This window comes from Camellia sinensis, chromosome 3 (genome assembly GCF_055761805.1).
Source record: "Camellia sinensis isolate YWXY chromosome 3, ASM5576180v1, whole genome shotgun sequence".
Lineage (NCBI taxonomy): Eukaryota > Viridiplantae > Streptophyta > Magnoliopsida > Ericales > Theaceae > Camellia > Camellia sinensis.
This window is the reverse complement of record NC_138963.1, coordinates 28,557,443-28,629,531: the sequence shown is the minus strand read 5'-3', so window position 1 is coordinate 28,629,531 and position 72,089 is coordinate 28,557,443. Positions and strand designations below refer to the sequence as shown.

The 72,089-nt window shown below is 34.0% G+C and overlaps 2 protein-coding genes, 1 long non-coding RNA gene and 1 pseudogene across 4 annotated transcripts; all 4 read left to right on the top strand.

Moving 5' to 3' along the window:
• Window positions 1-748: 748 nt before the first annotated feature.
• LOC145821394 (aquaporin PIP2-7 pseudogene) lies at window positions 749-2,209 on the top strand (annotated as a pseudogene).
• A 15,391-nt stretch (window positions 2,210-17,600) lies between these two features.
• LOC145822426 (uncharacterized) lies at window positions 17,601-62,906 on the top strand. Of its 2 annotated transcripts, XM_082919409.1 has the most exons (11): window positions 17,601-17,940; window positions 18,054-18,335; window positions 18,675-18,709; window positions 18,793-18,882; window positions 19,254-19,353; window positions 19,434-19,831; window positions 20,023-20,176; window positions 60,146-60,543; window positions 60,735-60,888; window positions 60,972-61,579; window positions 61,677-62,906. In XM_082919409.1, the coding sequence occupies exons 1-11, from the start codon at window positions 17,616-17,618 to the stop codon at window positions 62,514-62,516; spliced, it is 3,384 nt and encodes a 1,127-aa protein (XP_082775535.1). In that variant the 5' UTR covers window positions 17,601-17,615; the 3' UTR covers window positions 62,517-62,906. The 2 variants fall into 2 exon arrangements, with proteins under 2 accessions (XP_082775535.1, XP_082775536.1); XM_082919410.1 differs by lacking the exons at window positions 60,146-60,543; window positions 60,735-60,888; window positions 60,972-61,579; window positions 61,677-62,906 and adding exons at window positions 20,260-20,867; window positions 20,965-22,192.
• Window positions 23,485-24,922, top strand: LOC145820942 (uncharacterized). The gene is made up of 3 exons (XR_014362987.1): window positions 23,485-24,182; window positions 24,273-24,325; window positions 24,432-24,922. It is a non-coding gene; the product is annotated as an uncharacterized LOC145820942 (long non-coding RNA).
• LOC145822427 (uncharacterized) lies at window positions 43,238-59,605 on the top strand. The gene is made up of 5 exons (XM_082919411.1): window positions 43,238-43,718; window positions 58,460-58,654; window positions 58,768-59,048; window positions 59,387-59,421; window positions 59,505-59,605. The coding sequence occupies exons 1-4, from the start codon at window positions 43,406-43,408 to the stop codon at window positions 59,390-59,392; spliced, it is 795 nt and encodes a 264-aa protein (XP_082775537.1). The 5' UTR covers window positions 43,238-43,405; the 3' UTR covers window positions 59,393-59,421; window positions 59,505-59,605.
• Window positions 62,907-72,089: the final 9,183 nt, after the last annotated feature.

The window sequence follows — 72,089 nt, the reverse complement described above, 5'->3', positions numbered from 1 at the left end:
AGAAAAGACTTATATTTTGAGTGGGATGGAGAGAATAATAAAATTTAAGATGAACAAGTTATTTTTTAAAAACTTTTGATGAAATTTAATGAAAGATTGGAATAACTCATATCAAAACAAAATTTTAACTCATTTAAAATCAAATAAAAAATTTAGTAAATGATTAGAGATGGTGTATCTATTTTTCTAGTCAGATCAGTCGTTTCCAAAATTTTCATAACTCATTCCTTAATTAAATTCATTAATCAACTTTCATTCTCTTAAAATTCAAAATTCCCTCTCTGCAATCTATTTTTCTTTCCAAAATTTTCACAACTCATTCCTTAATTAAATTCATTAATCAACTTCCATTCTCTTGAAATTCAAAATTCTCTCTCTCGAATCTATTTTTCTTGTCAAAATTTTCATAACTAATACCTTAATTAAATTCATTAATCAACCTTCATTCTCTCTTGAAATTTAAGGTTGCGTTTGGTAAAACTTTCTAACTATGAGTTGAAAGTAAGAGTTGCAATAAATAAATAAATAAATAAAAATTTATATTATTTGATCAACTGGCTGAACCGACCAATTAATCTAAATTTTCCCGCCTTTGATAAAGCTTTCAAAACTGAGTGTAAAATTAACTTTGGAAACTATAAACAACCATTCAACACAATTAAAGAAATGGAATCATAGTTTTAAAACCATTCCAAACAGAGTCCAAAATTCTCTCTCCCCGCAATCTCTCTCTCTCTCTCTCCAGAGAATGGCAAAGGAAGTTGAGGAAACAGTAGTAACAGAGCAGGAGTTCTCAGCCAAGGACTACCACGACCCGCCTCCAGCTCCGCTAGTGGACGTGGTGGAGCTGACAAAATGGTCGTTCTACAGAGCTATCATTGCAGAGTTCATAGCCACACTTCTCTTCCTCTACATCACCGTCCTCACCGTCATCGATTACAAGAGCCAGATTGACCCCATCAAGAACCGTGACCAGTGTGGCGGTGTCGGCATCCTCGGCATCGCATGGGCCTTCGGCGGCATGATCTTCGTCCTTGTTTACTGCACCGCCGTTATTTCTGGTTAGTATAACCTAAAACCATTATTTACCATTTTACTAATTTAAACCCTAATAATTATACATATTTTTTTATTAGTTAAGATTGTCACTGACCTTTGTAAACAATAATTATTCTACCTGCACAAAAATATATGGCTGAATTGATGTAGGATTAATAAAAAGTGAGATTCATCTCATGTAAAAGGGTTCTGTTTAATTTTATATTCAATTTTTATGTTTCTAATTATTTATTTTGGAAAGAATTGAATTGTCCAATATTTTGATGTGAGCTCAAAATAAGATGATTCATCCTATTTATTTATTTTTAATTTTTATCATTTACAATGATATCATCTCACCTTGTTATATTATTTCGTCATTTTTGTTTGGGTGAAGTACCAATAAATGCTAAATTTAGATTTTGTGAACTGATTAGTCCCTAGGTTTTTCTTATGGACCCAAAAGTCCCGTTATAAGTGAAATTACTTTAAGGGATGGGGGCAGAACACGCGTGTGTGGAAAACAAAGGGTGAATGTGGGATTTTGCAATAGGCTGAAATTACACATTTACACCAAGCTCACTATAGATTTTTTGTGTTTTCCCTCCTTTGCAATCGAATCTCACACTATCAGGGTAGGAAAGTTTCTGTATTCCCAATGTTGAATTGTTGCGTAGTTAATATGACATTGGGTTCCAATATGTTCTTCGTTGCAACTTCGAGAAGTCGTGAGATTGAGGCACATTAGGATACAGAAACCCTACATTGTGTGAACGAGGGATTGGGTGTTAGAGCCAGCAGACGTTGAATTTGTATCGTTGAATGGGTGTTGCGGAGATGACAACGCCACGACCAAGTTAGTGATGTTTATTTGAGGAGTTGGGAATGGGAGGCCTATTGATAGGGTTTGCTAGCGTAGAGTTAGGGGTTGCAACGTTGGGGTTTAATACTTATGTCGTATGCCTTTTTTGTGGTATGTGCTTGGTATTTGGTCCACCACTGTTAGATTTTTGAATTTTGTTGGGTTTAGATTGTTTGGCAACGTCATCTGGTATTCAATCTTGTGTTGATGTGTGTTTTTTTTTTTTGGTAGGATCAACCATTCTGTGTTTCTCTTTCACTTTTAGGTTGGGGTATTATCCAGGTGGCACATTTTGCAATTGGATTGTGATGTTAATGGGTGATATATGAGAATTCCACATACACATTAAACCATATAACCAAAATGTGGTCCTGGTTATGTGATCCTAATGTCTATGTGGTTTGGCATTATATGTTGGCCAACCTAGGTATAGTGTCCTGTGTTGTGGAACTGTAGATGTGTTGGATCTGCTTATATAACACGGCATTGACACCGTACTCAACTATGTCGTTGAACGATATGAAAATAAGGAGTAGTGGTTATATTGTCAATGTGTATGGACATTGTTCTGTCAAGGTTTTCTAGTGTTTTTTATCGTTTTAATGTGTTCTTATTTTTAAACCAGTATGGGTCGGAATGGGTGGCTGATGTGTTGTTGTAGGTGTTGTTTGTATGTGATTCGTAAATTTGCGATAGTTGTTTAGGTCTTTGATGGGAAATGTTGTATTGGTTATTATGTGTTCCGTCACACTTCTTTGAAAATGTATTATTGGGTCTTCCATAAGCTTGTGAGATTGTATTAATTGTTTCCGTATGTAAGGAATCGTTAAGGCATACACGTTTACATTGGAAGTGCGTTTATGGAGAGTGATAACAATTATTGAGTCCATGAATGGAACAATGTTTTGCACGTTTGGTGAGCGAGTCCTGTACAAGCATAACCTAAGTACACTGCAATGCACATGACAAAGAATATGTTATTCAACTCATTGTCAACATGATACAAACATATGTGTATTACACATTAGTATACAGTCGTTATAAGGAAATGATGAATTCAAACGTCGATCCACCTTGAACTTATTGTAACCAGGTATGTCGAACAACATGTATACCGGACCCGGCACCAACCCATCAAACTTCCCACAAATAACATCAACGATTCTCTCGAACGTCGATGCATAATGCAACCGAATAGCAGCATAACGACAAAATCCCAGCATCCATACCTGCGCATAACAAACACATGGCCATCACACATTCCATACATTACACATTATGGTGATGTATAATTTTTTTGAATTAGACACCATTACAGTTAACTTCTTGATTGAAAAAAAAAAAAATGAAACCCAGATTGAAACAAAACCACCATGATGACCAAACATGCTAACGTGCATCAGTAAACCAACATAGACACATCGAGACCACCGAATGCAAAAAAAATTGCCAACCCGTGTAGAAAACCACATTGATCAACCACCAAACAAACCCACATTACACATAAACACCCACCATTAACACAACACACGACAAACATGAAAAATGACCCCCAACCAATAACAATACCCACCCCCCCTATCCAACTAAAAAATCACATCACACCCCTGTGCATAAAGAACAATCGACGAAAATGTACATACCTTGTGTCATTCTACTAGACCCGAGCAAATGCAACACCACCGTCTCTAGAAAAACACACTAGTAAAAAAGACTCTGTTCACTCCCCGAAATGCCAAAATCCACATCCACCGTGATACACTCCATCAAATCTCACACACAGAATAATATCAATCACGTCTTACCCACCAAATCTCACACACCCAGGAATTTGTTCCCAAAATGAATCATTAAAAAGGGTATTCTATTCAAGAGATACGCCTTTTCAAAAAAAAAACTAGGACCTATCCGTCCATAAGAAAACTCTTAGGACTAAATGGATCAAAGCTCCCCCATATAGGATTTATGGGTAAATTCTCCTTTTTGTTTTGTAGTATATTTTAAAATTATATTTATTATTGGAAAATATTACGAACCCCAAATAATCTACCAAACTTCGACCCACACAAACTCACACAAGTGAGAGATTTGGCAGAAAATTTAGTAGATTATTTGGGATCCCTAACATCACTCTTTATCATTTATTTATTACAAGAGTCTAGTTAATATGTGCTTTTAGAATAAATTCTAAAAATATTTAAAAATATTATGGTCTTGTTTGGTTTGTTTTTAAAATATTTCGATATTTCTTTAGAAAATTATTTTCTTGTTGCTGCTTATTTGTGATAGCTTCCAAGACTTTCGACTTTTAGGTTCTCCTTTATCTTCCTTCTTATATGTAGTTACATCAATATCTATGTTTGTGTTTGTTTATCTCGGTTATATACAATTGTTATACAAGTTTCAAATTTCCAATTCATTCCGAAACTAAACGAAGTTTAGGGTTTGAGGATTTATTTTGATGTTTGTTAATTGTGAAAATCTTGATGAAGCTTGATTTTGTGAATTGTGACATGTTCTTGTATGAAAGGAACTGCTTTTCTTTATCTCGATTGGATTATTTAATTTTTATTATTATTTATTTTTGAAAAAATCTGTATTGGAGTTTTGTCATTTAGCTGTGTGATGTAAGGGAAAGACTTTAAATTGTACTTGAAGGGTTAAGTTGCTTGTGGGTATTAATGGCAAAATCAAAGAATCAAACTTTGATTAGATAGTATATTAGTATCTACTTGTTTATATATATATATATATATGTTCTTCAAAACGAAACATCCTAGGGTTTGGGAAAGATTCCAGCATTCACCCGAACTTCTTCCACCCAATTTGATTCGGATTTCGGAGTCCCTCTCCTCCAGATTTGACATTCATTGCAACCTATGAAATATAGATACTTCTAGATGAGAGTTGTATTTGTATCGAGTATCAATACTTTTTGGATACTAGCATAAACCTATTTGATACTTCTTAAACGTATCTATAATTTGAAATTTATTTTATTTTATTTCAATCAAGTACTAAATCGGCTATTCAATTGATCCTAAAATCAGAATATGTGGAGAATTGATCTAAAAGAGAAGATCAAAAAGTTTTGAGAAGAACTAGAAGAGAAAAGAAGAATACAACGGTCAAAACCTTAATCTCACAAAAACGGCCACAACCTTTAACAACTCAACACTATTATCTCAAAGCTAACCGAAAACTATTACATAGAGCCATATATATAGGCAACGTAGAAAACCCTAATTAAAAATAACAAAGTAAATCATGACATTATTTGGAAGCCTAATCTCTAATAAAATAAGTAACTAAATATACTAAGGTTTTAATTAAATTATTAATAAAAAAAAATAAACATAAATTAAAAAAAAATTACAAATAAATGAAATCCACGTATCACGTTCCGCATTGCCTAGATCATGTAACTTATTTTGAAAGTTGAGTTTTTCTTGCATAGCATTAGAGTAATTGTTAGGATAAATACAAGAGTAGTTTCCAGGTAAGAAGAATTGGGAAACATTGAGAATAAAGCATGTCAAATTTGGTCCAAGTTTGAGTGGACATAATGAACCCTCAATATATCTTATATGAATATATTATCAATATTAATATATAAAGGGGGCTCATTTTGGTGTTGATCATGTACTGAAGTTGTGTATTATTTTCCTTCTATCAAGTTATGGGGCAATAATCAAAATTCTCACAAACTCCTTTCCACTTAGAAACATTAAAATCAACTTCCCACAAATTCACATCCTGACAACTTCTCCCGAAACTGCTTTTCACTTGCCAACTTTCTCTTTCAAATCATATGGTTTCCTATATGAATTGGAGGATGTCTGTGGTGCAAGTGCTATTATAGATCAAGTGTTTTCTTGCTCCTACTGGTGTTGCAACTTGAAGGATGACATTTTCGCTTGAAGGCCTCAAGGTGGGTTGGGTCTTTGATTAAATAATGATTGTCATTCAGTTTCTTGTTGCAGTGGAAAAAATAGAGTTGCAAAGTACATTGTCTCTGTGTGTATTATATATATATATATATATATATTTGCTCTATCAAAGAGGAATAGACTTTCCAATTCCTCCAAACCAATAGTATGGAGCAGAAGAACATTCAATTCTCTCCTTGGATTTGCTCAGTAATTTTATACTATCACCACCACCTTGGTTTAAATGACATCACTTATGTTGGAAATTGGGCCAGGTATTGGACCCGAATTTGGGCGCCTATGTGGCATGACCCATGGCCCATTCAAATTACCCATGTAATTTGAATTTGATTTCTTGATTATCCTATTTGTTAGGATAATCCTCTATCTATCTACATCAATCCTATCCTTAGGAGATATAGATAGATGGATATATATGGTTAGATATTTGATTATATATTTTAATATATAGAACATCAGATACGTGATGTGGTTTTTTATCTATAACATTTTTTCCCTATACTCTCTCTCTAACTCTCTCCCATCAGAGAATGATCTAGCCTTTGCACTGTGACTAGTGTGGGTGATAGTCATACTGTAGTATCACTCCATTGCTGGTTGTTCATAGTTAATGGTTGTCAAGCACGTGATTTACCAACAAGGTTCTTTGTTTTGGATTCTTTTACACAAGATATAGTTTGAATCATTTTACCTGTTGCGTTATCTGTATCTTACATTGGTATCAGAGCCATAAATGGGTATTTTCGTGCTTGTTTTTTGTGCATTAAAATATGTATATAATTATATATATATACACACGTGATATATGCATGAAAAATTAATATTTTTTCGAACTGTCCCCAATCAACTTGAAATTTACATATGTTGTGGTATATTTCATGTAGAATATATCTGCAAAGTTTCATGAAAATCCAATGGTCGGATTTTGAGAAAAATGGAGATTCATATTTAATTTTTCGAAACTTTGACTGCATGCTGGTTTTAAACGCTTTGTTTTTATGTTATGAAAATTATATATTTGGAATCCTTGTTTTGATACCTTCGAAATGGTATATTATGGGCTTGATTCCGACTTACGGTTGATGAGAAAAAAAAAACTCTAATTTCGGTTCGTTTTGTGTTTTGTGTTTTTAGTGGCTTAAGGAAGAAGATGAAGTGTAGAGTTTCTGCACTTCCACTCTCATTAGAGAGAGGGTGTGCTACACTCCATTATTTGTACTTGTTAAATGTCATTTTTGATACCACCATAGTTTTTATTTTGGAAAATGGAGTCTAGCAGTACCAAAATTGGACCAGAAAACACACCGGAAGGCAGCGCGTGTGCCTCATGCGCCAACTGACGCCGTCAGCGGCGGCCACATGCCATCACGCGCCGGGCGTGCTTCCACGCTCCATCACACGCGTGTCAGCCACGTTGTCCATGCGCGCCGCGTGCCCAGCCGAGCTATGCTGTTTTCACCGCCGGCTTGTTTGGTTTGGCAGCTGGGTGTAAGGCGTTGTTTGTTGTATTTTAAAATCTAGAATTGCTTTAAATGGTCATAAGTAATTCGTTATAGTTTTGTTTTAAGCGTGGTTGGTACTGTTAGACTCAGAATTAAATTTTTAATCTACTGTAAAATTTTCAAAATTTTATGAAAATAAAAATATTTTTCCTGAAATAATAATTCATTATTTCTGTTTTAAAATGCTTCTGGTGTTGCATGACTAAGTTTCTGGGCTAAAATTTTTTCTGTAGACTACTGTAATGGTTTACTATTTACTGGTATGATTTTTTCTTTTTCCCAGATTCTGGAATATTTATTTATGATTTTATGTGTATTTATTAATTATTTGAAATTCCAGAAAATACTAGAAAATTTCAGAACTGATATACTTTCTGTTATGGCATAGTCTGAATATTAAACATAGCATATTGTTATTTTTTGCCTAGAGAGTTTCTAATATGTTGTGATTAGAATAACATGATTAATTGTTTTTTATTTAAATTCCATTATTAAATGTAACATAGCGTGAGTTGATTGTGAATCTATATTAAGATGCTATTGTATGGAATTAGAATATTTTATCATGCTTTAGACATGCCATAGTCAGTGGGAGGTTTATAGCGATCCCGGGTTTACCCTTGTTGTACAATGATCCGGACATGTGTCCGTGAATGTTGGTAGTTGTTTATTTCCTAGTTTGCATCCTCTTTACTTTGTATTTTGAGTTATGGGATGTGTTGGGCAGGTTTGTTACAGGTTGGTTGCGTTTGGGAGCCTAGTGTTGCTGCCCAGATTTTTGGTCCTTCGCTCGAGCGAGGAGTTTGTCGCTCGAGCGAGAGTAGTGTTGCCCCGGTTCTGGACCTGAGAGTTGTAGTTTCTGGCTCGAGCGAGCTTTTCGTGGCTCGAGCGGTCTGGGTTTTTCTTCGCTCGATCGAGAACTTCTTGGCTCGAGCGAGAGTTTTCTGTGTCTGGTCGCTCGAGCGACCAATCCTTCGCTCGAGCGAGCGTGTTTTATATCAGCGGACAGCAGCGTCTAAAACATCACTTTTTTACCTCTTTTCTTTGAGCAAAACCTAAATCCGACACCCTCTCACTCTAAACTTGCACTCTCTCTAAGATTTCATCTCCCTAGGGTGTGAATCTAGCCTAGGGCCTTTGTTAAAAAGATAGAGGGTGTTGAGAGCTTCAATTTAATCTGAAAAAGTTTGGATTTGGAGCAAGTTGATCTTGGAGTCTTCATCTCCTTTTTGGCTTAAACTTCAAGGTAGGGATATCCTACTCCTCTCTATGGGTTTTGTCTTTAAATTTTGGTATTTTGAGATGTTGGGCTTGGTTTGGTAATTTTGTGAAAGTTTGGGGCTTTTGTGTAATTTTACAAAAGTTGGGGTTTTATTCATAATAAACCTAGATGCATGTTTGGCATAGAAAAATAGAATGATTGTTGAATCATTGAAGAAAATGGGACCTAAGGGTTGAAATGGTAATTATGGAAAATGGCCTAATTACATTGTTTAATTAATTGGGATAATTAATTGATGAGAAATGAGGAAATGAAATGTTGATTGAATATCCATTTGTGCATTTATTTTCTGTTTTAGAAATAACTGCTTTGGGCTATCGGTGGAGGATAGTCGTGATTGTTGTAGACAATGTATGTTGATTAGGCAAACTGAAACTAATCAATGGAATGTGTTATGGAACTTGACAGTTGCTACAATACATTAATTGTTTGTATTGTGTGATTGTATATAGAACCAATGTGTTTATATACGTTATGTGTAGAGGAGGAGATAGGGGATGTACTCCGCGGTTTAGGGGAAGATAGGGGATGGACCTCTAAACCGGATAGGTATTTGGAGGAGATAGGGGATGTACTCCGTAGACAGAGCTCATATGCTTGTCTAGAGAAGTGAAGATAGAGCTCATATGCTTATCTTTGTGAAGTGAAGTGTGGATACAGCTTGTATGCTTATCTGTGGATATTGTTGATATACATATCTGTTGTAGAGTGTGGATATAGCTTTTATACTCATCTGAATGTGAGATATAGTTTTTATACATATCTGTGGAAATGATGACAGAGCTAGCATGCTTATCTGTTGAAAAAGGGAAAATGAAAAGTAAATGGGACTTGTAAGTCGTTGACATAAATATGTAATTTATGTGATTGTATCTGTATTGACCAACTATCAATTGCTAATGTTTTAGTCATTGTCCATGGTTGGTTTAGTGTATTTCTACTGGGCTGTGGCTCACCCTATATGGGAACATCATTTTCAGGTGCAGGAAGCATGCCACCTCCAAGGACATAGCTGGGAGGCTAGTGGCGGGCATAGTTTTGTCGTTTTACTTTTGATGTATTACATGTAATTTCAAGCCAAGGGCTTAATGTGTAAACGAGTTAGAACTCTTTGTTGTAACCAAGTGTTAACTTGGAAAGCTGTAAGCCCGTAGGGCATTTTGTTATGAGATTAACATGTAATACTTATGTAATGGAATTCTAATGAATGATAGAAGGTGGTTAGTTTATCTATCAACGTTTGTCTTATTTGTTGGGTTTAATGTTATTATTTTGAGGGCGTTACAAGGTTGTTCGGTTGAGAGAAATTTTTGTAGATTTACTCCTGAAAACTAATATTTTGCGCATGAATTAAATTAAATTTTTGGATAATTGTCACATGTGGCACAAGAGATGATTACGAGCATAGCGGATTTTCGATCTTGCGACTTGTGTAATATTGTTACTATTTAATTTAGATTTTTGCAACAAAATTATATTATGCTAATCAAATTAATCCCAATGCGAATTTATCTCTAAATTGACTTAGCTTATGGAAGTTAATTTGGTTGACCTAAACTTAGTAGAGATGTTCAAATGTGAACAATGTAATCCTATTATTTAGATGAGCAAAAAGTCTTGGAGACTTTATGTTAGAGTTTAATTGAGCCAGAGTAAGGAAACATGACTCAAAGTCTCCGTGGTTTTGTTGCCTTGTTTGGCACAATAAAAATTGATGCATGCGCTATGGTTAGCGGCATGCTACGTAGTTTTGATTGGTGAGTTTTGGAGTTGTGAAATTAGTAAGCCCTCAATAGATCTGTATATGATCTTGACTATTGAGCTGCGCGGATTGACTTTGTAATTTAACTTGTACTAATGTTGCATCATTGGATAAAGTAACATTCAAGAGTAACACCATCTAAGAAATGCGAGCTTAAATGAATTAGTCATTAAGTGTAAGACGAGTAACCAGTATGAGCAATGTTTTGCTCTCTACCCAACTGTTGGGAGTGGATGGAGCAAAAATTTCACGCACTATAATAGTGTACATTAAAGTATCACTTGAAGTTAAAAGATTAGCGCTTAGTAGCAGCAAAAATCTATTAACACTAAGTGAAAAGATTAGCACCAAGTGACTGCAAAATCTATTAGCATTGCCAACTTGTCCAAGTCTGGACACTTACTGTTTCCACACTTGAGTGTGAGACATGATGAGGCGCTTCTTTGTATGATTCCTTAGCTAGGCTAACGCTTTTGAATAACGTTTACCACTTAGCAAACGTTGCAACATAGTAATGAAAAGGTCCAGGCCGACAAGGTTAAGAATTTGACGCATGGCTTGTGAGAGCATTGTGTTGAATTAGACTCTTTAGCCTAATTCGCGCTTAAGTTACTTCGGGAGTTGTCATAGATTGATAGCTTATTCTCTCCTTCTTGTGGATAGTAGAATTAATTGCAAGTAACTATGAAGCGAGAAACAGAGATGGCAAAAGGAGTATCGTCATCTTTCAACTAGATGCAGTAAAGTGTATGGAGAATAAAATTGACCTGAAAGTGCAGGGGATTAGCACTTGCTAGCTAAATTTGCGACTTAGATGCACTTGATATCTCCATAACATCCTTTTATGATCTAGTGAACATGAATTTGTCGTGAGTCATTACCTAGTTGGGCCTAAAACCTTTAAAACTTGCCTTCGAGAATTCACGCATTAGAATGATTGGAATTAGTTTATGACATTGGTCATGAACTGGTGGCTTATTATACTCAATCACATTAATGAGAAGATGACATAGATGGTTTGAGTAGGCCCTCTCGGGCCCACTCGCTTGTGACATCTTGCTCTCATGTGAATGTGTAACTTTGTTCGCAATGGTTGCGCACAAGTAAGTAGGAAAGCTGCAGAAGGGCATTTGTATTGGCACATTTAGTTCACTATGATATTTGTGACTGGATATGTGTAAGGGTATGATAGCTAGCCTCAATCTTGACACATTTATAGATTACGATACGCATCTTAGTCAAGGCTATTTGATCTCCCATAAGTCAAAAGTTTTGAGATGATTTTTGACATTGCACAAATGAGGTTGAGATCAATTAGATAAGAGCTTTTGTGCTTTTAGTTTTGACCAAGGTGGCGAGTATCTATTTGAGTTTTTTCTGAAAACTCTGTGAAGAGAGATGGATGCTTAGAAAATTGATTATTCCTAGTACTCAGCAACACAATGGTGTAGTAGAGATAAGGAATTAAATATTGTTTGTGTTAGGTGGATGATGGCGCAAAATGTTTCCCAATTGGGAATTGCACTAGTTTGTTGCCTATATCCTTAACTAAGTACCCTCCATATCAGATTTTACACTCCATTTAAGTAATGGGTTAGCAGAGAGCCATTTGTGAGCGATTTGTTACCATCAAGTAGCTTATCTTTATTTTACTTCTCTTAAGGTTGCGAAGTTAAGACCTAAAGATCTAGGGCGCATTATTGTATGCTGTCTTGTAAAAACTTAGGGTCATGTGGCGCATTATTGTATGCAGTCATGTAAACCCTCCAGGTCATGTGCTTATAGATAAGCAGCTTTGTGGAAGTGTAACTAAGTCACATAAAGTTTTCTTAGTAAAGGTGACGTGAATAGAGTTTTGGAACTCTATAAAATAGAGAATTCTAAGTATAGCGGTTTATGTAGCCTAGTTGAGAATGGAAAGAAATTTCCAACATCCTAGGGACAGTGGGAGCGATGTGCCTACTAGTGGATTACTCCATTAGAGGAGATTACTCTACATTCTTAGTTGCGTGGTAGAGAATGTGAAAATTTTCCACGTCATCAGTAGGTGATTGAGAGGGAAACATTCATGATTGCTCCACAAGATGATAAAGAGCCTAGGATAATGCCAAAGGCTCTCTAGTCTCCTACTTTTAGAAAAGTGGATCAATGTTGCGCAGTTTAAGACAAAGTCTTTGAGGATTAACCATTTCTATAATTTGGTTGACTTTCCGCTATGACGCGAAACTGTTCTAAAGTTATGCGCGATTTGGATAGTCATTTTTTGAGGCATAAGGCTCGCTAGATACCGAAAAGTCGCACCATTGAGGAAGGTGTAGACCATGAGAAGACTTTCTCCTGGGGAGTAAGGTTACTTTGACTTAGGCTATGATTGACATGAGTTCAGAATTTTGATTTGTGGACGTTGTGACCCAACTTCTTGTTGGAGAATTGGATAAGTAGATCTGTAGGGATTTACCTTCTGCTTTTATGGTGAAAAGCTAGGAGCGCAAAAAGGATTGCTAGTTCTAATAAATCTTTTACGTCTAAAACAGTTACCCAAATAGTGGTTCTTAGATTTCATTGAGCCATGATAAGCAAACGATGATCGATGAAGACCACTGAGGCATGATCATTGGTCCAAAAGAAGTTTTTCCTTACTTAGTCATTATGAGTCAGGAATTTATACGGTTGTCGCCACCTAGGATTGGCAGTCCTCTGTTTTAGACATGATGGACATGGGTGATGTTATTTATATGCTCAGATGTAAGATCCTTAGAGATTGTTCTGGGAGAATTCTCGGTTTGTCTTTAATGACTTGCATAAGGAATATCCTAGAATGATTCTAAATGCGAAATTGCAAACCCATTGACTTACCTATCGGTAAAAGCTAGAGCCTTAGCTATTGAGTGAATCCTCGGATTGTCTTTGGGAGAAACAAATGACCTATATTCCTTGATTTTTTTTTTTTTTGTGGGAGCCTGAAGTATGCTATGTGGGCGTATTCGGCATAATGAGTGCTATCTCTTTAGATGGTCAACTGAGTAGTTTTAGACCTTGACCTTGCTCATTAGACTGTGGATAGGATGCTTTACTGGTAGTGTATAAATTTGCCATTTGTAAGATTCATTGCGCTAGTTGGGCACATCTTGAATGAACGTAGATTGGTCAACAAAATATCTTTAGAGAGGTAATTGCGCAAGAGGTAGTGATCTTGAACCACTTCATGTGAGGCGCACATGGTGGATTCTGTTGTATATGCTTATCGCAAGAGGTGCTGATAAGGTTTATGCTTGGAATCCAGAATTGCGCAGACTGTGGTCATGTTTTTTTTTAAAATCGATCACTTATTTGTTGTGAGATGATGGGATGTTGACACTATTATGGTTTGTGTCATAACGATTAGCAGATGATGATGTGAGCAGGCAAGATTGGCTCACTCACACGAGCAATCACCCTTGGTGCTTGGGAGCGAGTAAGGATGAGACTAGTGGTTTATTTTTATTTGGAGCCAAGAAAGACTTAAATTATCCACTATATATGTCGCCTTGGTTACAACCAAGATGAGGTTGTGTCAAGGACCAAACATGGATGTTAGTACCCACTTTCCACGTTGTGCCTGTTATGATTAACTAGATGCGAGATCTCATTTGGCACCTGGAAGGCGAGCAAATAGAGAATTCGGGTTAGGCGCTAGAAAGAGACTAGACTAAGATTTGTACGGTGTATCGAGTATGATGTCACTCTTTTGGAAGAGTTACTCCACCGTAGCATGTATTCATACTCCATGTGCTTGGCGACCGAGTAATGAGGTTAGAGAATGGATCCCTGTTTCCTCACCGTGTGAGTCTTACGTGTCATTATTGATATGACTTTCACTTATGTACCCTTTTGTGACATTTGACTATGTCACAAGGTAAGGGGTTGATGTTTTGCTACCTTGGTATGTTGCTTGCGATCATGGATGATTCGGCCTTAAGGGGCATCACTGGGAAAGTGGTCAATCCTAAACTAAATGGCATAAGGGTAAGGGGAAGATCATCTAGTATTACATCATAGTTGTACATTCACTGCCGGCAACTCACATCGCTCTGTATGAGGCGGATTGAGTGAATATATTGCAAGAATTGAGAGGGTCAAACATGCTCTTTTAAGGAATTAGAGATGTTTTTGGACCGGTGTAATTAGATGGGTCTGGGATATATGAGACACTATTTCTATTTTTTGGGTTGATGTCCCTATGCTGGCTCATTTTGAGTTTCTAGTATAGAGTTCCCACATGCAAGTGTTTCTCAGCGGTCGCACGGTTCATTGGCTAGTATGGGATTGTTCAATATTTGGGAGATTGAGATAGAGATGTGGCAGTATCATGCCAACTCATGTGCGAGTGGGAGATGTTGGAAATTGGGCTGGGTATTGGACCCGAATTTGGGCACCCATGACCCATGGCCCATTCAAATTACCCATGTAATTTGAATTTGATTTCCCGATTATCCTATTTCTTAGGATAACCCTCTATCTATCTACATCCATCCTATCCTTAGGAGATATGGATAGATGGATATATATGGTTATATATCTGATTATATGTTTTAATATATAGAACATCAGATACGTGATGTGGTTTTTTACCCATAACATTTTTTCCCTATACTCTCTCTGTAACTCTCTCCCATCAGAGCACGATCCAGCCTTTGCACTGTGACTAGTGTCGGTGATACTCATACTGTAGTATCACTCCATTGCTGGGTGTTCATAGTTAATGGTTGTAAAGCATGTGATTTACCAACAAGGTTCTTCGTTTCGAATTCTTTTACGCAAGGTATGGTTTGAATCCTTTTACCCGTTGCGTTATCTGTATCTTACAACTTAAAAGACTTTTCTTCATTTTTACGTACATATACATCTATGATAAATTGTATGTATATATAATGTTATGTTGACTTTTTTTGTGTGATGTTGTGTATGAAGCTTTTCATAGTCATTGTTGCCTATGAAGCACGGGTACGGGTACGAATACGAATACTAGTACTAGTACGATACGGGTACTACATCAATACGGTAAACTTTTTAAAAAATAGGGTACGGGTAAGGCTTGGTACGCTTGTAAAAAAATATTCATTTTTAATTTAGAGTAATGAAAAAATTAATTAAATGATTTAATTTGTTAAGGTTCAACTTACAATTAACATTTAATGTCAAAAGTAAAGGTATAAATCAAAGTTAAATGTCAATATAGTTTAATTTTAAAATCATGCTAAGTGTAAAACAAAAAATAAAAAAGAAGTCTAGTGAAAGGAGTTTTATCTCTGCAATAGAAGAAAATATTATTTCAACTGAGGTACGGTGCGGCTTGGGTATATACTAGGTACGTCTGGATACGCCAAAAATTAAAAAGAAAAAGCTTGGGTATGTGTTGTGTACCTGGTCAGTACGTATGCAGAAGTACCATACGAGGAATATACATATTTGCTCTATCAAAGAGGGATAGACTTTCCAATTCCTCCAAACCAATATTATAGAGAAGAAGAACATTCAATTTTCTCCTTGGATTTGCTCAATAATTTTATACTATCACCGCCACCTTAGTTTAAATGACATCACTTAAAAGATTTTTCAACATTTTTGCGTACATGTACATCTACCATAAATTGTATGTATATATATAAAATTTATTTTGATTTTTTTTGTGTGATGTTGTGTATGAAGCTTTTCATAGTTATTGTCGCTATATGCTTAGCTAGATATAGTGATCTATCTGCCTATAATTTTCATTTCTTTCACTGTTATTAATTTCCTATGTCAAATGTGTTACAAAGAGATTAAATAACTTCAATTTGATGATGGTATTATTATCCCCTGAAAAAAAAAAAAAAACACAAAAATTGATGATATTCTAAACATAAAATTTAACAGGGACTTTGAATATTTTGTTAATTACTTTTTTATTTTTCATTTTGTCCATTTTTTTTAAAAATTTACTGGGTTGCTGATCTTTTGAAGTAATTTACGGCATCATTTCTGGTAACATTTCATTTATACCATAAATTTTATATTTAGAATTGTTATTGTCTTTCAATGATTTATGCACACTTTGTGCTTGCTATGACTCCCAGTAGTTTGAAAAACAGTCTTCACAAAATTACTTTTTAAATTTATCCGTATCTTACTTTTTCGGAATTTGTATCGATGTATCCATATTGTGTCATACCTCTATCATGTATCCCATTCCATGCTTTATAGATTCAACTAGTCACTTAATCTCTACCAATATTACACTTTGAATTTTTTTGCGTGCCGTGACTTCTAGTAGTTTGAAATTAAGACTATTTGGTAGACTAGAAAGTCAACACATACTTGATGTGCTTGAATACATCGTAGGGAAGCATTGCAACTCTTGATGATAGTGGAGTTATATGCGGAGCATGGGACTGGAAGTAGAGAGCTTACATACTTTATGGTGGTTATGTAACTGTGTATATAAAATAACTATGTGACTCTCAAATGATTTGATTAATTATCACCATCTGAATAAATTAATCAATTTTTATTCATCTTTTTCTAGAAATCTAAAGTCTGACTCAGCTTTGCCGAAATTAGAGTGTTTCCTAATTATAGATAAATAAAGAAAAATAGTTTATCCTAAAAGATTTATGACAATTACTTTTTAATTTATATATATTTTTATTTATGGTCGTATCCTTTAACATAATCCATATCCTACTTTTTTCAGAATTTGTATTGGTGTATCCATATTGTGTCATACCTCTATCTTGTATCTCTCTAGCCATGCTTTATAAATTGTAACTAGTCACCTAATCTCCGCCAATACAATACTTTGTACTTATGTCTTAATGTGAGATAACACAAGTATATTGGAAGAAATACTCTGTAATAATTTAATTGTAGGTTATATAGTACGTGAATGATATTTCTTTGCTCCATGTAGGCATGTTTATATTCTAATTCTAATTTTCATGTCTTATTGTTTATCATAGTGTTAAGACTAATAATCAATCCATTAGAATAGACCTGTGTTTCTAATTCTTCAGTTACTTTCGGGGATGGGAGCAAAATTTTAAGAACCTTAATATTTTACAGTAGTTCCCTTATGGTAGGTCTGAATTTCTGATATCATTTTATTTGTGAGATATTTCATAGTTCTGCATCATCTTTGACTCTCCTAATTCTTGATAACTAACACATCAATATCTAAAGGACTCTAATTTGCTTAGGTTGCATGAAAAACCACCAACTGATCTTAGTTTCTGCATCAACATTAGGAACAATTCTGCAGTTACTTGAACAGATACATTCTTCCATTTTCAATTTTAGCTTGAAACATTTTATTCTTGAATTCATTTTCACAGTAGTGTTGGAGAAAATAGATGAGCAAGAAGGTTTCAAGCTGTTTGGGACCACAGATTCTCGTGAACCTGAAAATGCAGTAGAAATACTCGAGCAAAGGGAGCAAAAGGTCTTATTTCATGAATCCACTGAGTTGGGAAGAGCAAGCAACTTGCGCAAAAGTTTAGATTGGGATACTGCTTTTTTCACCAGTGCAGGTATGCTTTTACAAGAAATCTGAAATATTTGGTGCCTTCTGCCAATGTTAACTCATTTCATATGGTTAGAGCAAGTTAAAATTCGAAGTCATTAATGCTTCATGCGTGATCAGGACTTCTAGATCCAGAAGAGTTGTTTATTATAAATAAAGGATTTGAGAAGGTTGAAGCTCACCTATTACCCGTAACTCAAGAAGATCTGTGTACGTGGAGATATGCAGACTCAGAATCTACATTAGATGGTGATGACTTCTCCTTGGACAGCAACCAAAGCACTGAGGTTGATTTGTTTGAAGATATAAGAGCATCCATTGAGAAATCCAATATAATGTCCAATATTTGCAAGTCAGTTTGCAAATCAGGAGTTGGAGAAGCCCACAAACGGGAAACCCACTGTAAGTATATTGCAAATTCAGAACAAATCTTATTGTGAATGGAAGAATAAATTTTTGCCTGTTCATTTTGTATGCGAATTGCAATGTGATTGCATTTAAGGTATCCCAAAGAGATTTAATGGGTAATCAAGCCTTCCGCTATTGTTGCAGCAGGAAATATTGAAACCTCACTTGTCCTAAATTCTTTTCTTACTCTTAGGCTTAGTAAGCATAATATCTTGTGTTTAGGAGGTTGGTACCTAGCCTTAGTGTCTTGTAAAAAAATGTTATATGGTCTCCCTTTTTATGCATCTGTTTATCACAAATCTATGCTCAATATCTATGGTTGCATCTTTTCAGCCTTGAAGAAACTTGATGACGTCTCTCGAAATAGGGTATGTGCTATTGATTGTAGTCTTTCATTGTAATTGTTCTAGCATTTATTGAGAAATTAAGTTCTCTTATATCTAAATATCAGGTGAAATCCACACCAACTTCTAGAAGCCAAAGCGTCTATATGCAAGGATCAAAAAGAGTTAAGGAGGTTGTCCATCCACAAATCGTCCAGGCATGTATAAATCGAAGAAAATGAGATTATATAGTTCCTTTTAGTATTTAGTATGCATAAGTGTATCTCAATTGCTCAAATTGAAAGGCTGCATTATTATTTATAACTTACAAGTTACAAGTTTGTCTAGGCATGTATAAATCGAAGACAATGAGATTATATAGTTCCTTTTAGTATTTAGTATGCATAAGTGTTCATCTCGATTGCTCAAATTGAAAGGCTGCATTATTATTTATTACTTACAAATCACAAGTTTGTCCAACATTTGGTAGTCTAACATGTTGGATATGTAGACACAAGATTGTGTAAGGAAATGAAATTTTAACTCTAGGATATGAATTAACTGAGTCAAATTTATTTGATCAATACAGGATGCTAAAAAGAACATGGTGTCAGTAGGACAAAGAAAAAAGATTTCCTTAGGTGCGGACCATGTCAAGATGGGAAATAAAGTTGCAACCCTTGGATCTGGTAAGAACCATCACATAATTTAAAAGTTCCTTTCTTCCAATTCTAATGGAATTTACATCAAAATGCATTGACTGTCACAGGAAAAGATTTAGTATCCAAGAAATCTGGATTGGGGAACTCATGTTGTTCCACTAGCTCTACAACATCCCTTGAATCATCTTCTTCAGTTTCTGTCACTACCAGTAATGATTCATCAGCTTCTTGTTCTCCATCTGGTAGTGCTTCGTCGTTGAAATCTTCCTCAAACTCGAGAAGAAAAGCAGATTCCAGGAAAAGTAGATTTGCAGCCTCTAGTTCAACCTCCAAGACTCCTCTCAGGTGCTTACTAGGAGACAAAATTGTGTTGGAAAATCCTGGTTTGTCCACCCCTTCATTGTCCATGTCAAACCATTCATCCAATGGTCCTGCAAAATCGACCAAAAATTTCAAACCTTCAGGTCTCCGAATGCCATCACCAAAGATTGGGTTCTTTGATGAGGTACTTTTATTTTCTTCCAATTTGTTTAGTTCTATGTTATGAGTATTATTATTTATTACTTACAAGTTACAATTTTTGTCCAGCATTTGGTAGTCTAACTTGTTGGATATGTAGACACAAGATTGTGTAAGGAAATGAAACTTAACTCTAGGATATGAATTAACTAGCTCAAATTAATTTGATCAATACAGGATGCTAAAAAGAATGGTGAAGCTAATTCATTTCCTCATAAGTCACCCAAGAAATTAAGCAGGATGAACATGGCGTCAGCAGGACAAAGAAAAAAGATTTCCTTAGGTGCGGACCATGTCAAAATGGGAAATAAAGTTGCAACCCTTGGATCTGGTAAGAACCTTCATATAATTTATTAAAAGTTCTTTTCTTCCACTTCTAATGGAATTTACGTCAAAATGCATTGACTGTTACAGGGAAAGATTTTATATTATCCAAGAAATCTGGATTGGGAAACTCATGTTCCACTAGCTCTAAAACATCCCTTGAATCATCTTCTTCAGTTTCTGTCACTACCAGTAGTGCTTCGTCGTTGAAATCTTCCTCAAACTCGAGAAGAAAAGCAGATTCCAGGAAAAGTAGTCTTGCTGCCTCTGGTTCAACCTCCAAGACTCCTCTCAGGTGCTCACTAGGAGACAAAATTGTGTTGGAAAATCCTGGTTTGTCAACCCCTTCGTTGTCCATGTCAAACCATTCTTCTTATGAATCACCTGCTAGCTCCATTGATGGATGGTCCTCAGAATCATCATCAATTGCCAACCAAAGCTCCAACTGTTTAGAGGTCAGTTTTCATACCAATACTTCCAGAGGAGCTTGTTTAGGAAATGATGCCACCCAAGCATTAAATTTTCAGAGTTTCCCACATGATGAATGTTTCGATGATCAAGAAAGTCATCAAACAAGGTTTCCAAATCTATGTCTTGAAGTAGTTAGGGGAACTGCTAATGATCTTGCAAAATCGACCAGAAATTTCAAACCTTCGGGTCTCCGAATGCCATCACCAAGGATTGGGTTCTTTGATGAGGTAGTTTTATTTTCTTTCAATTTGTTTAGTTCTATGTTATGAGTATTACCTTGTGAAGTTAGTATTTCAATCAAGTAAAGCTTATCTACTTTGGCAGGACAAAGCTATGCTGTCGACGGTAGGTAGAGCGCAGAGTGCTTTGCCTAATATCAGTGGGGTGACAAACAGAAAAAGGCCGGATGAACTTCAGACTACTAGAATTTTACTAGCGAATGGGGATACAAAGCTTGGTTCTGTGCAAAATGGAGTGATAAATCCTTCTTTGAATGCCATTCGCAGATATGCAGCACAGAATCAAGAGCTAGATAAAAATTCCCCAAAAATGTCCAGCACGTCTGCAACCTCGAGAAATTTACCAGGGAAAACTTCAAAAGGTCAGACTGATACATCTCCTCAATTGTGCAGAGAAAATTGCTCAAGATCTAGTAAAGTTATTGATGGGGGACATAATTCAAAAAAACTAGGCCTGCGTTCTAGTTTGAAGGCAGAAAGGAAAAGAACAGAAGGGATATTGAAAAATGAAATGGGTGGAGAGAGCAAGAGGCCAATGACAAAAGAACATGAAAGGGCCAGCAGGCGCCCTCTTGAGAATGACCCTCATTCACTTCATGACAACGAAAAAGAAAACATACCTAGTTTTGGAGATCATGTTAATGGTTTAAATAGATGTTTGGAGGTCATTGATCTCAACAGGGGCGTGGTGATAGAGATTGAAGGGAAGAGGGGTTGCTCTCATTCCCACCTTGGTGACAATTTTGCTGAAAATGACAGAGCCCCCATATATATATCATCCTTCTCTAAGGAGTACCTTTTTCCCCGCCAGCAGGTTTCACCAAATATGCTGTCAAAGACTGGACCACTCTCTCTTTCGACAACAGTTGAGTTCATGCCCAGCACAAGAACTCCATTGGCGGACAAAAATTCTGCTCCCATGTAGCAGCAGATTAATTCAGGTTTATAACAGAATCAGAATCAACAGTAGACAAGGCAGTGGAAAAAGTGTCAAAACACTCCATTACATGGCATTGGAGATCAGATTTTTTTTTATTTTTTATTTTATTATCTGAACCTAGGATTAACATTTCAAGGCATGGGTCTCTGTTCTATATTTCTCTCACCTGAGTTTATTAATCTTTAAGTTGGTTCTTCTGTGAACACTTCCCATATATTAGCAAATTGTCCGATCAACCTTGTCATTTAGTGTTTTTTGATTGTGCAAGAGTTTAATTGGATTGGAGTTCATAGTACTTGTATAGGAAAAATTGTTCCTGAATAAACACATACTATTTGTCAGATCAGATATAATAAATGTGTTGGATTTCTCATCTGTTTTGAGATTTGAATGCTAGCGTATGCTTAGCACATATTAACGTGGAGAAAACAAGTAAGGTAATATAGAACATCATTAAATCCATTGACATTCCAGGCACTGAAGTTAGCCACTGAAAATGCAGCAGTCACTGAAGTTAGCCACTGAAAATGCAGCAGTCACTGATCCTGTTCTGTAAGGATAAATCACTATTAATATGCTGTGAATAATCTGCAGGAAATATGAGAGGGAATTTAATTCTGAGCTTGAGAGTCTCGGGCCAATTTTGAGCAGCAGTTCTCAAGCCGAGCCATATTTAACTCATCCTGCTCAGTGGATTCTTGGTGTTGGAAGGGACCAGTAAGTTAGTTCTGACACTTTGCTCCGTCGTTTTTTGGGTGTAGACAATATTATTTAAGATGCCTTGCTTGCATTTGACTGTATGTATAGGATAGAGAGTTTTGTCCCTTGTTTGATTCTTGAGTTTTGACTGTATGTATAAACTCGTTACACTGCCAACCACCAACATATGTAAACTCATGACACTGTATTTTGGGTTTGAATTTGGGGTTAGAGATATAGTTTGTATTAAGGTGGGGTTCAAAGAGAAAATGGAGGGGTTTCATTTTGTTGGATGGGGGTTCAAAGAAGTGGGGGGGCCAAAGTAAAATGGTGGGGGGAAATAGCAGCCCTCATAATTTAAGATGTCAAATATGGAATGCCTTAAAACTCACATTAGCATTTCATCACAGAAATATGGATTTCAACATATAACTTATAAAAAAGCAAAAAGAAAAAAAAGGCTTTCAATAAATGAAAGCAAGAAGAATGTTTTCATAGCTAGGAGCAAGACTAAAGTGAGTGAAATTTAGGTAAAAATGAAGGAGCATAGATCCTATTGGCTGAAAGCTATCTTGGACATGTATATTACCAATGCTGTCCTCTACTGTGTCCTAAATATTTGTCCTCTACTGTCGGTTAGTCTGTACAAAAACTGAACATAGAAATGCAAAAGGGGGCCAAAAATGGTTCAATCAAGAGCCTGGTCATAAATAAGGAAAGATAATAGAGCATTATTTAATAAAACAAATTGCAAGAGCAATATTTTTGCTCAATTTAGAAATTGAGCAAAAATAGAAGAAAGCTGAAGGAGGACATAGGTTCAGATTGTACAAAAGGAGGTGATTGTCTTAGACTAATTGAGGACATGACTTTTAATAGGAACTAACCGGAGAAAACAGTTCAACCCGAACTTGTTAAGTTGAGTCAATTTGAGATTGAAGAATAAATTGTGTTGCTTATTGTCATGAAAAGGATAATAATATTGAGAAGATTTTTATGTGGTTTTTGTTAGGAGTGAGGCTTTGACATTGCTTTAATTGCCCTCCTCGAGAATTTTTTCCTCACCAGCTCAAAGAATTTTGTGGATGAATTCTAAGTCAGATTTAATATTTGTATTTCACTTGTTTTATTTTATGTTATTTTTTATTTTTTGGTGGCATGTTTCCCTTTATGCTCTAGTTTATACATGCATGGGTACTCTCACACTTAGGTCCATGAGAGTACTTAACTCAATATTTGGGTATTGCAAGCTAGCAGGAAGTGTTGACATTGTTGAACTGTTAGATCATTATTCTTTGAGCCAACTTGGCTGGTAATCATTGTCTTCTTGTGCCGATGCCATGTTCAAATTCCTTTCAACAGTTTTTCTGGTATATCCATCCACTTCTTCCTTGGTACTCTGTGAATCGGGGTAGGTAGAACTTATCAATGAGGAAACAGGTATACATTGCATTCGTATGGGAATGGAGTGGTCAATATTGCATATTTTGAAAGTTTTGGTGAAATTGTTGCTTGGCTTGGTTTGTGTGAGTAATGCTTAATCAAATAGTTGTGCAATAGCTTTTGTTTGTGGTGTCATTGATTCTTGATGTGTTCTACCTAATACAGGTAGAAACTGCTCAACCTCTATCAAAACTGTCTTGAATTCCCAGATCTTTACATAGGTGAGCATCTTTAGTTTTAACTGTGATTGGGAACTATAATATAACCGTTTCTTTCTCTTCTAATTGTGTTATTTTTTTTGAAACATCAAGGTTGCTATCGTGAATCCAGAACTGGTCCCCTTGTTATTAGTTTTGAAGGCAAGGTACGGGGATAATTGCACGATGATGTCAATTAGTTCAAAATATATTTAATCCTTAACAATATGTTATTTCGAATGATAAAGACCTTCTTCCCATAATTGGCTGCAGGATCAATCAAGAGTAGAAGCAGCTGCGGAAGCACATTGCAAGAAGTTTCATCCTGGGGCTTTCTATGAAATCAATTGACTTGAGGGGGGTGAAACTGCTCGTCTTTGAACCATAGCCTGCTCGGGCATTGACTGAGCTTTGTTGTAGCGGCATCAGGCGGCCTTTCTATCGGGGGATTAAGATAGTTGGTGGGTGGGTGGCATTGGAATTACAACGGGGGAAAGGTTTATTTTATTTTATTTTATTTTAAAATCATTAAGAAAATAATTAAAAATTAAAAATAGAACAATTTCGGAACTTGTAAAGACCTTGATTTAATTTTAGGAAGGGAATTGTTAAGCACTGTTGTCAGGCTAGTAACAAGCGCACAAGACAATGTATTAGTTGTTGGGCAAAGGAAAGAAATGTTGTTGCTGATCCAATTGAAACTTTCAGTGCCTTTTTCGCATTCAGTTAATCTAAAAAAACTATATATAAAAATAAAAAAAAACTCTAGTCTTGGTGATGCGAAAGATATTATAGTTTCTTGTTTTTATATATCTATCTGATTGTAAGGATGAGAATTGAGTCACAAACCTCATCTTTTAATGCGTGAAGTCGGCCAAACAACTTAAAGGACAACCAAACAAAATGAAATTGACCCATGGTCTAGGAAGTGACACCAAACAAATACGGCTTACTAAGAGCATTTCCAATTGTTCATTTCTTTTTTTATCAAATTTGAATAAAAAATAGGTTATTTTTTCAATTTGATACGGCTTCCTTCAACGGTGAGCATTAAACTTGTCGAACAAAATATATGCAGAATTGAGGGAAGGGTTATCCGGTGGGTCGACGACCGGTAAGACTAAATTTTTTTTTTTTTTTTTTAGCCTGTTTGAACTTACCTATTTGAAAGGGAACCGGTCGACCGGTTGGTCAACCGGCCAGGCATCCGGCTAGTTGACTGGTTGGTCTCTCCCAATGGTAAAGCACAGTAAAATAGTGAAATTTGGAGCCTGTTTCACTTTGATGAATTTTTTATTTCATTCTCATTTTGATACCAATTTGCTTAAATCATTGGAGCTCTAAAAAGTGACTTTTTTACCAAATTTCAAATCTGATGCAAGGTTTGATGAACCGTTGGAGATGGCCTAACAAATAAAAATAAATGTTAAACAAGCAACTTTAAAATAAAACATTTTTATACACTCTTACAAAAGAAAACCCAACAATTAGAAGGGCAATTTTGGTTAAGAGACTTACCTGCAGGTCTTAATAAGTCGATTTTATTCTCTAATAAGTCATGTGAGAATTAATGACATTTTTCATCAAATACTATTAGAAAAGTCACTAATTGTTAATTTTTAACAACAATTTAAAAATTGTCACAAAATGTCACTAATTAGTATAAGTTTTAGTGACAATTTAAAAAAATTGCCACAAATTAACTTTCAACGACAGTTTAAAAAATTCGTCATAGAAAAACATCACTAATTGTAAATTTTAGTGACAATTTATAAAAAAACGTGAAAAAAGAAGTCATTGATTGTCAAATTTTAACGACATATGCAAAAACATGTTACAAAAAATTATTTTTAATGACAGCTTTACTAAGACTTATTTTTAATAAAAATTGATAGAAATTAAGTTTAACTATTAGGACTTATTAATAGTTTGCTCTTTTGGTTATTCACGATTAATTATCCTGATGGATAGAGCTGACATTTTTTTAAAATCCTATTAAATTGGTGTAAAAAAAAAAGAAAAAAAAGAAAGAAAAAAAGTTAAAAGACCATGTGACAAGAGTTATCCAATACAATAGGACTGAATTATTATTATTGTTTTTTAAGATAGAATAGGACTGAATTATTGGAGTGACGATTTCATGTCACCATTAAAAAGTGTAGCAACAAGTTAACATTATTGTAGACCATAAATGTCAGTCCACAACATGCTTCCCTGCAATCTTCCAAATCCGTATCCCATTTGCTAATGATAAAGCAAAAATAGATTTAAAAAAAGTTTAAAAAACACAAACTAATCACAAAATTAAATACAATCTTTTGATAGGAGATATATCTCATATTTTTATGAGTTTTATATTCATGCGAGAAAGTTGTGTTTAATTCTATAATTGATTTATGTGAAAAAAAAAAAAAAAACTAAAATAGACAAGTGGTGAGCCTAATTTGGTCAATTAATTTTTTATAATTAAACCTGAGTTACTACAGAATTTATTTTTTAGATGCTAGTTGTTTTAATTTTATTTCTTAAGCTTCGATTATTTTTCATTTTTTGTATTTTTTTTTTTTTTTTTGAAGTGGTATTTTCAAAATTTACACTTTACAAAACAATATGGATGTAGGAAAGGAATCTGCTTACCTTAAGAGGAAAGATATTTACAAAGCATTCTTCTCCATCTCTTTTCATTTATTTTGGACGTGGAATTTTATAGATTTTTATAAAAAACTTAAAATCTTTCTTGAAGCCATCATTTATACTAAATTAAAAAAATTCACAAAACCAAAACCATAATACACCGTTGGTTTTAGTTCCTCAACTAACAAAAGCAAACGGTTTGTTTCAGTGTTAAATTTTTGTTCAATCTCGACTGAATTGAACTACTTACACTCCTAATTGTATCTCTAAAATTTTAGAAAGAATTATACTGTGAATTTATTGAGAAATATCACTTGATTGCGTCACATGCTGACATTCTACTTAAGGAAAATTAGTGTACGGTCCCTCTCTCACTTTTCATAATGGAAGAGATCCACAAAATTATTTTCTGATGTCTAAGGTCCCTAAACATATATCAGAGAAATTAGTCTCTCCTCTCTCTCTTCTCTGCTCCTCCACCCTCCTCTCCACCATCCTCTACGACATCTTTCTTAACACCTTCTCCTCCGACTCCTCCCTCCGCTCTACCACCGTCAGCCTGTTGAATCTGATGAGGAAGAAGAGACTTTCTTCGATTTGGAATTTACTGTGCCAGGTTCTGACGAGAAGGAAGACAAGGACGATGGTTCGGACACTAACGAAGATTCGTACAACGATTTGGCTAAAAAAAGGACGGCGTGATCGAGTCCGATTTCGTTGAATCTCCTAATGATGTGTTTTTTAAAGGAACCAAGCCTTTGTCTCTGATTTCGTTCCTGAGATCTCCGCCGAAGTTTCGTGTGTTTATGCTATTTAAGAAGCCGAAATTGGAGAAAATCGAGTCCGCCGATGCGTCGCCGGCGACTCACCAGCAGAGCAAGCGTTTTGCTGAGAAATGTAAGGTTGAGGAAGTTTCGATTTTCTCACTGCTTGCGAGAGTGAACAGTTCGAGAAGCAATTCACGGAAGCAGAGCTCTGAGAACGGTTCGTCGAAGCGTTTCGCCAAGGATGTGGTCCAGAAGTATCTGAAGCTTTTAAGGCTAAATCCTCACATGAAGAACCAAAGGAATGGCAGGTTTGCAGTGGCAGTGAAAAGCTGATTCAGATGATCCATTATCAGAAAGAAATGGTAAATCACGATCACCTAAACTGAATTTTCTCTGGGTTGAAATCAGAGAAATTCTCTAGTTTGAATTGAAATTTCTCTGGGTTGGTCCGGAGAAATTTTCTGGCTTAAAGTGAATTTTCTCTAAATTGGTCCAGAGAAATTCTATGATTTGAACTGAATTTTCTCTGGGTTGATCCAGAGAAATTCTCTGGTTTGGCGGAGAATTTAGTTTCTTCGACAGCTATGATTTCTGGGTATGCCCGAAGTGGATGAAAATCGGAAGCTGTTGAACTCTTGCGTGGTATGGCGGAGAAGAATTTGTTTTCTTGGACGGCTTTGATATCTGGGTTGGTACAGAGTGACAATGGATTGATGGGTTTAATCTCTTCATTGAAATGAGGTGAGCAGGGGTTGATATTGTAGACCCTTTTATTCTTTCAAGCATTGTTGGAGCCTCAGCTAATTTAGTAGCATTGGAGCTTGGAAAACAGATTCATTGCTTAGTTTTATCTCTTGGTTATGAATCTAGTTTATTTGTTAGTAATGCACTTGTTGATATGTATGCTAAATGTAGTGACATACTAGCAGCAAAGACCATTTTTGATACTACGTGCCGAAAAGATATAGTTTCTTGGACTTCAATTATAGTTGGGATGGCCCAGCATGGACGAGCAAACGAATCATTGTCTCTGCATGATGAGGTGATTTCAGCTGAATTTTCTTTGGTTTTTTAACTAAATTTTCTCTAGGTTGAAACCAAAGAAATTCTTTGGTTTTTTAACTGAATTTTATCTGGGTTGGTTCAGAGAAATTCTTTGGTTTTACTGAAGTTTCTCAGGGTTGATCCAGAGAAATTCTTTGGTTTTTAAACTGAATTTTCCCAATTCAAGAATTTCAGTATTATGGAGATCCAGGTAGATTTCGGCAAATCATCACAAATCTTATGGGTAATTCAATCAAGGTAAGTATGTATCAGCTTCTCAAATTTCAGTCCAACAACCTAGAGAAAATTCAGACCAACCAAACCAGAGAAATTCTTTGGACCAACCCAGAGAAAGTCTAGAGAAAATTCAGTTCAGACCAAAGAAAATTCAGTCTAAACCAAAGAATTTCTCTGGACCATGTAAACAAACCCATGGTGGTAACGCTGCAAATTCAAACAGGTGAAGAAATTATGAAAATATTGAGGAATTTTCTCTGGATCAATTTTCTCTGGATCAATTTTCTTTGGACCAAATTCCTCTGGATTAATTTTCTCTGGACCAATTTTCTCTAGATCAACTTGAGAGACCTTAGACATTATGAAAATATTAAGTGTCATTTATGCTGTAAAGTCTTAATACCAAGGACCTGAAAAAAAATTCCCCTTCTACTTACCTAATACAAATAAAATAAAAAAGAAATGGAGGACAACTTTGCATATTATTATAATTTTTAATTCCTCCATTGATTGAAATATGCATGCACCAAAGCTGTATTTGCATACCCAAAATTGCCCTCCAAAAAAAAAAATTCTTTTAATCTAGATTTTTGTCAAGAAATAATTTGTGCGGTAAAAATTAAATTGGTGAAGTATGAGTCCATATATAAAATGAATTTGAATCATAAATTGTTATTTCTAAATAAAATTTTAAATATAAATTTTGAATTTGTAATCCCTTTGAAAGAAAATTGAACAAGTAGGTCCACATTTCAAAACCCTTAAAATGACCTAAAACAAAAAAAAGAAAACAATAGTAAAACCCACTAGCCTGTTCATAGTTGTCTTATTTATCATGGAATCCAGTAATAAATTAGTTGGTGTTCATTGTAGCAATGGTCATTAATTTTTGGGAAAATTGCAAATTCAGTATAGATTTTTTTTTTATTAGTGATAAATCTTTTCAACTTCCACAATTAAAATTATAAAATTTTCCATACATTTATAAATATTTTGTGAAATCTCAACTGAATTGCAATTTTTTCCTTAATTTTTTTTTGTCTCTTTTATTTGTTTTCTTCATGTTTCTTTTGCCCCTTTGTCTTCTTGTCTTTCTTATCTTTTCAATTTGTAAACAATAGCACATATATATGAGCATCATCCTTTTCTATTTTAATTGATGTTTGATAATTTAATTTAATATTTAAAATTAAATGTATTAAATAAAAATTAATTAAATTTGTTTGATAATTATAGTTTAATATTACTTAAAAATTTAAGTAACTTTAAAAATATAAGTTAAAAGTTAAAAAAAATTTGAGTAATTAAATTTATAATTACTTATGCATAAGTATTAACGTGCACTATTATTACTTTATTACTGTTGCCATCATCATCACACTACTAAAAAAAATACGTTTTGCGACCACTATAAACCGTCGCAAATAATAAAAAACAGTCGCAAAAGACTTTTTGCGACGGCCCATGCGACGGCAAATGGGGTCGCGAATATGGGGGTGGCAAATACTTTTTGCGACGGCAAAACAATAGTCACAAATTATTTGCGACCACCTAAACTACTTATGGCGACCGCTATTTTGCCGTCGCAAAAAACAAAGAAAAACACTAACATGATCTTTGGTGACCTTCTTGTTACCGTCGCAAAAAATTAAAAATAAAAATAAAAATAAAAGTGTAGCGTTAAGCACTCTAGGAATAACAATGACAAGAATTCAGACAGTATAGCATTAAAGTTTTATTGAACATTCTATTTGAGTCTCAAAATTTGAGCCATATGTAAAAGTTATTACAACTAAAAACTTGAAAAAAACTATTTGAGTCTCAAAACTTTATCAATAAACTGGAAAAAAGCTCCTTCATTTACATGCATTTGTTCTCCATTCCATAGTAAAAAAGAAACACTTAAATCTTGATATGTCTCTCATATTCACTTATTCTTACAGTGACTAGAAAAGGCATCCAAGAGTTTTTCAATCTTGAGCCGATTGATAGAAAGGGACCACTGACATATTATCAGTAGAAGACATAAGAAACTAATTGATGCACCTTGCCACTGCCACTGCCATTGCCTCGATTGTCGTCATCACCATAGATATCAACCATCATTTTACTACTACCACCACTACTGCGGTCATTGCTGCCACTACTATCACTTCATCACCACTACTATAATCTTTCATCTCCACCACTATCCCTACCTCTATTATATTCAGCACCATCATCATTACACCACCACGCTTCTCCACCATCATCACCACAACTATTGCTCCACCTCAACCACCATCACCATTGATAACATAGTCACCACAGTTGCCCCTGTCACCTCCTCCCCTTCGACCACCACTTTACCACCTCACAACTCAACATAAAAATTGAAGGATAAAATTTTAAAAACAATAAATTTATATCAAACAATTTACTTTAGTTTAACAATATAAAAATTAGAACTTTCAAATTTTATTTTATACATATGAATTAATTTGTTTTGGTTCAATACTTCAATTTTTACCCAATAATTTTTTCTTAAAATTCAATATTCAATTTTTGATACTTGATTTTTAATTTAAAGTTTTATCAACATCACTTTAATCATCTGCATCTCCCAAACTCTCTTCTCATTATACAATATAAATAATTAATTTATTTTAATTAAGTGTTAATACATAGTAAAAATGAGAAGAGAGTTTGATTTGAGACGTGAAAAAATTGCCGAACCTTCTTCCTACGTCTTGGCTCGGGGAGTTTCCACTGCAAATTGGTATGCAAATTGTAAATATATATTTTTTCTTTTTCTTTTTGAGTCATCATTAAAGATTGCATATGCTTGCTTTAAAGACTAGAATTTCTGGTCTTCTCCAACTTCATTTAAGTAAAAAAGTGTAGAAAGAAAGTTGAAGCATTTTTAATGGAAATATTAAATTTATGTTTTAATTGACAAAAAGTGATAAAAAAAAATTTGTGTGTTAAGTGTTTGATGATTTAATGAGTGTATGGATATTTCAATAGAGAAGAAAAAATATGTGTTAAATTTAAAATCTACTTAAATGTGTGTAAATATAAAAATAAAATATATATAAAAAATGATAATGCTATATATGGTACACACAGTTCAAAAGGTGTACCATATACACCCTTCTTATACATTTTTTTGGTGCATTTTACTCATTTTTGTGGTAAATGTCACGTATTTTTCTTGATAGAATTATGATGAGTTGTGGTTAAAAAATGAAATTATGCATTTTGTGGTAATATTATGCATTTTTGACATAATATTTCACATTTTTTGGTTAGAAAATGATTTCATTAAAAATTTGTAACATTACCACAAAATGTGCAATTTCATTTTTAATCCATTAATTGTATTAATTTAATAAAAAAAAATACACAGCATATTTGCCATAACAATACATAACTTATACATCATAAAAATTAATTGAGCCCAAATTATATTGTATTTAGACAGCTAAAAAATTAATCCCCCAGCCCAGTTAACAATTAGGAGCCCAGTTAACAAATTCAAATCTTATTTTTAAATTTTTGTGCTCTTTTGGGAAGCTGGTAAAATGTCAACTTCTAACTTTTTACTAATTTTGGGTCAGATCACCTCTCACATAACTTACCCACAAAAAGAAATAATAAGCTAAAAAAGTAAAAAAGCCAACTTTTTACCAACTTCCCAAAACAACTCAACTAATCTCTTAAAGTTTTGAAACTGTTAGCAATGACAAATTACGAGAGTTTCACACCACTGGATCAAGAGATTAGAATACATAAAAAAAAAAAAAAAAAAAAAAGCCCTTTCAATAGAGGAATCAAAATTATTGATTTTTTTGGGAAAAAGATTTAATGAAAAAAAACTAATATGAAAATTGAGTATGCTAAAATATCATAAAAAATGTTTTTTTTCTTTTATATTGAAACAAACAAATACATAATTTTAAGGGTAAATTACAAACAAACCCATTGAGATTTGATTAAAATACGAATCACCTCCTGTGATTCTAGAAATTACATCTCACCTCCTGAGGTTTCTAATTTCATAACAAATCGCTCATTTTATTAATAAATCATGAAATCAATTAATAATTTTTAATGATGTTAGAAATATATTTTAATTAATAATTTAAATAATTTTATTATTGTATAGGAGAACAATTATGAATTTTATTTTTTTAGTTAATTCTGTTAAATAAAAATTATTGACAAAATAATGTTTATAATTTTTTAAATCATAAAAAATAATTTATAAATTAAATTTCTAATTTACCTTAATTTTAACAAAGTCATGTTGAGTTTATTGATAACCCTTCCAAAAGAAAACAAAATAACGCTAAGTGGGAATTCTGTCAAAAAAAAAAAAAAAAAGGTTCTGTTTACTTGTCTTCTTTTTTTTCTGATGGATTCTTTTTAATATTTTAATATTTTTTTATTTTTAATAATTACTGTTCAAAAGTGGTGTGCCGCCGCCACACGGAAACATTTTAACAACCATCTTGGCTTGATTTTTTTACAATTAAGATTTTATAAAATAAATAATATATAATATTCTTATAGTAGTTGGAATCTTAATATTTTTAAAGAGAACATTTGATACAAAAAAAATTTGTTCTGAGAAAGAAATTTTAAAAATTTTACTAATTGCACAAAGAAATTTTACCGATTTTGGGTCACATCACCTCTCACATAACTTACCCACAAAAAGAAATAATAAGCTAAAAAAGTAAAAAAGCCAACTTTTTACGAACTTCCCAAACATAAAAAAAAAAAAGCTCTGAATATTCCACTAAACATAAAAAAAAAAAAGTAGTTAAAGAACTATTATAAAGTGTATGAAATGAAATGAAATGAACCTTTTTACTTATTTTTTAGGCCTTTATTTGTTGACTTTCAATTTTTGAGATTAATGTCGCTGAGTGATCTTTTTTGTGGCTTATAAAGACTCTGACTGGTGACTTGAGGACTCAAGGTTACTTTTTAAAATTTTTAATTTTTAAATTTATTTTTAGGTCGGGCTCTAAAAAAAGAATTTTTTTTCAAGTTTAAATATGATTGAATCGTTATGTTCAGGTTCGTTGGATTCATTACGGATCTCGTATATCAAGTCGTTTCGATAATCATATCATTTTTATTTTATTGCGTTTAGTCTATTTCTAAAAATACGCATGTAGTCTATTTTTTATATATTTGTTCACAAATATTTTATTTTTTTAATGTATCTAAAATTAAGTGCATTTAAAAAATTTTATTAAAAATTGAAAAAAATTACTAAAAACAAAAAATGAAAAACTTAAAAATAATTTTCAAAGACTAAATTATTATTATTATTTTTTAAATTTGTGCAATGAGTGCTCAAAAGCTGTGGGCAATATAGAAAGAGTTTTTATCCAAATCAATACATTGAAATTGAGTAATGCAAGAGTCCTAAAAGTTTCATTAAAATCTTTACTAAATGTTTTATATTATGTGGATCTCACAATCATGTGAAACATTTGGTAGAAATTTTAATAAAAATTTTAAAATCTCTAACATTTTTGTTGAAAATTATTTTATTCGTATAACTTGGACGAGATAGATTAAAATAGTGTATTGAGCCCTATTTCAAAGTGTGATTGGCTCACTTAAAATAAAATATTTTACTGTATTATCAGAAAACAAAATTGGAGAGAGCATGAATCATTGGAGTTCTCAGGTCAGTAGTGCAAAGTTTATAAACAATTAGTAATCGATAAAATCATCACACTGTGAACTCAACAATTCAAGCTATCACGGAAAATATCAATTCCGTGTTGAAAAATCTAAAAACTTTTGAGATTGTGATTTATAATTAGAATTTAATTTGAACAATGAATAACAATTTTCAATCAAATAAAAAATGATCTAATTAGATAATAATATAAATCATCAAGTCAATACGATAGTGATTTAGATTATTCCTAAACAATCAACAAAAGCGACACAACGATATAACGTAAAAAATTTACAATTAGAGCACCTCCAATTGTGATAAAAAATCATGGACGAAAATCACAAAATAATTTACTAAGAAGACAAATGAATTACACAATAGAACCATTAATTACCAAGTGAATCCACGCCTAAATTGAACCGAACTTGTTATGCCTCTTCCAACAGTGTCTTCACCTCAAAATTGCTTCGCCAAATGTTGAATTCATAACGCCAAACTCGAATCTACGATAAAGAGCCACTTTGGAATTCACCAAAGCCTCCAAACTCAAGTTCTACAGAATCCAGTGATGAATCTCTTTTTAGAATGAATTTGAATGAAAGAAATCCCTTGATGATCTTCAATATAAAACTTGTTAATCCATTGATCACCTTCAATTCATCAAGGTAAACAATCAATAAAGACCCTTTAATATAGAACGCTTTGCCTTATCTCTTTAGAGAGAATTCTGGAAGGATTAGCCCTAAATTATGCATCTAAGGCGATTTAAAAGATCCAGAGTGGTGATGACTGCTCAAGCACATAAATGACCGCTTGAGTGGTGTGTCTGAAAGGCGATTCCAACAACATTCCACCTGTCATTTCGCTCGAGTGCAAGACTTACTGCTCAAGCAATAAAGCACACCTCTCAGTATCTCTGTCTCTCTGAAATCAAATAGAGATACAGACAGAGATACGGGGATGTTCCAAATTAGCAATCGAACGCACACTTAACTGTTCGAGCGGTCCAAGAAGTTTGACAAGATCAATAAAAGATTATGAGCATACAAACCTTTCCTCTAGCACAAACACCTTTGCTCAAACACAAATTGAGTTGGATTCACATCTAAAATTTCAAATTACCTACCTAATAAAATAAACAAGATAAAAGGGTGGATTAAATAAAAAAGGGTAAATTACACTGACACCCCCTGGGATTTATGTTTATTACAGTTCCCCCCCTCACATTTGGAAAATTACACTGACCCCCCTGCTAATTTAATTTTATATATGATGATCATTACGGTGAGGGGGGGAACTGTTATGCAGTTTTAAACCTCAGGGGGCAATCTGTAATGAAACTTTAAACCTTAGGGAGGGGGATATAATTTTCAAAAGGTGAGAATGATCTGTAATAAACATAAAACTGAGGGGTGTCAATATAATTTACCCAATAAAAAAAGAAAAAAAAAAGGAGAAAAGGCCCAAATTCCACTAACCCAAAAAAAAAAAAAAATCCAAAACGAAGAAGAGAAAAAATATCTAATGAACTAGGGTTAATTACACTAATAGTCCCTATAGTTTGGGACTTGTGTCACTTTGGTCCCTGACTTTTCAATTGTGACACATTTGATCCTGAATTTTGAATTTTGTTCCAAACAAGGACAATTGAAAATATCATTAGATTTCTCAAGGGTAAAATTGTCAATTTGATAAAATATAAACTAATTTGACAAAAATAAATGTCAAAAAAATATTTTTAATTTTTTTAAAATTATTTTTATCCACAAATGATAAAATTATGTAAAATTAATAAAAATTACATGATTAATTTTTTAAAATTAATTTTACATGATCATTGAGAGGGTGATTTATGATCTGGAGTTGGGCCGAGATATCGACCGAGCAAGTTGAAAGCCCAGCAGTGCATTGGGCCGGGATGATCGACTGTTCGCCCAGAGAAGGGCTGCCAGAATTTGGGCCGGGCAGAGTTCGGGCTGTGTGCCACCCCGGACCGGACAGAAACTGCTCAGCAAGGCAGTGCTCGGTCGGACCAGGATGCTCGGTCCGAGGATGGCCGAAGCCAGATAGGCCGAGTGACCGGCGCCCGGGAAGGCGCGGACATCCGAGGAAGTTGTCTGACCGGCAGAAAGGCCGACCCCAGGAGGCACCTCGGGCTAGGCTTTGCCGAGATGCCGCCTAGCCCGGTCCTCCTCAGTCTTGGCCAGTGAAGTGCTAGGGTATGGAGCACGGCATGGCACAACAACGGATAGGGCAGCTCGGCTGCCGAGCTCCAGCTGTGATGACAGACAGTTGAGGTTAGGTGATGAATGGCATGGTTTATGCTAACAGATGGGATAGCAGAGCCACGTGTCAGGAGATGACTGGGAGTGGATATGGGGCTCAGAAGGTATATAAGCATGTCTGCGCCCCCCATACGCAACACACGAACATCTCTGTAAGGACTTCTTACACTCAAACACTCTCTCCCTTCTCTCTATCCATCCTAAGGTGTGTGCTAACTTGACCGTCGGAGGGTTTTTCCGGCCACACACCGCCGGGTAGCTCACCATTACTTGCTCGCAGGTGATCGGACATCGACGGAGCTCGGAAGAAAGGAATACGGGCTTGCCGGAATATTTGCTCCCCGTACAATCATCATCCAAATACATAATAAAAATTAATTTGGTAAAAAAAAATAAATGTCTAAAAGATTTATCAATTTTACATAATTTTATTTTTCGTAGGTAGAAATAATTTTTTAAAATTCAAAAATATTTGTTTGACATTTATTTTTGTCAAATTAGTTTATATTTTATCAAATTGACAATTTTACCCTTGAAAAATCTAATTATATATTCAATTGTCCTTATTTGGAATAAGATTCAAAATTCAGGGTCAAATGTGTCACAATTGAAAAGTGAGGGACCAAAGTGACACAAGCCTAAAACTATAGGGACTATTTGTGTAATTTGACCAATGAACTAATTGGAATACGAATACTTAAAAAAGGATTTTCTAATAAATTTCCTCCTAGATTATCATGGGACATTATTTACATAATGTTTTAAATTAATTATATAGCAAAATTTTTTATAAATAGAACATGTAAACTCACCATTATTAAATAGTGGATAAATGATGACTAACTTTTCATGTGTATTACAGTTTTTATTAAATAAAATTACCACGTAAATAATATCACATCATTAAAATATCTAATTATTTTTCTATATATAGCTATAAGCATGCTTCAATCAAAACACAGAAGTCATCATTAACTTCTTTGAGTTATCGAGAGAAAATCAGAGAGAACAATTCTTCATTTTTAGTCAAGAATGGCAGCTCAAGCAAGTAGATTCATGGCCAAGACCATGGTCCTAAAGAACTGTGGAATATATTGCAGGTGATAAAGTTGTAGTTATACAACTAAGAAGATGTGCATCTACGAGTTTCCATTGGAAATAGGCAGGATTATCAACATCTGATCCAGAAGCATCTTTGATTGTGATGGATGGACAAGGTGATCAACAATTCCAAGCAAATCAGTAGCTTTCAAAATATTCTGAGTTTGATTTTTCCAAATCAAAAAATTTGAAGCATCAAGTTTGACAGTGATAAACGAAGACAGATTGGAAATTAAAAAGAAAGATTAGAAGGAATCGAAGACATCGAATAAGAAGATGAATTGGATTCAAACACAGATGAGGATCAACTCGCAAGAGATTGAAGCTCTGGTACCATGTGGAAAGTTAGAATTGAACACAGAGATTTAAGATTTAGATATTTTCATTGATAGCTCTCTCTCACACTTTTCAACTCTCTCAGGATAGTATCTATATATAGAAGCCTAATACATTCTTCTAGAATCTCTAACAGATTTGCATATCTCAAGTTAGTTATAATTGAGGGATGAACTAGTCTCATATCTTTCAGCACACGTGGAATCCATAACTGCTTTTTCAACTGTGGCTCAAGGTGTGGCTTGCTTCTGCAACTGTGGCTAAAGTGTGGTTTGAGCTGAAGTTGAAGCTGAGACTGCAACTGAACTTTGTTCAGTCATTGGCTCAGTAGTCTCAACACATGTACATTGTAATGAGTTTTATTCCTCTTGTATTTATTTAGAATTTCTCTCCTTTAATTAATTTTTTATTTTTTTATTTTGGTAATAATGATATGTTGTATTTCATTTTCAATGTAATGTTGGTAAAATTATAACGTTCAATGATGTCTTCCCCAGCATGCCAAATTAAAGTACTTGATAGCCCAGCTTGAAAAGCATTTCTAAATTTTTTTATTGAAAGTAATTTCCATTTTTTAATTTTATAAAAAGAAATGTGTTTTGTTTGGTTCTTACCCTAGCATAAAATTTGTTTTCTTATTATATTTATTGTGTATGTCATACACAATTCAACTCCTAAAATGGGAGAAAAAACATGCCCTTTTGTGAAAGGAATTGAACCTTTGAGTTTATAGGGAGATGCAGCCACTCAAGCGAAATAAATTTTGTATTTTGAGAAATTAATTTAAGAAATTACTTGATGATGACAACTATACTTTCAAACCTTCTTAATTTTAACTTTTGAAAAGTAAAAAGAACTAGATATGGAATCAGAAATCAAATATATCAAACAAAGTAGTGAATGTTGCATTACACATAATTGATTCTCATACCATATGTTTTAAAATAATTTCTCAATAAGTGGGTATTGAATTAAATCTATTGATTAGCTTAAGTGCGTATAAGTATAGAAATAGTAAAGTGGACCTAATGGTTGGGGCAGCAAATTGATCACAGCTCATTTAGCCTAAATTTGGGGATGTATAATTAACTATAGTTAGGTAAACCTTACTTGAAGTTTGGCCTTTAACTTTTTTCTAAATGAGAATGAACTATACTTTAGTTCATCTTAAATTTGGTCATGAAAATTCTCGAGACACGAAAATCTTAAGATATGATTCAATAATTAAAAATGTAATGAGACAGGAGAAAAAAAAAAAAAAAAAACTGGGAACTCATAATTATGTATCCCAGACAATTTGCATATATTTTTTTCAACAGTTTGATATTTATTATTTAAAATAAAGAAAATATATTTATTATATCATATTACAAAATCCGTATTTGGTCAATGAATTCCAAACTTTTATGAAAACATAAAAGTATAGGCTATTTGATAATAGGGTAATATTCAGAAATTTAATCTGAATAGTACACTAAGTAAAATATTTTTAAATTTTAAATGAAAGCCTAAGAAAATCTAAATTAAACCACCGGCAGTCATAATCAAAGAGATCATAATATAATAATCAAATGTCACTTAAGATACAATCAAAAAAATTTAGTCATAACAAAAATAACAACTACAATAGATGATAATTAGGTCATAACTAAAAAATACAATGAAACATATCAAGTCATAATCAACGCTACAATAGATCATAATTAAAAATCATAAAAGATTATAATTGAAGCATATGATACACCCTTTCAAGAATAATACATATTATTTAAAGAATTTAAAATCTGAATAAAAGTCCCATATAAATTGGGTTTAGGCTAAAAAATAAAAGAAAAGAATATTGTCAATTTCGTTAGTAATAATAATTTTTTTCACAACACTTAAAGATTGTGTCACAAATAATCCCAACACAAAAAAAATCATTTTAGTGGGTACGAATTATGGGTCAGTAATTCTGTTTACCCAAAAAAATAATCTCAAATTTCTATCGACGTAACAAGATTGTGTGATTAAGATTGAATTCATTTAATATGAGATTATACATAGAATAAATTGAAACCACAAGTTTAATAATTCTAAATAAATTTTGAAAAGGATTTTTGGTTTTTTGGGCTAAAATAGAATTAAAAGATAAAATATGCTAAAATAACTAATAACATAAAATGTCATATCAAATTCATAATTATTTTATTTTTTCTCTCACAAACATCATTTTCAGCTATAAAAAAATCTCACCCTCTCCTCAAACATAACTATTTTAACCTATTAAAATAGTCAATATTTAAAATAACCTATTAAAATAGCCAACTTCTCAAATGTGAAGGCTCCATTAGGGTTGTTTTGGAAATATAGTTAAACAAAAATGGTAGACACCTCAAAAATTCTACCAAAAATTCTGTCAAATGTCTCACATTAACTTTTTAATTTTTTTTTTCAAAAAAAACGTGTAAAAAATATTAAAAATAATATGACCTAAAATGAATTAAAAGTTTAAAAATAATTTTTGACCATCCTTTTAAAATAGCCGTAGAAAGCTACTGTTGGGGATTACCCATTAATATCACGCGTGCCAACCACCAACATATATAAACTCGTTACACTGCCAACCACCAACATATATAAAACTCATGACAGTGTATTTTGTAAGAGTATTCACACTAGTCTCTATAAATTAAAATTTTAATTAAATATAGTTAGCAAATCATGAAACAATGCTCCATTTGACTCAAAAATCTAATTTACTGGCAATTAAATAGTTTATCTTCTTTTTTTTTTTGGGGGGGGGGGGGGTGGGGGGCATAAGCTTTGTCTCCACTATTTTGACTTTTTTGAGTATTTTTCATTGAGGGAATGAATGATAAAACAGAATTAGAATAGAGAGTCTAATGAATGATACAGTTAAAACAGTAATTAATTAAAATAAGAAATTAGTTTTTTTAAATTAGAATTTGGCTCAAAATTTGTTGAAACTGATGTGGATGTTCTAATTAATCATAGAGCAGAAGGTTGTTAGATATTAAAAGAATTTGTTTTTTTTTTCTCACACATTAGAGCATCTCCAATGGCAAGCTATTGGAACTGCCATTGCCAAAATTTAGCCATAGTCTCCAAAAATCTTACTCCAGTGGACTGCTATAACCCTTGTTAAATTTGACAATTGCCATTTTCTCTGTCAAATTTGGCAACACGTTTGGCAATCATCATCCAAGCAAATAGAATTTTGCTCCAAAATTTCTATGGAACAAACAAACACATTGGGAAAAATCAAGCAGCAATACAATAATAATAAAAAATACTATTTTCTAGATTTTTGGAGATGGAGATAAAGGCAAAATCCCCCCTCCCTCCGAACAGAACATATATATATATATATATATATAACAAATTTAGAAAACAACAACAATAATCACTACAAAGACAATAATCAAACAATTTCAGAGAAATTTCAAGCAATCTCAAACAAAGCAAAAGGAATCTCAACTAATTTCAAGCAAATTTCAAACAATTTCATAAATGAAATTTCATAAAAATAAATACTTGGAAAGGGGTTTGAAGTTTCTTCATCTTCTTCACTCAATTTTGTAGTGGTATCAAATGGTGGGGTAAATTATATATATATATATATTTATTTTTTTATATTTGTCTAGTCAGATAGAATGTAAATATTTAATTTTTTTTAGAAAAAATTTGAAAAAGGTCATAAAAGATAAAAAAAATAAACAATAACAAAATCATTAAAAAACACATAACCTAAAATCCTATTCAAGACTTATAAAAAATTTTAAAAAAATTCTGGAAATATTTTTGATTTAAAATATAAAAATAACAGGTGTAAACAAAAAAAAAAAAATCGAACACTGTTTCGATCAACCAGCCGGATGTTCGGGTTAGCCAAATTTTCCCGCCTAGAAAAGAATTTTCAAAAGTGGGTGTAGAATTATAATTTGAAAATTCAAAACAAATACTACATTGAAATCAATGGGTGGAAATGTGTTTGGGGAGCTTCTCCAAACGCGGCCTAGTTTTTTGTCAAATTAAGGATGAACCAAATCTTTCACTAAATTTTCAATAAGCTTTTTTCTTTTAAATTTGATTCCGTCCCAAAATAATAGTCTATTTTGGAGAATTTACTTTTTTTTAGTAATACAATTATTACATTTAAAAAAAATAATTTTCAAAATTATCCTTTGATAGTACAGTATATTTTTTAGGAAATATCAATTATCATAATTATACTTTTTTGTGTTGTTAATAAATTTTTTTAAAAAAAGAGAACAAAATAAGAAATTTATATTATTTTAGTCCTTAATTTTTAAGAAAAGACTTATATTTTGAGTGGGATGGAGAGAATAATAAAATTTAAGATGAACAAGTTATTTTTTAGAAACTTTTGATGAAATTTAATGAAAGATTGGAATAACTCATATCAAAACAAATTTTTAACTCATTTAAAATCAAATAAAAAATTTAGTAAATGATTAGAGATGGTGTATCTATTTTTCTAGTCAGATCAGTCGTTTCCAAAATTTTCATAACTCATTCCTTAATTAAATCCATTAATCAACTTTCATTCTCTTAAAATTCAAAATTCCCTCTCTGCAATCTATTTTTCTTTTCAAAATTTTCACAACTCATTCCTTAATTAAATTCATTAATCAACTTCCATTCTCTTGAAATTCAAAATTCTCTCTTTGGAATCTATTTTTCTTTTCAAAATTTTCATAACTAATTCCTTAATTAAATTCATTAATCAAACTTCATTCTCTCTTGAAATTTAAAGTTAAGTTTGATAGAGCTTTCTAACTATGATTTGAAAGTAAGAGTTATAATAAATAAATAAATAAATAAAAATTTATATTATTCTGATCAACTGGCTGAACGACCAATTAATCTAAATTTTCCCGCCTTTGATAAAGCTTTCAAAACTGAGTGTAGAATTACCTTTGGAAACTATAAACAAACATTCAACACAAATAAAGAAGTGGAATCATAGTTTTAAAACCATTCTGTTCCAAACAGAGTCCAATATTCTCTCTCCCCGCAATCTCTCTCTCTCTCTCCATAAATACCTACCCCTCTCTTCCTCACCTTCCACATCCTACATTAACTCTCTCTCTCTCTCTCTCTCTCTGTACACACACAGGGTCTTTTGTTAGAATGGCAAAGGAAGTTGAGGAAACAGTAGTAACAGAGCAGGAGTTCTCAGCCAAGGACTACCACGACCCGCCTCCAGCTCCGCTAGTGGACGTGGTGGAGCTGACAAAATGGTCGTTCTACAGAGCTATCATTGCAGAGTTCATAGCCACACTTCTCTTCCTCTACATCACCGTCCTCACCGTCATCGATTACAAGAGCCAGATTGACCCCATCAAGAACCGTGACCAGTGTGGCGGTGTCGGCATCCTCGGCATCGCATGGGCCTTCGGCGGCCTGATCTTCGTCCTTGTTTACTGCACCGCCGGTATTTCTGGTTAGTATAAGCTAAAACCATTATTTACCATTTTACTAATTTAAACCCTAATAATTATACATATTTTTTTATTAGTTAAGATTGTCACTGACCTTTGTAAACAATAATTATTCTACCTGCACAAAAATATATGGCTGAATTGATGTAGGATTAATAAAAAGTGAGATTCATCTCATGTAAAAGGGTTCTGTTTAATTTTATATTCAATTTTTATGTTTCTAATTATTTATTTTGGAAAGAATTGAATTGTCCAATATTTTGATGTGAGCTCAAAATAAGATGATTCATCCTATTTATTTATTTTTAATTTGGATCACAATCATATCATCTCACCTTATTATATTATTTCGTCATTTTTGTTTGGGTGAAGTACCAATAAATGCTAAATTTAGATTTTGTGAACTGATCAGTCCCTAGGTTTTTCTTATGGACCCAAAAGTCCTGTTATAAGTGAAATTACTTTAAGGGATGGGGGCAGAACACGCGTGTGTGGAAAACAAAGGGTGAATGTGGGATTTTGCAATAGGCTGAAATTACACATTTACACCAAGCTCACTATAGATTTTTTGTGTTTTCCCTCCTTCGCAATCGAATCTCACACTATCAGGGTAGGAAAGTTTCTGTATTCCCAATGTTGAATTGTTGCGTAGTTAATATGACATTGGGTTCCAATATGTTCTTCGTTGCAACTTCCAGAAGTCGTGAGATTGAGGCACATTAGGATACAGAAACCCTACATTGTGTGAACGAGGGATTGGGTGTTAGAGCCAGCAGACGTCGAATTTGTATTGTTGAATGGGTGTTGCGGAGATGACAACGCCACGACCAAGTTAGTGATGTTTATTTGAAAAGGAGTCGGGAATGGGAGGCCTATTGATAGGGTTTGCTAGCGTAGAGTTAGGGATTGCAACGTTGGGGTTTAATACTGATGTTGTATGCCTTTTTTGTGGTATGTGCTTGGTATTTGGTCCACCACTGTTAGATTTTTGAATTTTGTTGGGTTTAGATTGTTTGGCAACGTCATCTGGTATTCAATCTTGTGTTGATGTGTGTTTTTTTTTTTGGTAGGATCAACCATTCTGTGTTTCTCTTTCACTTTTAGGTTGGGGTATTATCCGGGTGACACATTTTGCAATTGGATTGTGATGTTAATGGGTGATATATGAGAATTTCACATACACATTAAACCATATAACCAAAATGTGGTCCTGGTTATGTGATCCTAATGTCTATGTGGTTTGGCATTACATGTTGGCCAACCTAGGTATAGTGTCCTGTGTTGTGGAACTGTAGATGTGTTGGATCTGCTTATATAACACGGCATTGACACCGTACTCAACTATGTCGTTGAACGATATGAAAATAAGGAGTAGTGGTTATATTGTCAATGTGTATGGACATTGTTCTGTCAAGGTTTTCTAGTGTTTTTTATCGTTTTAATGTGTTCTTATTTTTAAACCAGTATGGGTCGGAATGGGTGGCTGATGTGTTGTTGTAGTTGTTGTTTGTATGTGATTCGTAAATTTGCGATAGTTGTTTAGGTCTTTGATGGGAAATGTTATATTGGTTATTATGTGTTCCGTCACACTTCTTTGAAAATGTATTATTGGGTCTTCCATAAGCTTGTGAGATTGTATTAATTGTTTCCGTATGTAAGGAATCGTTAAGGCATACACGTTTACATTGGAAGTGCGTTTATGGAGAGTGATAACAATTATTGAGTCCATGAATGGAACAATGTTTTGCACGTTTGGTGAGCGAGTCCTGTACAGGAATAACCTAAGTACACTGCAATGCACATGACAAAGAATATGTTATTCAACTCGTTGTCAACATGATACAAACATATGTGTATTACACATTAGTATACAGTCGTTATAAGGAAATGATGAATTCAAACGTCGATCCACCTTGAACTTATTGTAACCAGGTACGTCGAACAACATGTATACCGGACCCGGCACCAACCCATCAAACTTCCCACAAATAACATCAACGATTCTCTCGAATGTCGATGCATAATGCAACCGAATAGCAGCATAACGACAAAATCCCAGCATCCATACCTGCGCATAACAAACACATGGCCATCACACATTCCATACATTATACATTATGGTGATGTATAATTTTTTTGAATTAGACACCATTACAGTTAACTTCTTGATTGAAAAAAAAAAAAATGAAACCCAGATTGAAACAAAACCACCATGATGACCAAACATGCTAACGTGCATCAGTAAACCAACATAGACACATCGAGACCACCGAATGCGAAAAAAATTGCCAACCCGTGTAGAAAACCACATCGATCAACCACCAAACAAACCCACATTACACATAAACACCCACCATTAACACAACACACGACAAACATGAAAAATGACCCCCAACCAATAACAATACCCACCCCTCTATCCAACTAAAAAATCACATCACACCCCTGTGCATAAAGAACAATCGACCAAAATGTACATACCTTGTGTCATTCTACTAGACCCGAGCAAATGCAACACCACCGTCTCTAGAAAAACACACTAGTAAAAAAGACTCCTGTTCACTCCCCGAAATGCCAAAATCCACATCCACCGTGATACACTCCATCAAATCTCACACACAGAATAATATCAATCACGTCTTACCCACCAAATCTCACACACCCAGGAATTTGTTCCCAAAATGAATCATTAAAAAGGGTATTCTAGTCAAGAGATACGCCTTTTCAAAAAAAAACTAAGACCTATCCGTCCATAAGAAAACTCTTAGGACTAAATGGATCAACGCTCCCCCATATAGGATTTATGGGTAAATTCTCCTTTTTGTTTTATAGTATATTTTAAAATTATATTTATTATTGGAAAATGTTACGAACCCCAAATAATCTACCAAACTTCGACCCACACAAACTCACACAAGTGAGAGATTTGGCAGAAAATTTAGTAGATTATTTGGGATCCCTAATATCACTCTTTATCATTTATTTATAACAAGAGTCTAGTTAATATGTGCTTTTAGAATAAATGCTAAAAATATTTAAAAATATTATGGTCTTGTTTGGTTTGTTTTTAAAATATTTCGATATTTCTTTAGAAAATTATTTTCTTGTTGCTGCTTATTTGTGATAGCTTCCAAGACTTTCGACTTTTAGGTTCTCCTTTATCTTCCTTCTTATATGTAGTTACATCAATATCTATGTTTGTGTTTGTTTATCTCGGTTATATACAATTGTTATACAAGTTTCAAAATTCCCATTCATTCCGAAACTAAACGAAGTTTATGGTTTGAGGATTTATTTTGATGTTTGTTAATTGTGAAAATCTTGATGAAGCTTGATTTTGTGAATTGTGACATGTTCTTGTATGAAAGGAACTGCTTTTCTTGATCTCGATTGGATTGTTTAATTTTTATTATTATTTATTTTTGAAAAAATCTGTATTGGAGTTTTGTCATTTAGCTGTGTGATGTAAGGGAAAGACTTTAAATTGTACTTGAAGGGTTAAGTTGCTTGTGGGTATTAATGGCAAAATCAAAGAATCAAACATTGATTAGATAGTATATTAGTATCTACTTGTTTATATATATATATATGTTCTTCAAAACGAAACATTCTAGGGTTTGGGAAAGATTCCAGCATTCACCCGAACTTCTTCCACCCAATTTGATTCGGATTTCGGAGTCCCTCTCCTCCATATTTGACATTCATTGCAACCTATGAAATATAGATACTTCTAGATGAGAGTTGTATTTGTATCGAGTATCAATACTTTTTGGATACTAGCATAAACCTATTTGATACTTCTTAAACGTATCTATAATTTGAAATTTATTTTATTTTATTTCAATCAAGTACTAAATCGGCTATTCAATTGATCCTAAAATCAGAATATGTGGAGAATTGATCTAAAAGAGAAGATCAAAAAGTTTTGAGAAGAACTAGAAGAGAAAAGAAGAATACAACGGTCAAAACCTTAATCTCACAAAAACGGCCACAACCTATAACTACTCAATACTATTATCTCAAAGCTAACCGAAAACTATTACATAGAGCCATATATATAGGCAACGTAGGAAACCCTAATTAAAAATAACAAAGTAAATCATGACATTATTTGGAAGCCTAATCTCTAATAAAATAAGTAACTAAATATACTAAGGTTTTAATTAAATTATTAATAAAAAAAAATAAACATAAATTAAAAAAAAATTACAAATAAATGAAATCCACATATCACGTTCCGCATTGCGTAGATCATGTAACTTATTTTGAAAGTTGAGTATTTCTTGCATAGCATTAGAGTAATTGTTAGGATAAATACAAGAGTAGTTTCCAGGTAAGAAGAATTGGGAAACATTGAGAATAAAGCATGTCAAATTTGGTCCAAGTTTGAGTGGACATAATGTACCCTCAATATATCTTATATGAATATATTATCAATATTAATATATAAAGGGGGCTCATTTTGGTGTTGATCATGTACTGAAGTTGTGTATTATTTTCCTTCTATCAAGTTATGGGGCAATAATCAAAATTCTCACAAACTCCTTTCCACTTAGAAACATTAAAATCAACTTCCCACAAATTCACATTCTGACAACTTCTCCCGAAACTGCTTTTCACTTGCCAACTTTCTCTTTCAAATCAAATGGTTTCCTATATGAATTGGAGGATGTCTGTGGTGCAAGTGCTATTATACATCAAGTGTTTTCTTGCTCCTACTGGTGTTGCAACTTGAAGGATGACATTTTCGCTTGAAGGCCTCAAGGTGGGTTGGGTCTTTGATTAAATAATGATTGTCATTCAGTTTCTTGTTGCAGTGGAAAAAACAGAGTTGCAAAGTACATTGTCTCTGTGTGTATTATATATATATATATATATATATATATTTGCTCTATCAAAGAGGAATAGACTTTCCAATTCCTCCAAACCAATAGTATGGAGCAGAAGAACATTCAATTATCTCCTTGGATTTGCTCAGTAATTTTATACTATCACCACCACCCTGGTTTAAATGACATCACTTATGTTGGAAATTGGGCCGAGTATTTGACCTGAATTTGGGCGCCTATGTGGCATGACCCATGGCCCATTCAAATTACCCATGTAATTTGAATTTGATTTCTTGATTATCCTATTTGTTAGGATAATCCTCTATCTATCTACATCAATCCTATCCTTAGGAGATATAGATAGATGGATATATATGGTTAGATATTTGATTATATATTTTAATATATAGAACATCAGATACGTGATGTGGTTTTTTATCTACAACATTTTTTCCCTATACTCTCTCTCTAACTCTCTCCCATCAGAGAACGATCTAGCCTTTGCACTGTGACTAGTGTGGGTGATACTCATACTGTAGTATCACTCCATTGTTGGTTGTTCATGGTTAATGGTTGTCAAGCACGTGATTTACCAACAAGGTTCTTTGTTTTGGATTCTTTTACACAAGATATAGTTTGAATCATTTTACCTGTTGCGTTATCTGTATCTTACATTGGTATCAGAGCCATAAATGGGTATTTTCGTGCTTGTTTTTTGTGCATTAAAATATGTATATAATTATATATATATACACACGTGATATATGCATGAAAAATTAATATTTTTTCGAACTGTCCCCGATCAACTTGAAATTTACATATGTTGTGGTATATTTCATGTAGAATATATCTGCAAAGTTTCATGAAAATCCAATGGTCGGGTTTTGAGAAAAATGGAGATTCATATTTAATTTTTCGAAACTTTGACTGCATGCTGGTTTTAAATGCTTTGTTTTTATGTTATGAAAATTATATATTTGGAATCCTTGTTTTGATACCTTCGAAATGGTATATTATGGGCTTGATTCCGACTTACGGTTGATGAGAAAAAAAAAAACTCTAATTTCAGTTCGTTTTGTGTTTTGTGTTTTTGGTGGCTTAAGGAAGAAGATGAAGTGTAGAGTTTCTGCACTTCCACTCTCATTAGAGAGAGGGTGTGCTACACTCCATTATTTGTATTTGTTAAATGTCATTTTTGATACCACCATAGTTTTTATTTTGGAAAATGGAGTCCAGCAGTACCAAAATTGGACCAGAAAACACACTGGAAGGCAGCGCGTGTGCCTCATTGCTCCAACTGACGCCGTCAGCGGCGGGCACGTGCCATCACGCGCCGGGCGTGCTTCCACGCTCCATCACACGCGTGTCAGCCACGTTGTCCACGCGCGCCGCGCACCCAGCCGAGCCGTGCTGTTTTCAGCGTCGGCTTGTTTGGTTTGGCAGCTGGGTGTAAGGCGCTGTTTGTTGTTTTTTAAAATCTAGAATTGCTTTAAATGGTCATAAGTAATTCATTATAGCTTTGTTTTAAGCGTGGTTGGTACTGTTAGACTTAGAATTAAATTTTTAATCTACTGTAAAATTTTCAAAATTTTATGAAAATAAAAATATTTTTCCTGAAATAATAATTCATTGTTTCTGCTTTAAAATGCTTCTGGTGTTGCATGACTAAGTTTCTGGGCTAAAATTTTTTCTATAGACTACTGTAATGGTTTACTATTTACTGGTATGATTTTTTCTTTTTCCCAGATTCTGGAATATTTATTTCTGATTTTATGTGTATTTATTAATTATTTGAAATTCCAAAAAATACCAAAAAATTTCAGAACTGATATACTTTCTGTTATGGCATAATCTGAATATTAAACATAGCATATTGTTATTTTTTGCCTAGAGAGTTTCTAATATGTTGTGATTAGAATAACATGATTAATTATTTTTTATTTAAATTCCATTATTAAATGTAACATAGCGTGAGTTGATTGTGAATCTACATTAAGATGCTATTGTATAGAATTAGAATATTTTATCATGCTTTAGACATGCCATAGTCAGTGGGAGGTTGTTCGGTTAAGAGAAATCTTTGTAGATTTACTCCTGAAAACTAATATTTTGCGCATGAATTAAATTAAATTTTTGGATAATTGTCACCTGTGGCACAAGAGATGATTACAAGCATAGCGGATTTTCGATCTTGCGACTTGTGTAATATTGTCACTATTTAATTTAGATTTTTGCAGTAAAATTATATTATACTAATCAAATTAATCCCAATGCGAATTTCTCTCTAAATTGACTTAGCTTATGGAAGTTAATTTGGTTGACCTAAACTTAGTAGAGATGTTTAAATGTGAACAATGTAATCCTATTATTTAGATGAGCAAAAAGTCTTGGAGACTTTATGTTAGAGTTTAATTGAGCCAGAGTAAGGAAACATGACTCAAATTCTCCGTGGTTTTGTTGCCTTGTTTGGCACAATAAAAATTGATGCATGCGCTATGGTTAGCGGCATGCTACGTAGTTTTGATTGGTGAGTTTTGGAGTTGTGAAATTAGTAAGCCCTCAATAGATCTGTATATGATCTTTGACTATTGAGCTGCGCGGATTGACTTTGTAATTTAACTTGTACTATTGTTGCATCATTGGATGAAGTAACATTCAAGAGTAACGCCATCTAAGAAATGCGAGCTTAAATGAATTAGTCATTAAGTATAAGACGAGTAACCAGTATGAGCAATGTTTTGCTCTCTACCCAACTGTTGGGAGTGGATGGAGCAAAAATTTCACGCACTATAGTAGTGTACATTAAAGTATCACTTGAAGTTAAAAGATTTGCTCTTAGTAGCAGCAAAAATCTATTAACACTAAGTGAGAAGATTAGCACCAAGTGACTGCAAAATCTATTAGCATTGCCAACTTGTCCAAGTCTGGACACTTACTGTTTCCACACTTGAGTGTGAGACATGATGAGGCGCTTCTTTGTATGATTCCTTAGCTAGGCTAACGCTTTTGAATAACGTTTACCACTTAGCAAACGTTGCAACATAGTAATGAAAAGGTCAAGGCCGACAAGGTTGTTATGACTCTAAGAATTTGACGCATGGCTCGTGAGAGCATTGTGTTGAATTAGACTCTTTAGCCTAATTCGCGCTTAAGTTACTTCGGGAGTTGTCATAGATTGATAGCTTATTCTCTCCTTCTTGTGGATAGTAGAATTAATTGTAAGTAACTATGAAGCGAGAAACAGAGATGGCAAGAGGAGTATCGTCATCTTTCAACTAGATGCAGTAAAGTGTATGGAGAATAAAATTGACTTGAAAGTGCAGGGGATTAGCACTTGCTAGTTAAATTTGCGACTTAGGTGCACTTGATATTTCCATAACATCCTTTTATGATCTAGTGAACATGAATTTGTCGTGAGTCATTACCTAGTTGGGCCTAAAACCTTTAAAACTTGCCTTCGAGAATTCACGCATTAGAATGATTGGAATTAGTTTATGACATTGGTCATGAACTGGTGGCTTATTATACTCAATCACATTAATGAGAAGATGACATAGATGGTTTGAGTAGGCCCTCTCGGGCCCACTCGCTTGTGACATCTTGCTCTCATGTGAATGTGTAACTTTGTTCGCAATGGTTGCGCACAAGTAAGTAGGAAAGCTGCAGAAGGGCATTTGTATTGGCGCATTTAGTTCACTATGATATTTGTGACTGGATATGTGTAAGGGTATGATAGCTAGCCTCAATCTTGACACATTTATAGATTATGATACGCATCTTAGTCAAGGCTATTTGATCTCCCATAAGTCAAAAGTTTTGAGATGATTTTTGACATTGCACAAATGAGGTTGAGATCAATTAGATAAGAGCTTTTGTGCTTTTAGTTTTGACCAAAGTGGCGAGTATCTATTTGAGTTTTTTCTGAAAACTCTGTGAAGAGAGATGGATGCTTAGAAAATTGATTATTCCTAGTACTCAGCAACACAATGGTGTAGTAGAGATAAGGAATTAAATATTGTTTGTGTTAGGTGGATGATGGCGCAAAATGTTTCCCAATTGGGAATTGCACTAGTTTGTTGCCTATATGCTTAACTAAGTACCCTCCATATCAGATTTTACACTCCATTTAAGTAATGGGTTAGCAGAGAGCCATTTGTGAGCGATCTGTTACCATCAAGTAGCTTATCTTTATTTTACTTCTCTTAAGGTTGCGAAATTAAGACCTAAAGATCTAGGGCGCATTATTGTATGCTGCCTTGTAAAAACTTAGGGTCATGTGGCGCATTATTGTATGCAGTCATGTAAACCCTCCAGGTCATGTGCTTATAGATAAGCAGCTTTGTGGGAGTGTAACTAAGTCACATAAAGTTTTCTTAGTAAAGATGACGTGAATAGAGTTTTGGAACTCTATAAAATAGAGAATTCTAAGTATAGCGGTTTATGTAGCCTAGTTGAGAATAGAAAGAAATTTCCAATATCCTAGGGACAGTGGGAGCGATGTGCCTACTAGTGGATTACTCCATTAGAGAAGATTACGCTACATTCTTAGTTGCGTGGTAGAGAATGTGAAAATTTTCCACGTCATCAGTAGGTGATTGAGAGGGAAACATTCATGATTGCTCCACAAGATGATAAAGAGCCTAGGATAATGCCAAAGGCTCTCTAGTCCCCCACTTTTAGAAAAGTGGATCAATGTTGCGCAGTTTAAGACAAAGTTTTTGAGGATTAACCATTTCTATAATTTGGTTGACTTTCCGATATGACGCAAAACTGTTCTAAAGTTATGCGCGATTTGGATAGTCATTTTTTGAAGCATAAGGCTCGCTAGATACCGAAAAGTCGCACCATTGAGGAAGGTGTAGACCATGAGAAGACTTTCTCCTGGGGAGTAAGGTTACTTTGACTTAGGCTATGATTGACATGAGTTCGGAATTTTGATTTGTGGACGTTGTGACCCAACTTCTTGTTGGAGAATTGGATAAGTAGATCTGTAGGGATTTACCTTTTGCTTTTATGGTGAAAAGTTAGGAGCGCAAAAAGGATTGCTAGTTCTAATAAATCTTTTACGGCCTAAAACAGTTACCCAAATAGTGGTTCTTAGATTTCATTGAGCCATGATAGGCCAACGATGATCGATGAAGACCACTGAGGCATGATCAATGGTCCAAAAGAAGTTTTTCCTTACTTAGTCATTATGAGCCAAGAATTTATACGGTTGTCGCCACCTAGGATTGGCAGTCCTCTGTTTTAGACATGATGGACATGGGTGATGTTATTTATATGCTCAGATGTAAGATCCTTAGAGATTGTTCTGGGAGAATTCTCGGTTTGTCTTTAATGACTTGCATAAGGAATATCCTAGAATGATTCTAAATGCGAAATTGCAAACCCATTGACTTACCTATCGGTAAAAGCTAGAGCCTTAGCTATTGAGTGAATCCTCGGATTGTCTTTGGGAGAAACAAATGGCCTATATTCCTTGATTTTTTTTTTTTTGTGGGAGCCTGAAGTATGCTATGTGGGCGTATTCGGCATAATGAGTGCTATCTCTTTAGATGGTCAACTGAGTAGTTTTAGACCTTGACCTTGCTCATTAGACTGTGGATAGGATGCTTTACTGGTAGTGTATAAATTTGCCATTTGTAAGATTTAATGCGCTAGTTGGGCACATCTTGAATGAACGTAGATTGGTCAACAAAATATCTTTAGAGAGGTAATTGCGCAAGAGGTAGTGATCTTGAACCACTTCATGTGAGGCGCACATGGTGGATTCTGTTGTATATGCTTATCGCAAGAGGTGCTGATAAGGTTTATGCTTGGAATCCAGAATTGCGCAGACTGTGGTCATGTTTTTTTTTAAAATCGATCACTTATTTGTTGTGAGATGATGGGATGTTGACACTATTATGGTTTGTGTCATAACGATTAGCAGATGATGATGTGAGCAGGCAAGATTGGCTCACTCACACGAGCAATCACCCTTGGTGCTTGGGAGTGAGCAAGGATGAGACTAGTGGTTTATTTTTATTTGGAACCAAGAAAGACTTAAATTATCCACTATATATGTCGCCTTGGTTACAACCAAGATGAGGTTGTGTCAAGGACCAAACATGGATGTTAGTACCCACTTTCCATGTTGTGCCTGTTATGATTAGCTAGATGCGAGATCTCATTTGGCGCCTGGAAGGCGAGCAAATAGAGAATTCGGGTTAGGTGCTAGAAAGAGACTAGACTAAGATCTGTACGGTGTATCGAGTATGACGTCACTCTTTTGGAAGAGTTACTCCACCGTAGCATGTATTCATACTCCATGTGCTTGGCGACTGAGTAATGAGGTGAGAGAATGGATCCCTGTTTCCTCACCGTGTGAGTCTTATGTGTCATTATTGATATGACTTTCACTTATGTACCTTTTTGTGACCTTTGACTATGTCACAAGGTAAGGGGTTGATGTTTTGCTACCTTGGTATGTTGCTTGCGGTCATGTATGATTCGGCCTTAAGGGGCATCACTGGGAAAGCGGTCAATCCTAAACTAAATGGCATAAGGGCAAGGGGAAGATCATCTAGTATTACATCACAGTTGTATATTCACTGCCGACAACTCACATCGCTCCTTATGAGGCGGATTGAGTCTGAATATATTGCAATAATTGAGAGGGTCAAACATGCTCTTTTAAGTGATTAGAGATGTTTTTGGACCGGTGTAATTAGATGGGTCTGGGATATATGAGACACTATTTCTATTTTTTGGGTTGATGTCCCTATGCTGGCTCATTTTGAGTTTTTAGTATAGAGCTCCCACATGCAAGTGTTTCTCAGCGGTCGCACGGTTCATTGGTTAGTATGGGATTGTTCAATATTTGGGAGATTGAGATAGAGATGTGCCAGTATAATGCCAACTCATGTGCGAGTGGGAGATGTTGGAAATTGGGCCGGGTATTGGACCCGAATTTGGGCACCCATGACCCATGGCCCATTCAAATTACCCATGTAATTTGAATTTGATTTCCCGATTATCCTATTTCTTAGGATAACCCTCTATCTATCTACATCCATCCTATCCTTAGGAGATATGGATAGATGGATATATATGGTTATATATCTGATTATATGTTTTAATATATAGAACATCAGATACGTGATGTGGTTTTTTACCCATAACATTTTTTCCCTATACTCTCTCTCTAACTCTCTCCCATCAGAGAACGATCCAGCCTTTGCACTGTGACTAGTGTCGGTGATACTCATACTGTAGTATCACTCCATTGCTGGGTGTTCATAGTTAATGGTTGTAAAGCATGTGATTTACCAACAAGGTTCTTCGTTTCGAATTCTTTTACGCAAGGTATGGTTTGAATCCTTTTACCCGTTGCGTTATCTGTATCTTACAACTTAAAAGACTTTTGTTCATTTTTACGTACATATACATCTATGATAAATTGTATGTATATATAATGTTATGTTGACTTTTGTTGTGTGATGTTGTGTATGAAGCTTTTCATAGTCATTGTTGCCTATGAAGCACGGGTACAGGTACGAATACGAATACTAGTACTGGTACAATACGGGTACTACATCAATATGGTAAACTTTTTAAAAAATAGGGTACGGGTAAGGCTTGGTACACTTGTAAAAAAATATTCATTTTTAATTTAGAGTAATGAAAAAATTAATTAAATGATTTAATTTGTTAAGGTTCAACTTACAATTAACATTTAATGTCAAAAGTAAAGGTATAAATCAAAGTTAAATGTCAATATATTAAATAACTTACAAACCATAGTTTAATTTTAAAATCATGCTAAGTATAAAACAAAAAATAAAAAAGAAGTCTAGTGAAAGGAGTTTTATCTCTGCAGTAGAAGAAAATATTATTTCAACTGAGGTACGGTACGGCTTGGGTATATACTAGGTACGTCTAGATACGTCAAAAATTAAAAAGAAAAAGCTTGGGTATGTGTTGTGTACCTGGTCAGTACGTATGCAGAAGTACCATACGAGGAATATACATATTTTCTCTATCAAAGAGGGATAGACTTTCCAATTCCTCCAAACCAATATTATAGAGAAGAAGAACATTCAATTATCTCCTTGGATTTGCTCAATAATTTTATACTATCACCGCCACCTTGGTTTAAATGACATCACTTAAAAGATTTTTCATCATTTTTACGTACATATACATCTACCATAAATTGTATGTATATATGTAAAATTTATTTTGATTTTTTTTGTGTGATGTTGTGTATGAAGCTTCTCATAGTCATTGTCGCTATATGCTTAGCTAGATATAGTGACCTATCTGCCTATAATTTTCATTTCTTTCACTGTTATTAATTTCCTATGTCAAATGTGTTACAAAGAGATTAAATAACTTCAATTTGATGATGGTATTATTATCCCCTGAAAAAAAAAAAACACAAAAATTGATGATATTCTAAACATAAAATTTAACCGGGACTTTGAATATTTTGTTAATTACTTTTTTATTTTTCTTTTTGTCCATTTTTTAAAAAAATTTACTGGGTTGCTGATCTTTTGAAGTAATTTACGGCATCATTTTTGGTAACATTTCATTTATACCATAAATTTTATATTTAGAATTGTTATTGTCTTTCAATGATTTATGCACACTTTGTGCTTGCTATGACTCCTAGTAGTTTGAAAAACAGTCTTCACAAAATTACTTTTTAAATTTATCCATATCTTACTTTTCCAGAATTTGTATGGATGTATCCATATTGTGTCGTACCTCTATCATGTATCCCATTCCATGCTTTATAGATTCAACTAGTCACTTAATCTCTACCAATATTACACTTTGAATTTTTTTGCGTGCCGTGACTTCTAGTAGTTTGAAATTAAGACTATTTGGTAGACTAGAAAGTCAACACATACTTGATGTGCTTGAATACATCGTAGGGAAGCATTGCAACTCTTGATGATAGTGGAGTTATATGCGGAGCATGGGACTGGAAGTAGAGAGCTTACATACTTTATGGTGGTTATGTAACTGTGTATATAAAATAACTATGTGACTCTCAAATGATTTGATTAATTATCACCATCTGAATAAATTAATCAATTTTTATTCAACTTTTTTCTAGAAATCTAAAGTCTGACTCAGCTTCACCAAAATTAGAGTGTTTCCTAATTATAGATAAATAAAGAAAAATAGTTTATCCTAAAAGATTTATGACAATTACTTTTTAATTTATATATATTTTTATTTATGGTCGTATCCTTTAACATAATCCATATCCTACTTTTTTCAGAATTTGTATTGATGTATCCATATTGTGTCATACCTCTATCTTGTATCCCTCTAGCCATGCTTTATAAATTGTAACTAGTCACCTAATCTCCGCCAATACAATACTTTGTACTTATGTCTTAATGTGAGATAACACAAGTATATTGGAAGAAATACTCTGTAATAATCTAATTGTAGGTTATATAATACGTGAATGATATTTCTCTGCTCCATGTAGGCATGTTTATATTCTAATTCTAATTTTCATGTCTTATTGTTTATCATAGTGTTAAGACTAATAATCAATCCATTAGAATAGACCTGTGTTTCTAATTCTTCAGTTACTTTCGGGGATGGGAGCAAAATTTTAAGAACCTTAATATTTTACAGTAGTTCCCTTATGGTAGGTCTGAATTTCTGATATCATTTTATTTGTGAGATATTTCATAGTTCTGCATCATCTTTGACTCTCCTAATTCCTGATAACTAACACATCAATATCTAAAGGACTCTAATTTGCTTAGGCTGCATGAAAAACCACCAACTGATCTTAGTTTCTGCATCAACATTAGGAACAATTCTGCAGTTACTTGAACACATACATTCTTCCATTTTCAATTTTAGCCTGAAACATTTTATTCTTGAATTCATTTTCACAGTAGTGTTGGAGAAAATAGATGAGCAAGAAGGTTTCAAGCTGTTTGGGACCACAGATTCTCGTGAACCTGAAAATGCAGTAGAAATACTCGAGCAAAGGGAGCAAAAGGTCTTATTTCATGAATCCACTAAGTTGGGAAGAGCAAGCAACTTGCGCAGAAGTTTAGATTGGGATACTGCTTTTTTCACCAGTGCAGGTATGCTTTTACAAGAAATCTGAAATATTTGGTGCCTTCTGCCAATGTTAACTCATTTCATATGGTTAGAGCAAGTTAAAATTTAAAGTCATTAATGCTTCATGCGTGATCAGGACTTCTAGATCCAGAAGAGTTGTTTATTATAAATAAAGGATTTGAGAAGGTTGAAGCTCACCTATTACCCGTAACTCAAGAAGATCTGTGTACGCGGAGATATGTAGACTCAGAATCTACATTAGATAGTGATGACTTCTCCTTGGACAGCAACCAAAGCACTGAGGTTGATTTGTTTGAAGATATAAGAGCATCCATTGAGAAATCCAATATTTGTCCAATATTTGCAAGTCAGTTTGCAAATCAGGAGTTGGAGAAGCCCACAAACGGGAAACCCACTGTAAGTATATTGCAAATTCAGAACAAATCTTATTGTGAATGGAAGAAGAAATTTTTGCCTGTTCATTTTGTATGTGAATTGCAATGTGATTGCATTTAAGGTATCCCAAAGAGATTTAATGGGTAATCAGGCCTTCCGCTATTGTTGCAGCAGGAAATATTGAAACCTCACTTGTCCTAAATTCTTTTCTTACTCTTAGGCTTAGTAAGCATAATATCTTGTGTTTAGGAGGTTGGTACCTAGCCTTAGTGTCTTGTAAAAAATGTTATATGGTCTCCCTTTTTATGCATCTGTTTATCACAAATATATGCTCAATATCTATGGTTGCATCTTTTCAGCCTTGAAGAAACTTGATGACATCTCTCGAAATAGGGTATGTGCTATTGATTGTAGTCTTTCATTGTAATTGTTCTAGCATTTATTGAGAAATTAAGTTCTCTTGTATCTAAATATCAGGTGAAATCCACACCAACTTCTAGAAGCCAAATCGTCTATATGCAAGGATCAAAAAGAGTTAAGGAGGTTGTCCATCCACAAATCGTCCAGGCATGTATAAATCGAAGAAAATGAGATTATATAGTTCCTTTTAGTATTTAGTATGCATAAGTGTATCTCAATTGCTCAAATTGAAAGGCTGCATTATTATTTATAACTTACAAGTTACAAGTTTGTCTAGGCATGTATAAATCGAAGACAATGAGATTATATAGTTCCTTTTAGTATTTAGTATGCATAAGTGTTCATCTCGATTGCTCAAATTGAAAGGCTGCATTATTATTTATTACTTACAAATCACAAGTTTGTCCAACATTTGGTAGTCTAACATGTTGGATATGTAGACACAAGAGTGTGTAAGGAAATGAAATTTTAACTCTAGGATATGAATTAACTGAGTCAAATTTATTTGATCAATACAGGATGCTAAAAAGAACATGGTGTCAGTAGGACAAAGAAAAAAGATTTCCTTAGGTGCCGACCATGTCAAGATGGGAAATAAAGATGCAACCCTTGGATCTGGTAAGAACCATCACATAATTTAAAAGTTCCTTTCTTCCAATTCTAATGGAATTTACATCAAAATGCATTGACTGTTACAGGAAAAGATTTAGTATCCAAGAAATCTGGATTGGGGAACTCATGTTGTTCCACTAGCTCTACAACATCCCTTGAATCATCTTCTTCAGTTTCTGTCACTACCAGTAATGATTCATCAGCTTCTTGTTCTCCATCTGGTAGTGCTTCGTCATTGAAATCTTCCTCAAACTCGAGAAGAAAAGCAGATTCCAGGAAAAGTAGACTTGCTGCCTCTAGTTCAACCTCCAAGACTCCTCTCAGGTGCTTACTAGGAGACAAAATTGTGTTGGAAAATCCTGGTTTGTCCACCCCTTCATTGTCCATGTCAAACCATTCTTCCAATGATCCTGCAAAATCGACCAAAAATTTCAAACCTTCAGGTCCCCGAATGCCATCACCAAAGATTGGGTTCTTTGATGAGGTAGTTTTATTTTCTTCCAATTTGTTTAGTTCTATGTTATGAGTATTATTATTTATTACTTACAAGTTACAATTTTTGTCTAGCATTTGGTAGTCTAACTTGTTGGATATGTAGACACAAGATTGTGTAAGGAAATGAAACTTAACTCTAGGATATGAATTAACTAACTCAAATTAATTTGATCAATACAGGATGCTATAAAGAATGGTGAAGCTAATTCATTTCCTCATAAGTCACCCAAGATATTAAGCAAGATGAACATGGCGTCAGCAGGACAAAGAAAAAAGATTTCCTTAGGTGCGGACCATGTCAAAATGGGAAATAAAGTTGCAACCCTTGGATCTGGTAAGAACCTTCATATAATTTATTAAAAGTTCTTTTCTTCCACTTCTAATGGAATTTACGTCAAAATGCGTTGACTGTTACAGGGAAAGATTTTATATTATCCAAGAAATCTGGATTGGGAAACTCATGTTCCACTAGCTCTACAACATCCCTCGAATCATCTTCTTCAGTTTCTGTCACTACCAATAGTGCTTCGTCGTTGAAATCTTCCTCAAACTCAAGAAGAAAAGCAGATTCCAGGAAAAGTAGTATTGTTGCCTCTGGTTCAACCTCCAAGACTCCTCTCAGGTGCTCACTAGGAGACAATATTGTGTTGGAAAATCCTGGTTTGTCAACCCCTTCATTGTCCATGTCAAACCATTCTTCTTATGAATCACCTGCTAGCTCCATTGATGGATGGTCCTCAGAATCATCATCAACTGCCAACCAAAGCTCCAACTGTTTAGAGGTCAGTTTTCATACCAGTACTTCCAGAGGAGCTTGTTTAGGAAATGATGCCACCCAAGCATTAAATTTTCAGAGTTTCCCACATGATGAATGTTTCGATGATCAAGAAAGTCATCAAACAAGGTTTCCAAATCTATGTCTTGAAATAGTTAGGGGAACTGCTAATGATCTTGCAAAATCGACCAGAAATTTCAAACCTTCGGGTCTCCGAATGCCATCACCAAGGATTGGGTTCTTTGATGAGGTAGTTTTATTTTCTTCCAATTTGTTTAGTTCTATGTTATGAGTATTACCTTGTGAAGTCAGTATTTCAATCAAGTAAAGCTTATCTGCTTTGGCAGGACAAAGCTATGCTGTCGACGGTAGGTAGAGCGCAGAGTGCTTTGCCTAATATCAGTGGGGTGACAAACAGAAAAAGGCCGGATGAACTTCAGACTGCTAGAATTTTACTAGAGAATGGGGATACAAAGCTTGGTTCTGTGCAAAATGGAGTGATAAATCCTTCTTTGAATGCCATTCGCAGATATGCAGCACAAAATCAAGAGCTAGATAAAAATTCCCCAAAAATGTCCAGCACGTCTGCAACCTCGAGAAATTTACCAGGGAAAACTTCAAAAGGTCAGACTGATACATCTCCTCAATTGTGCAGAGAAAATTGCTCAAGATCTAGTAAAGTTATTGACGGGGGACATAATTCAAAAAAACTCGGCCTGCGTTCTAGTTTGAAGGCAGAAAGGAAAAGAACAGAAGGGATATTGAAAAATGAAATGGGTGGAGAGAGCAAGAGGCCAATGACGAAAGAACATGAAAGGGCCAGCAGACGCCCTCTTGAGAATGACCCTCATTCACTTCATGACAACGAAAAAGAAAACATACCTAGTTTTGGAGATCATGTTAATGGTTTAAATAGATGTTTGGAGGTCATTGATCTCAACAGGGGCGTGGTGATAGAGCTCGAAGGGAAGAGGGGTTGCTCTCATTCCCACCTTGGTGACAATTTCGCTGAAAATGACAGAGCCCCCATATATATGTCATCCTTCTCTAAGGAGTACCTTTTTCCCCGCCAGCAGGTTTCACCAAATGTGCTGTCAAAGACTGGACCACTCTCTCTTTCGACAACAGTTGAGTTCATGCCCAGCACAAGAACTCCATTGGTGGACAAAAATTCTGCTCCCATGTAGCAGCAGATTAATTCAGGTTTATAACAGAATCAGAATCAACAGTAGACAAGGCAGTGGAAAAGGTGTCAAAACACTCCATTACATGGCATTGGAGATCAGATTTTATTTTTTATTTTTTATTTTATTATCTGAACCTAGGATTAACATTTCAAGGCATGGTTCTCTGTTCTATATTTCTCTCACCTGAGTTTATTAATCTTTAAGTTGGTTCTTCTGTGAACACTTCCCATATATTAGCAAATTGTCCGATCAACCTTGTCATTTAGTGTTTTTTGATTGTGCAAGAGTTTAATTGGATTGGAGTTCATAGTACTTGTATAGGAAAAATTGTTCCTGAATAAACACATACTATTTGTCAGATCAGATATAATAAATGTGTTGGATTTCTCATCTGTTTTGAGATTTGAATGCTAGCGTATGCTTAGCACATATTAACGTGGAGAAAACAAGTAAGGTAATATAGAACATCATTAAATCCATTGACATTCCAGGCACTGAAGTTAGCCACTGAAAATGCAGCAGTCACTGAAGTTAGCCACTGAAAATGCAGCAGTCACTGATCCTGTTCTGTAAGGAAAAATCACTATTAATATGCTGTGAATAATCTGCAGGAAATTTGAGAGGGAATTTAATTCTGAGCTTGAGAGTCTCGGGCCAATTTTGAGCAGCAGTTCTCAAGCCGAGCCATATTTAACTCTTCCTGCTCAGTGGATTCTTAGTGTTGGAAGGGACCAGTAAGTTAGTTCTGACACTTTGCTCCGTCGTTTTTTGGGTGTAGACAATATTATTTAAGATGCCTTGATTGCATTTGACTGTATGTATAGGATAGAGAGTTTTGTCCCTTGTTTGATTCTTGAGTTTTGACTGTATGTATAAACTCGTTACACTGCCAACCACCAACATATACAAACTCATGACACTGTATTTTGGGTTTGAATTTTGGGTTAGAGATATAGTTTGTATTAAGGTGGGGGTTCAAAGAGAAAATGGGGTTTCATTTTGTTGGATGGGGGTTCAAAGAAGTGGGGGGGCCAAAGTAAAATGGTGGGGGCAAATAGCAGCCCTCATAATTTAAGATGTCAAATATGGAATGCCTTAAAACTCACATTAGCATTTCATCACAGAAATATGGATTTCAACATATAACTTACAAAAAAGCAAAAAGAAAAAAAAGGCTTTCAATATATGAAAGCAAGAAGAATGTTTTCATAGCTAGGAGCAAGACTAAAGTGAGTGAAATTTAGGTAAAAATGAAGGAGCATAGATCCTATTGGCTGAAAGCTATCTTTGACATGTATATTACCAATGCTGTCCTCTACTGTGTCCTAAATATTTGTTACTAACAGTGACTGCCTGCCCTTCCTGTCTCTACTTTACTGTATAAATCTTATAATTTTAGACTGTTTGCTGCATTTTGCTGATTAGTCCTGTTGTACCTCTCTAGATTGTGATTCCATTGTTATTGGTCTATGTTTTTATTTATTTTCCCTGACAAAATCCTTTGAATTACTGACGTCAAATTGGTGTTTCTTGTTGTAGATCGAGTGTCTAAATGTAATCATCCTTACTGCAACAAATGTTACCGAGCTGGACGGGCAATGGGATTGTCTGATTGAATTAACAAATTCTAGTGGCCTTCTAGCATTGGCGGAACCGTTTGTATCTAAGCGCTTGAGAACCACTCAGTCAGATGTACGTGCCAAGTTTACTATTCTGTACTTTGTTATTTTTTTTTTCAGTTTCCATGATTTTGTTATTGTATGGTAGTCTCTGCTAGAAAAGAAGATTTTTTGTTTTGCCTTCGTGTTTGCCACTTGATTTCTGCCCACCCTTGAATTTCCCTTCATTATACACACAATAATTTTCCCTTTTCTTGTTATGTGTTGTTTGGGTTTTACACAACTGGCAGGAAAACGAAATATAAATAACAAAAGGATAAATTTCCCTCCATTTCACTGTCGGTTAGTCTGTACAAAAACTGAACATAGAAATGCAAAAGGGGGCCAAAACTGGTTCAATCAAGAGCCTGGTTATAAATAAGGAAAGATAATAGAGCATTATTTAATAAAACAAATAGCAAGAGCAATATTTTTGCTCAATTTAGAAATTGAGCAAAAATAGAAGAAAGCTGAAGGAGGACATAGGTTGAGATTGTACAAAAGGAGGTGATTGTCTTAGACTAATTGAGGACATGACTTTTAATAGGAACTAACCGGAGAAAACAGTTCAACCCCAAGTAATTGGGATGGAGGCTTGTTAAGTTGAGTCAATTTGAGATTGAAGAATAAATTGTGTTGCTTATTGTCATGAAGAGGATAATAATATTGAGAAGATTTTTATGTGGTTTTTGTTAGGAGTGAGGCTTTGACATTGCTTTAATAGCCCTCCTCGAGAATTTTTTCCTCACCAGCTCAAAGAATTTTGTGGATGAATTCTAAGTCAGATTTAATATTTATATTTCACTTATTTTATTTTATGTTTTTTTTTTTATTTTTTGGTGGCATGTTTCCCTTTATGCTCTAGTTTATACATGCATGGGTACTCTCACACTTAGGTCCATGAGAGTACTTAACTCAATATTTGGGTATTGCAAGCTAGCAGGAAGTGTCGACATTGTTGAACTGTTAGATCATTATTCTTTGAGCCAACTTGGCTGGTAATCATTGTCTTCTTGTGCCGATGCCATGTTCAAATTCCTTTCAACAGTTTTTCTGGTATATCCATCTACTTCTTCCTTGGTACTCTGTGAATCGGGGTAGGTAGAACTTATCAATGAGGAAACAGGTAAACATTGCATTCGTATGGGAATGGAGTGGTCAATATTGCATATTTTGAAAGTTTTGGTGAAATTGTTGCTAGGCTTGGTTTGTGTGAGTAATGCTTAATCAAATAGTTGTGCAATAGCTTTTGTTTGTGGTGTCATTGATTCTTGATGTGTTCTACCTAATACAGGTAGAAACTGCTCAACCTCTATCAAAACTGTGTCTTGAATTCCCAGATCTTTACATAGGTGAGCATCTTTAGTTTTAACTGTGATTGGGAACTATAACATAACCGTTTCTTTCTCTTCTAATTGTGTTATTTTTTTTGAAACATCAAGGTTGCTATCGTGAATCCAGAACTGGTCCCCTTGTTATTAGTTTTGAAGGCAAGGTACGGGGATAATTGCACGATGATGTCAATTAGTTCAAAATATATTTAATCCTTAACAATATGTTATTTCGAATGGTAAAGACCTTCTTCCCATGATTGGCTGCCGGATCAATCAAGAGTAGAAGCAGCTGCGGAAGCACTTTGCAAGAAGTTTCATCCTGGGGCTTTCTATGAAATCAATTGACTTGAGGGGGGTGAAACTGCTCGTCTTTGAACCATAGCCTGCTCGGGCATTGACTGAGCTTTGTTGTAGCGGCGTCAGGCGGCCTTTCTATCGGGGGATTAAGATAGTTGGTGGGTGGGTGGCATTGGAATTACAACGGGGGAAAGGTTTATTTTATTTTATTTTATTTTAAAATCATTAAGAAAATAATTAAAAATTAAAAATAGAACAATTTCGGAACTTGTAAAGACCTTGATTTAATTTTTAGGAAGGGAATTGTTAAGCAGTGTTGTCAGGCTAGTAACAAGCGCACAAGACAATGTATTAGTTGTTGGGCAAAGGAAAGAAATGTTGTTGCTGATCCAATTGAAACTTTCAGTGCCTTCTTCGCATTCAGTTAATCTAAAAAAACTATATATAAAAATAAAAAAAAAACTCTAGTCTTGGTGATGCGATAGATATTATAGTTTCTTGTTTTTATATATCTATCTGATTGTAAGGATGAGAATTGAGTCACAAACCTCATCTTTTAATGCATGAAGTCGGCCAAACAACTTAAAGGACAACCAAACAAAATGAAATTGACCCATGGTCTAGGAAGTGACGCCAAACAAATACGACTTACTAAGAGCATTTCCAATTGTTCATTTCTTTTTTTATCAAATTTGAATAAAAAATAGGTTATTTTTTCAATTTGATACGGCTTCCTTCAACGGTGAGCATCAAACTTGTCGAACAAAATATATGCAGAATTGAGGGAAGGGTTATCCGGTGGGTCGACGACCGGTAAGACTAAATTTTTTATTTTTTTTTTTAACCTGTTTGAACCTACTTATTTGAAAGGGAACCAGTCGACCGGTTGGTCAACCGGCCAGGCATTCGGCTAGTTGACTGGTTGGTCTCTCCCAACGGTAAAGCACAGTAAAATAGTGAAATCTGGAGCCTATTTCACTTTGATGAATTTTTTATTTCATTCTCATTTTGATACCAATTTGCTTAAATCATTGGAGCTCTAAAAAGTGACTTTTTTACCAAATTTCAAATCTGATGCAAGGTTTGATGAACCGTTAGAGATGGCCTAACAAGTAAAAATAAATGTTAAACAAGCAACTTTAAAATAAAACATTTTTATACACTCTTACAAATGAAAACCCAACAATTAGAAGGGCAATTTTGGTTAAGAGACTTACCTGCAGGTCTTAATAAGTCGATTTTATTCTATAATAAGTCATATGAGAATTAATGACATTGTTCATCAAATACTATTAGAAAAGTCACTAATTGTTGATTTTTAACGACAATTTAAAAATTGTCACAAAATGTCACTAATTAGTATAAGTTTTAGTGACAATTTAAAAAAATTGTCACAAATTAACTTTCAGCGACAGTTTAAAAAATTCGTCATAGAAAAACATCACTAATTGTAAATTTTAGTGACAATTTATAAAAAAACATGAAAAAAGAAGTCATTGATTGTCAAATTTTAACGACATATGCAAAAACATGTTACAAAAAATTATTTTTAATGATGGCTTTACTAAGACTTATTTTTAATAAAAATTGATAGAAATTAAGTTTAACTATTAGGACTTATTAATAGTCTGCTCTTTTGGTTATTCACGATTAATTATCCTGATGGATAGAGCTGACATTTTTTTAAAATCCTATTAAATTGGTGTAAAAAAAAAAAGAAAAAAAAGAAAGAAAAAAAAGTTAAAAGACCATGTGACAAGAGTTATCCAATACAATAGGACTGAATTATTATTATTGTTTTTTTAGATACAATAGGACTGAATTATTGGAGTGACGATTTCATGTCACCATTAAAAAGTGTAGCAACAAGTTAATGATAAATGTCAGTCCACAACATGCTTCCCTGCAATCTTCCAAATCCATATCCCATTTGCTAATGATAAAGCAAAAATAGATTTAAAAAAAGTTTAAAAAACACAAACTAATCACAAAATTAAATACAATCTTTTGATAGGAGATATATCTCATATTTTTATGAGTTTTATATTCATGCGAGAAAGTTGTGTTTAATTCTATAATTGATTTATGTGAAAAAAAAAAAAACTAAAATAGACAAGTGGTGAGCCTAATTTGGTCAATTAATTTTTTATAATTAAACCTGAGTTACTACAGAATTTATTTTTTAGATGCTAGTTGTTTTAATTTTATTTCTTAAGCTTCGATTATTTTTCATTTTTTGTATTTTTTTTGAAGTGGTATTTTCAAAATTTACACTTTACAAAACAATATGGATGTAGGAAAGGAATCTGCTTACCTTAAGAGGAAAGATATTTACAAAGCATTCTTCTCCATCTCTTTTCATTTATTTTGGACGTGGAATTTTATAGATTTTTATAAAAATTTTAAAATCTTTCTTGAAGCCATCATTTATACTAAATTAAAAAAATTCACAAAACCAAAACCATAATACACAGTTGGTTTTAGTTCCTCAACTAACAAAAGCAAACGGTTTGTTTCAGTGTTAAATTTTTGTTCAATCTCGACTGAATTGAACTACTTACACTCCTAATTGTATCTCTAAAATTTTAGAAAGAATTATACTGTGAATTTATTGAGAAATATCACTTGCTGCGTCACATGCTGACATTCTACTTAGGGAAAATTAGTGTACGGTCCCTCTCCCACTTTTCATAATGGAAGAGATCCACAAAATTATTTTCTGATGTCTAAGGTCCCTAAACATATATCAGAGAAATTTGTCTCTCCTCTCTCTCTTCTCTGCTCCTCCACCCTGCTCTCCACCATCCTCTACGACATCTTCCTCAACACCTTCTCCTCCGACTCCTCCCTCCGCTCTACCACCGTCAGCCGGTTGAATCTGATGAGGAAGAAGAGACTTTCTTCGATTTGGAATTTGCTGTGCCAGGTTCTTACGAGAAGGAAGACAAGGACGATGGTTCGGACACTGACGAAGATTCGTACAACAATTTGGCTAAAAAAAGGACGGCGTGATCGAGTCCGATTTCGTTGAATCTCCTAATGATGTGTTTTTTAAAGGAACCAAGCCTTTGTCTCCGATTTCGTTCTTGAGATCTCCGCCGAAGTTTCGTATGTTTATGCTGTTTAAGAAGCCGAAATTGGAGAAAATCGAGTCCGCCGATGTGTCGCTGGCGACTCACCAGCAGAGCAAGCGTTTCGCTGAGAAATGTAAGGTTGAGGAAGTTTCGATTTTCTCACTGCTTGCGAGAGTGAACAGTTCGAGAAGCAATTCACGGAAGCAGAGCTTTGAGAACGGTTCGTCGAAGCGTTTCGCCAAGGATGTGGTCCAGAAGTATCTGAAGCTTTTAAGGCTAAATCCTCACATGAAGAACCAAAGGAATGGCAGGTTTGCAGTGGCAGTGAAAAGCTGATTCAGATGATCCATTATCAGAAAGAAATGGTAAATCACGATCACCTGAACTGAATTTTTTCTGGGTTGAAACTAGAGAAATTCTCTAGTTTGAATTGAAATTTCTCTGGGTTGGTCCGGAGAAATTTTCTGGCTTAAAGTGAATTTTCTCTGGATTGGTCCAGAGAAATTCTATGATTTGAACTGAATTTTCTCTGGGTTGATCCAGAGAAATTCTCTGGTTTGGCGGAGAATTTAGTTTCTTCGACAGTTATGATTTCTGGGTATGCCCGAAGTGGATGAAAATCAAAAGCTGTTGAACTCTTGCGTGGTATGGTGGAGAAGAATTTGTTTTCTTGGACGACTTTGATATCTGGGTTGGTACAGAGTGGACAATGGATTGATGGGTTTAATCTTTTCATTGAAATGAGGAGAGCAGGGGTTGATATTGTAGACCCTTTTATTCTTTCAAGCATTGTTGGAGCCTCAGCTAATTTAGCAGCATTGGAGCTTGGAAAATAGATTCATTGCTTAGTTTTATCTCTTGGTTATGAATCTAGTTTATTTGTTAGTAATGCACTTGTTGATATGTATGCTAAATGTAGTGACATAGTAGCAGCAAAGACCATTTTTGATACTATGTGCCGAAGAGATATAGTTTCTTGGACTTCAATTATAGTTGGGATGGCCCAGCATGGACGAGCAAACGAATCATTGTCTCTGCATGATGAGGTGATTTCAGCTGAATTTTCTTTGGTTTTTTAACTAAATTTTCTCTAGGTTGAAACTAGAGAAATTCTTTGGTTTTTTAAATGAATTTTCTCTGGGTTGGTTCAGAGAAATTCTTTGGTTTTACTAAAGTTTCTCAAGGTTGATCCAGAGAAATTCTTTGGTTTTTAAACTGAATTTTCCCAATTCAAGAATTTCAGTATTATGGAGATCCAGGTAGATTTCGGCAAATCATCACAAATCTTATGGGTAATTCAATCAAGGTAAGTATGCATCAGCTTCTCAAATTTCAGTCCAACAACCTAGAGAAAATTCAGACCAACCAAACCAGAGAAATTCTCTGGACCAACCCAAAGAAAGTCTAGAGAAAATTCAATTCAGACCAAAGAAAATTCAGTCTAAACCAAAGAATTTCTATGGACCATGTAAACAAACCCATGGTGGTAACACTGCAAATTCAAACAGGTGAAGAAATTATGAAAATATTGAGGAATTTTCTCTAGATCAATTTTCTCTGGACCAAATTCCTCTGGATCAATTTTCTCTGGACTAATTTTCTCTGGATCAACTTGAGGGATCTTAGACATTATGAAAATATTAAGTGTCTTTTATGCTGTAAAGTTTTAATACCAGGGACCTGAAAAAAAAAATTACCCTTCTACTTACCTAATACAAATAAAATAAAAAAGAAATGGAGGACAACTTTGCATATTATTATAATTTTTAATTCCTCCATTGATTGAAATATGCATGCACCAAAGCTGTATTTGCATACCCAAAATTGCCCTACAAAAAAAAAACAAATTCTTTTAATCTAGATTTTTGTCAAGAAATAATTTGTGCGGTAAAAATTAAATTGGTGAAGTATGAGTCCATATATAAAATGAATTTGAATCATAAATTGTTATTTCTAAATAAAATTTTAAATATAAATTTTGCATTTGTAATCCCTTTGAAAGAAAATTGAACAAGTAGGTCCACATTTCAAAACCCTTAAAATGACCTAAAACAAAAAAAAAAAAAGAAAACAATAGTAAAACCCACTAGCCTGTTCATAGTTGTCTTATTTATCATGATATCCAGTAATAAATTAGTTGGTGTTCATTGTTGCAATGGTCATTAATTTTTGGGAAAATTGCAAATTCAGTATAGATTTTTTTTTATTAGTGATAAATCTTTTCAACTTCAATAATTAAAATTATAAAATTTTCCATACATTTATAAATATTTTGTGAAACCTCAACTGAATTGCAATTTTTTCCTTAATTTTTTTTTGTCTCTTTTATTTGTTTTCTTCATGTTTTTTTTGCCCCTTTGTCTTCTTGTCTTTCCTATCTTTTGAATTTGTAAACAATAGCACATATATATGAGCATCATCCTTTTCTATTTTAATTGATGTTTGATAATTTAATTTAATATTTAAAATTAAATGTATTAAATAAAAATTAATTAAATTTGTTTGATAATTATAGTTTAATATTACTTAAAAATTTAAGTAACTTTAAAAATATAAGTTAAAAGTTAAAAAAAATTTGAGTAATTAAATTTATAATTACTTATGCATAAGTATTAACGTGCACTATTATTACTTTATTACTGTTGCCATCATCATCACACTACTAAAAAAAATACTTTTTGTGACCGCTATAAACCGTCGCAAATAATAAAAAACAGTCACAAAAGACTTTTTGCGACGGCCCATGCGACGGCAAATGGGGGTCGCGAATATGGGGGTGGCAAATACTTTTTGCGACGGCAAAACAACAGTCACAAATTATTTGCGACCACCTAAACTACTTATGGCGACCGCTATTTTGCCGTCGCAAAAAACAAAGAAAAACACTAACATGATCTTTGGTGACCATCTTGTTACCGTCGCAAAAAATTAAAAATAAAAATAAAAATAAATAAAAATAAAAATAAAAGTGTAGCGTTAAGCACTCTAGGAATAACAATGACAAGAATTCAGACAGTATAGCATTAAAGTTTTATTGAACATTCTATTTGAGTCTCAAAATTTGAGCCATATGTAAAAGTTATTACAACTAAAAACTTGAAAAAAACTATTTGAGTCTCAAAACTCTATCAATGAACTGGAAAAAAGCTCCTTCATTTACATGCATTTGTTCTCCATTCCATAGTAAAAAAAGAAATATTTAAATCTTGA

Bases quoted from the DNA above. Each gene is read 5' to 3' on its own strand.
- LOC145822426 (XM_082919409.1), top strand. From the start codon at position 17,616: ATGAAAAACCACCAACTGATCTTAGTTTCTGCATCAACATTAGGAACA. The intron at 60,544-60,734 runs GTAGTTTTATTT...TGATCAATACAG, and splicing joins AGATTGGGTTCTTTGATGAG to GATGCTATAAAGAATGGTGA. The intron at 61,580-61,676 runs GTAGTTTTATTT...CTGCTTTGGCAG, and splicing joins GGATTGGGTTCTTTGATGAG to GACAAAGCTATGCTGTCGAC.
- LOC145822427 (XM_082919411.1), top strand. From the start codon at position 43,406: ATGGCAAAGGAAGTTGAGGAAACAGTAGTAACAGAGCAGGAGTTCTCA. The intron at 43,719-58,459 runs GTTAGTATAAGC...TCATTTTCACAG, and splicing joins CTGCACCGCCGGTATTTCTG to TAGTGTTGGAGAAAATAGAT. The intron at 58,655-58,767 runs GTATGCTTTTAC...ATGCGTGATCAG, and splicing joins TGCTTTTTTCACCAGTGCAG to GACTTCTAGATCCAGAAGAG.